The following is a 72089-nucleotide window of genomic DNA, read 5'->3' on the forward strand; positions in this document are numbered from 1 at the left end:
ATATTTTCAGGTAATTTTGGCATTAAAATAAGAGGCCTATAATATGCTCAACTTAACTCGATAGGTCTCATGTGGTTATAATGGTTTAAAATCGTTACAAATGTATAAAAAAATAAAGGGTGGTGTTTCCAGGTTACAACGGCAATTAAATATAGAAAGAATACAAAGGGTAGTCTTTCTATTGATTCTTCGTTCAATGACAATTTCGAGGTTTACCCAGCTCTCTGATTTTTCTTTTCTATTTTTCACGGTCCTAAGCATCATTTGTAATTCATTTTCCTCATATTCGCCGCTATCATCTTTATCCATGTCATCTTAGGCCTTAGGGCTTGATCCTCATACTTCCATCAAGGCGCATCTCTTTACGCAGTCATCATATCTAACTGCAAATATGAATAGCATTTAATAGTGCGATTTATAAAGCTTTATATTATATTATTTTAACACGACATCATATTTTACAAAATATTAAGAAGTTAAGATGAAATTCACAAAATATTAAGAAGTTAAGATGAAAAAAAATGATAAGTGAATTATTAAAAATAATCTTTTTTTTAAAAAAAATATTTTAAATTGAGGTTAATAAGTTTTATAATATTATTTTTTAATAATAATACGTTTTGAAAAAAATTACAATAAGGCATATTTGGGGAAAAATAAATTTATAATATATTTTATTGTGTATATAATATATAAATTTAATTTATAGTACAAATAAATATTTTTTTTAAATTAAGGTAGTGTTTAAAATTAAAATGACAAGTAACATACGGTTTTGACAAGAGATTATTTGGCGATATAATCACACTATTTAAAAAAAAATGGCAATGGTGCATATCAAACAAAAATTAAACAAGAATTGTGTTTTTTTAGAGAGTCATCTAAACAAATATGATGTATATAACCTGTATAATTTAATTTTCGAAGGCGTTTCAAATGGGTGGGGTAAATATATCTATTTAAATCCAATATAATTATTTTTATACCTGGCAATATAAAATTATTTTAATCATTATAATATTTAAAGTGTATTTTTTTAAAAAATATGTTTGCTCCTTTTAATTTACCCGTTTGAAAATTTTTCTATAATTTTATAAATATTTTTTTCTTCGAGATTTTGTATTCCTCCTTTTTTGACATTATCTGCGCGCGCGTCGAGGAGGTATTTGTAGTTTTTCCTTTCACGAAAAACTATCATAGGATTCTTCGCAAAGAGTGGCCAAACTTTTCTTGACTCTCAGAGCGGTTAACCTTGCTGCGGGGTTATGATACCAACATTCTTTCATGATTTTGGCTATGGATTGTAATACCTGTTTTGATGTTTAAAATTGTCAAAATAATTAATAGTTTTTTTAAAAACAAATTTATTATTAAATAACACATGTATCATTTCGAATATCAATGAAACTTTATAGGTTCGAAGAAAGGATAAACTTAATTTGAAATGATTACAGGTTTGAAAACGATTTTAAGAGATAAAATGCTATATCAGGTATATACCTATAAAAATATAAATCGAATCGAATATCTGCATTATTCGTATTAATCGAATAATTCCTTATTTGTATTCGCACGAATAATAAAAATGCACGAATAATAAAAACATTATTCGATTTGATTCGGTGAATATTTGATTCGAAAATTAAATTATTTAAAAATAATTAAAGATTTTAAAGTATTTTTTAATGAATCTTTGAATGCATATTTTTTTTAACTTGTGATTTCATCTTAAATTTCTTGTGTACGAAAATTATAAAAGGCTTACTTCTAAAAGATTCTTTTACGAAACATATTTAGAATTTTAGGTAAAATTTAATCAAGAATATTTCTTCCTTGAAAAAATATTCAAAGATTTATGCTCAAAAGTTGTTCTTCTCAAACTCTTGAAAAATTAGATGATTAAAATTAAAAAAGTGATTTATAGATGTAGAAATAAAGTTTAAAAAAAATGTTTCGTAAGGAATATGTTAAATACTTACAAATAATTTTAAATATTTATGAATAAGTTTTAATATTTCCGAATAATGCAGAATATATATGATAAATTTTGAATAATATGAAAAAAAAAATCAAATTATAAGAATAATTTTGAATAACTCTATCGAAAAATTGATAAAAAATTATCTGATGAATAATATATTTTCATTATTCGCAATTCGATTCGAATTTACGAATCGAATAACTTTATTATTCGTATTTTTAAAATACGAATATAATATTGAATAATTTGTTCCAGGTATAATCAGGTATAACAAAATTTTTTAATGTAATAGGTTAGGTAAAGCCTTCGAGAGGACATATTTTATCGGCGATATCATCCATAGTGATCTATTCTAACCGGTGTCCAGGTTATATAAACTTTACCGTTTACGCTTAAATGAGAGCGATCACTTAGAATTCTCGAAGCTTAAAAAAACCTCTACCGTTTCAAATAATGTTTACGCGATTTTTTATGACTAATAAAATATCCTAGACGGAATTACTAATCTCAAGAATTACTTCGTTTTGACTCCATTGTGGGGGGATGGTTGGTCTTCTCCCTTCCGAACAAATGGTTCGCCTCATCTCTTCTATGGTGGGATCTGGTGGTACATAATCGAAATAAGCTAGTTGGAAGTCTTCGTGATAACCTTTTTTAATTATGATTTTTTTTTAAAATATTAATTAGGAAATCCAAAGAAATAGCACTTAGAGTTTAAAAAAAGATCATGCACTATTCACTCTTATTCTTCAAATAGTTTTTATTTATTAAGATAGAACAATTTTTTTGGGGTCTAGATCTCATTTAATGTTTCAACTCGCGATTGAACTTAGAAAATATCTAGAACCTATTACGAAACGTTCTAAACCACGAAGCTAAGCAAAAAAGAGATATTTTGAGGATCCATCTCGAGGCCGAGTGGTTAGATGTTCATTAAACCCTGCTCAGAGACTGTTTTTAATGGCTAAAATCTTGCAGCTAAGTCACTTTGGAGTGGTCTAGAGTTATTTGATTTACTAAAATTACCAATATTTGAAACCGTATAATTTCAAAAAAATATATTTAATGTTTAAAAATACGAGTGAAATAAAACAGATTAAAGGTGGGGGGCTCTCCATTTAACCGTTTAAGGGTTCACATTAGAGATCTGCAAAAGTAGGCCCGGCCTGTACTCGGCCCGAACGGGCTTCGGGCTGGGTCTTAATATTTTTTTAAAATATATCTAAATTTATCAATTTTATATTGAATTTTTTTATGTAAAATAAAAATATGTGATTTTATTTGTAGAAAGTAGACGCCATATAACATATATCGTTTATTTTGAGTAATTATAAGAATTAATTTCTATATTTAAATAAATTCGGGCCGGGCTGGGCTTGAAAAATTAGGCCCGATGCAGATCACTAGTTCACATAGCTTACCAAAAAAGGAAGCATGTAATTTTTTTAGAGAATGCCAAACCTTCAAAATCGCACCGTCTCAAGATCTCCCAAAAAACGAGACCGAGAGCATATATATCGGCTCTTTTGAGGGCTTCGAAATGGTTCGAAAAATTTGTCATATCCGATTTCCTCATTTCATTGTTGCTATATTTGTTGTCTGATCGTGTTTCAAAGTCGGAAGATTTTTGAATACACGCGGTGGACCCTTCTATAATTTCGGGGGCCATGTAGCGTTTCGTGCCGACCATTTGATAGGCGCCTTGATTGACTTTTATATATAAATGTAGTATTTAAAATGCCATATAGAAATTTTTTTTTAAAAAAAATGGTAGTTCTGCTTCCAATCAAGATAATTTTAGCCATAAAATAAATAAAAAAATTAATAAGTATTTCAAAGATTCCGTGAGTTAAGATAAGCCATTTGATTCGATTTCCCAAAGTAACAATATCGAAATATATGGTAAATAATATTAATTAGAAGTAGATAACAACATCAAAATGAACGTAAATTCATTTTTTTTTATTAACAATTTACGAAAAAATGACCTAATTTACAGGCGACTATATTATAAAACCATTTATATAACCACCAATTCATATTAAGGAAATTTTAAAAAATTTATTTGAATACTTTTAAGTTTTGAGGCGGCGACTATTTCATTTTGCGCAGAACAAGTTAGCGGTAAGTCAAGTTTATCAGCAGTAGAGTCGTAGCACACGGCAAGCCCTAGATCGGCCAAGCAGCAAGTTGTTCCGTCTCGTTTTACCAGGATGTTTTTGCACTTTAGATCCCTGTGGGCTATGGCTGGCTTACCTAGAATTATGTCATTACCATTACAAAAAATTAGTAATTAAGATAACTCCAAATTATGATAATATGATTTGTCGCGTTATTTGAAAGTTTAATAACAATTTATCAACCTTCAAATAAATAAGTCATCTGTCAAAAATTATAAATCGTCTGCTGAGTATTATAGTGTTCTATATCCATTTAAACAAAAAAAATATTTTGTATTTTAAAAAGATCACACTATAATAAATGCAAATAAAGGTTGATATTTTAATTGTTGATATGGAAATATACAGTAATGAAGTATTTATCGAGAAAAAAAATGCATTTTACAAAAATATGGCGAAATATAAAATTATATGATTGTTATTAAATATCTTTTTCAATTATTAAGTTTGACAAAATTGATAGATTCTACCCTAAAGGTTTGCAATAGACGAATTTTTAGCCCGCCCACCAATTCCCCGAGTTGGAGGGAGGGGGGTTCTAAAATATTTTAATCATTGAATGGTTGAATTTCTAATGTTGAGAGGAACAGACTTCTATTTATTAAAGATCATATTTTTTTTATTTCTTAATACTGCATATTTTATAAGTTTAATTTCAAAAATATAAAATAAATAAAAAAGAGCCAATCAAGCCAATTTAATAATTTTTAAACATTGGGCGGATGGGTTAAACAAAATTTTCAGATAAATAGGAAGGCAGTTGAATTTAAAAAAAGAACCATAGGTGATAGGCGGGTTAAAAAAAATTTAAAGCAACAAGTGGGAGTGCTTTTTGGCTAAAACTTTCTTATTACAAACCTCCATTTAACTCACCATTTATAAAATAACAATAAATAATTGATAACTTTCAAGTTAAGTTTTATACGTTATCTTATTTTTAAATAAAGTAGTCGCGCTAAATCCAAACCTCATACCCACATGTTGTATAAAAATATCGGTTATTGCTTAAGTCGAGGGGTATATTATTTTTTTTTATTTTATTTTGTTATTTTTTTTGTTATTTTTTTTATGTTATTTTTAAAATTAATATAGTATTATTTGGTGATAATTTTTTTTGTGATAAATTTTTAAAATATTGTTGCATATTTTTATTATTTAGTGATAATTTTTTTTTGTGATAAATTTTTAAAATAATGTAGCATATTTTTATTATTTGGTGATAAATTTTTAAATTAATATGTATTTTTTCTTTTAAGATATTTTAAAATATTTTTTTCTTTTTTAAAAATATTTCTTAATTCCTAGGGAGGGGAGGAGGGTAGAAGAATTGTGATGAGTCAATTTTATTCATTAAATTGAAATATAGTCTGATAATCTAAGCAATTTTAGGAAAATTAGCATAAAATCTTAAATTTTGTATTTATTAGGGGTAAAATAGACCCCATCTTTAAATTCTAAGTGATTTTTTTAACCTTTGTTGGGAAGGGTTAATTCGAAATAAATTGAAATATATTATTGAAATTTATACAAAATAAAAATATCGAAATATAGTAATAAACGAGTCAATTTTATTCATTAAATTGAAAAATTGTATTAAAATGTATACAGTCATTTATAAATAGAATAAAAAGATCAAAGCGATTTAATAATTTATGTTTTCTAAAATATCTATATTCAAGTAAATATTCATGAATATTCTCTCGATCCCCATGTCTTTTATAGTTTTCCTTAAGATCCCGCCACAGTCTTTCGACTTTTTGGGTGTGAATGGATCTATCATTTGGGTCAACGAAGTTTCGGGAATGATTGACCCTATAATGGAAATAATTTGTTTGATCCAACCGATTATATCTAAGATAAATAGATTTAAATATATTACTACTTTTGATTTACAGAAAAATATATTTACATACCCTAACCATGAGTCAGTCATTATCGTGGAATCTTGCATAACATTATCTTTAACCACACGCAGTGTGGTATCTTGATCCCTCGTTGTTGTTGCACTTAGAAATATTTCATCCGTCTCGCGACATATGCCACCGATGATCCATATAGCCTCGGAAATCAAATGCCGGCCACGATTATATTTACGCTTCCACACATGAGTTTCGTCTATTTCGATAACTCTGCCAGGCCCCCCGATCTTTGTATGATTCGAAGCTATATGGAACCCACATACCTTGCGAAATTTTTTAAACCTATATAAATTTAATATCAATTTTGCCTTAATAATCAATTAATCCCTTTAGGAATAGAGCATACTTGTTGCAATTCCATAATGCGGGTAGAAAAAAATAAGAATAGTTTGCGATATCGATGCAATAGATGTCGTAGATCATATTCGATATGGAAAGGTAATATTAATTTTATATCATAAATGACAAATTTTTAGATTCTATTTTTGAAGGGATTCAGGACGTTGGGAAATTTTTAAGACTAGTATACCTGTATATAAGTAGTAATTATTTAAAAAATATTAAAGAACAAAATTATTTTTAGGCCGTTATAAAATTTTAAGTGCTTCGAAGGAATTGGATTATCATAGGAATGCAATTTCTGGATGGTAATTTAAAGTAAAATATGGTTTTTATATTAAATTTATATAGGTTTAAAAAATTTCGCAAGGTATGTGGGTTCCATATAGCTTCGAATCATACAAAGATCGGGGGGCCTGGCAGAGTTATCGAAATAGACGAAACTCATGTGTGGAAGCGTAAATATAATCGTGGCCGGCATTTGATTTCCGAGGCTATATGGATCATCGGTGGCATATGTCGCGAGACGGATGAAATATTTCTAAGTGCAACAACAACGAGGGATCAAGATACCACACTGCGTGTGGTTAAAGATAATGTTATGCAAGATTCCACGATAATGACTGACTCATGGTTAGGGTATGTAAATATATTTTTCTGTAAATCAAAAGTAGTAATATATTTAAATCTATTTATCTTAGATATAATCGGTTGGATCAAACAAATTATTTCCATTATAGGGTCAATCATTCCCGAAACTTCGTTGACCCAAATGATAGATCCATTCACACCCAAAAAGTCGAAAGACTGTGGCGGGATCTTAAGGAAAACTATAAAAGACATGGGGATCGAGAGAATATTCATGAATATTTACTTGAATATAGATATTTTAGAAAACATAAATTATTAAATCGCTTTGATCTTTTTATTCTATTTATAAATGACTGTATACATTTTAATACAATTTTTCAATTTAATGAATAAAATTGACTCGTTTATTACTATATTTCGATATTTTTATTTTGTATAAATTTCAATAATATATTTCAATTTATTTCGAATTAACCCTTCCCAACAAAGGTTAAAAAAATCACTTAGAATTTAAAGATGGGGTCTATTTTACCCCTAATAAATACAAAATTTAAGATTTTATGCTAATTTTCCTAAAATTGCTTAGATTATCAGACTATATTTCAATTTAATGAATAAAATTGACTCATCACAATTCTTCTACCCTCCTCCCCTCCCTAGGAATTAAGAAATATTTTTAAAAAAGAAAAAATATTTTAAAATATCTTAAAAGAAAAAATACATATTAATTTAAAAATTTATCACCAAATAATAAAAATATGCTACATTATTTTAAAAATTTATCACAAAAAAAAATTATCACTAAATAATAAAAATATGCAACAATATTTTAAAAATTTATCACAAAAAAAATTATCACCAAATAATACTATATTAATTTAAAATAACATTTAAAAAAAACATAAAAAAATAACAAAAAAAATATAACAAAAAAATAAAATAAAAATAATATACCCCTCGACTTAAGCAATAACCAAAATATCTTTCCGTGATTTTCTTTTTTTTTGAGTTCATATTATATAAAAAAAATTAAACATTCACTGGGAACTGTGGTGCCAATCAAGAGTACCCGAATGGATTTTTTTTTAAAAAATGGCATAAAATTTAGGACATTGTATAATATAATGCGATGAAGCATCTAAAAACATTAAATCGTAAAATAAGGTAAATAAAATATTTAAAAAATGATTATAATGGCCATAGGTTTTAAGATGTTTTTCCTATTTGCAAAAGGGTTAATCTTTGTTTTCGTAGCATGAGCTCTCCAAAGTCTTCTATCAAACGATTTAGCCTATTTTTAAACCGGCTAAGTCAAGATTTTAACTAAAAAAATATTACCAAGGCCTCAAGATATCAACAAATGAAAATCGAATGTTTTTAATAACATTCTGATACATTTATGTTAATTGGTTGGAAATCTTTTTTCATCATCTCCCCCTCCCAATTTAATTAGATGTTCATTTAGGCTTCTTCCCATCTATTCCTGGCACCGTCTGAATTATGATGGGCATGGCCTAATCACCCAAGTCCATGCCGCGTAATATGTCAACAATTGGTACGATTCTCATATTTTCTAAAATCAACAGTAGCTTATTGGCCTTCCACCCTGTTTGCCAATCATCTAATCTTTTTAGGTATTATAGTTATGTAAGTATTTTTATTGGCCATATTTCTGCATCAAATATTATAGCCGGGCGAAACCAAAATCGAAAGGTGCGACCTGTGTTATAATGGGCATATGTTTAATATGAGAATCATACCGATTTCTGACCCATTAAGTAAACATCAAATGAGGCGGGTAGACGATAGTCATCGTAGGATAGACGAGGAATATGGCTAAAGGAATAAAATTGCTCAGATAGAAGGCAAGAGGCCTAATGGAGGACTCATGAATGTAAAATAAAACAGCACAACAACCTTAAATATCATTTTAACAAAATTTGTAGGCATTTTAAGGAGTAAGTTTTTTTTAGTAACACAGTTTAACAAAATGAGCAAATTTATAAAAATAAATTGCGATAATGAAAAAGTCGCAATAAAATGATGGTATAATTTTCGATTGTGGTTGTAATAAAAAATTTAAAGCAACGTTTTTGTTTTTCCCGAAAAAAGGTTTTTTCATTCCTAGGTAGAAAAAAAACATATTTGTGCAAAAGTGGGCGTATTTGTCAAGTTCTTTGGAGAGCTTGTACTGAAAACACAAAGCCTTAACCCTTTTAAAAGAGAAAAAACGTTAAAACCTATAACAATTAATATAGAATATTTATTTTTATATTTCATAATTTTTGAGCAAAAATGACTAATTGGAGAGTAATACACTGGCTGAAAGAATCCCTAAAGTATTTTACGAGGGTAAAAATTTTTTAACGATATAACATTTTAAAGAAATTTCAATTAGAACCATATTTAGACACTAAGTTTAACATGATTCTCAAAATTGATCGAAGATTTTTGTTATCCTCATCATCACATTTAAAAAAAAATTGTAACCTTGTATTCCAACTATTTCCATATGTAAATGTGCTAAGCCACTAGCTATCGAATGAACTATTTTGAGCATTGATTTTATGTCCAAGACCATCTTTTGGAGATAATCGAACAAGGAACCATTTTCGCAGTAATCCGTCACAAGCCATAACTGGGTCCAGGTCCCGTTATCTTAAAAAACAAAATAAACCATTTATAACATATTCTCCCTAGTCATAAATTTTATCCACTTTTTTAAAAAATTCCCTTTCTTTATTTGTCTAATTCTTATTCATAACGATTTATAAACATTTAAAGAGAATTAAAACCTTTATTATCAGCTGCTATGAAGCCCAGTATATTTTCGTGCCTGAGCATGGAGGTCTGGTATATTTGAACTTCTCGAAACCAAGAATTTTCCTCGCGGGATACAAATATCTTAACGGCAACCTTTTCACCCCGCCATTTGCCTAACCAAACTACCCCGTATCGACCTTTACCTATAATTTCCACCAATTGAATAGTTCGAGCAACAGTTCTCTGAACCAAGAGAGGTAGACCTTAAAATAAATAGCAAAGAATATGAGTATAAAAAAAATAACTGATTGTGATTATAAAATAAGTTATCTCTACTGGATAAAAAAAAGGTTTTGCAACCAATTCTGAATATTGTACTAAAATGTGGTTTTGGTTTTGGCTCATTAAAACTTGATAAAAGAAGTTCTGAATTCTAGTTAACCGAATAAGGTTCAAAAAATTACCATACTTTAATTTTTGATTCTATCAATAATATGGTTCAATTATAATCGTATTTAATCAAGCAGAACCTAATTAGTAAATATCAACATATTATTGGAAATGATCTGGCTTCTTAATCGCTCCTTTTATAAAGGACGTTTAAGAGATAACATACATATTTTTTTCTCAACGAGTCATTTCTTTTTCTTCCTATAATCTGGATTTATTTTATAAAATCTTGTGGGGATAAATTTTTTTCAGGATTTTATAAAATCAAATTCAGATTATTAAAAAAAAATATGCGTTCGAAATCAATTCGATCCTTGATCATGATTCCTATTTATTTTTTTGGAAAAGATTGAGATCGTGAACAAGCTTGTCAAAATGCTGTGATTTATTCAAAATTAATAGGTTAAAACCGGGACCGGAATGCGTCAAATGTAAGAACCGAAAACTGAAATCCTACTTTAAAAAAAGTTTCGAATGAGAACCCGTTTTAGTTAAGGCCTCAAACTGATAGATAGTTTTGAGAAATCAATAAAAAAAACTATTGATATGCAGTTTTAGTTCTACCTATTCAAAGTATAGCATTAATAATTATTATCGACAAATCCCTAACCAGATCCAGAGCCGGAAGTAGTATTGTCGACTGATAATAGATTTTGCAACGATTCCGATTTCTCCCCATCATAAGCCGAATTCAAAGGGTAGTTAGATGAATGTTTGACGAGAGAAGGGGAAGATATTTCGATGGAACAACGATAACTTGAGGCCTTAGAGGCGTGAGATTTCATGTAACCGGGGTAATCTAAATCAAATGAGATAGTTTAGTAGGTTTTTTTTTAAAAAAAATTAACGATAAAAGGAAAACTCCAAACTGGATTGGATGAATACTCTTACTGAGTGATTGACTTGCTTCATGAGTCTACATCTTATAGTCATTATTCCAAATTGCTTAAAAAAGTTTCTTTATTTAATTAGTTAGAAAATATAATATTTTTTAAACTCCCTCTCCTTAACTTATATCTAAAAAAGAAATTTAGTATAAATATTATAATTTGCCTATTCTAAACTAGTCCAACCACACATTAATCTTAACATTTTTCTAAACGTAAATTCATAGATATAATTAAGTTTGGTATTCATTTAAAATATAAGTTTACGACTGAAACTATCAGCGATATATAACGCCAATTTTAATTTTGTAAGAATAAATTATTACCACTCGAGCGTCGTCTAGCCTTTCCTTTGTTGCCGCGCCCATAAAGGTTGAACCACCACCACCAACAACCACCAATAATTTTCTTGTCACTAAAAATAACCCCCCTATCGATCACTTTATTCTTCGCCGCTTCCCCAGCCCTTGCTATCGAGTTTCCATCTATTGTCGTATTGGAACAATTATAGCCTACGTTGAAATAGCGTCTGAACGCGAAGATCGCTAAAAAGACGGATAAGCAACTTACTAAAACCAGGCCTGCGATAAAAATCGGGGTATAATTTGTGCGAGTGTTATTTGATCCATTTTTTATGTTTTGGGGGTGTATAGAGTCCGCCCCTAACGGGGAAGCCGGAAATGGCAGTTTGAGCGGATCACCATTGTTGATATCGGCTAAGGACGAGGGTAAATGGTTAGAAGATAGTCGGTGGAGTTTGTTGTATTTTTTGTATAGGACAGCTTGAATAGGATAAGAAAGGGGGAAATGAGAATGGTTTAATTAAAGTTGTTAAAACATGTTTCTAAATGCATAAATGTTGCATAGGTATCTTAGTATCTAAATATATTTTGATACAATTTTATTATATATTTTTTTATTTATATTAAAAATACTTAATCCTATTTTGTATTAAATGTATTATATATATGTCAGAGTTCATTTCTTTATAATCAAATTTAAAATAAACAAGACAATTTTATTTTACATGAGGATACAAATATGACCCCCCCCCCCCCCTCATTAATATAATTGTTTGCCAGTGCAGCAGTAGATAAAACTTTTCAGTAGGCTAAAAAAAATATGTTTACGGATAAACGATCAGTGATGAAAAGTAAGCGAAAATGTTATATTATAGGTTCAATGATATTATAATAATTCAATTATACATTTTATATATCACGTATTTGGAATTCGCTATATTTTTAATTTTAAATCGTTTACTGAGGAGGACAATTTTTAAATTTTAATTGATTGGACGGCAAACGCATCCAAGCACTTGCAGATTAACCTACCCTTATAAATTTTAGACAATTTCGCCATAAATAAAAATTAGTAGTGGTTCAAAAGTTCATGGCAAAACTACAGTTTTCCAATTTCTATGTTATGATATGAACACTTTAAATTATCTTGAAAAAAAATTGAATCGATATTTTAAAGAGTATACTTGTATCTTTATACAACTTCCTTCCTTCCTTTCTCTTTCTTTCTCTCTTCTTTCATTAGTACTATCTTTTAACAATTCTGGGTTTAATTAATTATTTTTTAACGTTGGATAATCAGAGAGAGTAAACAATGCTGGCATAATTTTACAAGCTTTCCTAATAATCCAAAAATATGCTCTAACGTACGTATAGATAGTTGATAATACATATAATATAATATATAACAAAAATAAATAAACACGCAGTTAAAAAAAGATCGGCTCTGCCCTGGTTTATAAAAATGAATCCAACTTCCAAATCTGCAGTGTTATTACTAGTAGGGTAAACTACGCCACTTTCAAATTGAATATAATAATTATTTATAAATTCATAAAAATTATTTTATCATTTAAATTTGAAATGATTATATTGAGGCACAATTTATAATTTAAATAACGATATTATTATGCGAGAGGAAGATGATTTCGTTAATTGATAATATTGTTAAGGGTATTTCTTTCTCTTACCTAAAAAATTTTAGAAGTAGCATATAATTTACCAAATTAAAAAATTTTTTTTAATATATTTGCGTGCAACAAAGTTAGTGGATTTAGAAAATTATTCAGCGATAATTAGTAGCATAAATGTCTCGTCTGTTGTGGAAGCCATCGAATTTCGTTTTAATACCTCTTACTATCGAATCTCAATCAATAAGCACACTTTTCAATGCTTTTTAATGAATGACGTTAGTCTAGGTTAGTATTAATGTCCTTTGGAAACAATTGATACATTTTTTAAAATATTTGAATTGGTATAAAAAATTTTAAATAATACATGCGTATTTTTTTATAAAGTAGCGCAAAATGTCTACTAGCTATTAATGGGCGCTATTTTTTTTAGAAGGCATCTTCACCCTGCATTCACAGTTCAGGGTCAGGGTAACTAACATTCTTTTTTTTGAAGAGTAGTGCGCTATTCTCGAAAGTTGTTTCTTAACAATGCTAGTATTTTGTAAAAGTTTTATTAATGAAAATATGAGAAGCAAATGAATGTTTAAATGATTCATCGTAAGATTTTTTGGCGGATAACTTTAAAAACATATTAAATTGACCCGCCCCGATTTATAAATAATGCCATAAAGGCCAGTAGTGTTGTTAAACGGCTCGACTTGGGCACTTTTATAAAACGGATAACTCAATATTTTATCCACAAAAAATATTAAACAAGCTTAGAAAGTTTTCTCAAAGACATAAAGGTTTGGCCATTATCTCGAGACCTAGGCGATATTTTCTGCCTGCCTGTAATATTAAGCTAGGTTTTTTTAAATCGGCCCGAATCAGCCTTTTGGTAACACTAGTGGCCAGGACTGGTACGAGCTTGCATGTTGCTTAGAATGATAACATGTGTAAAATAAAAACCATTGCCCATCCATAGCGATCATTAATAATATATTTATTTAATATAATTTTTTAGATTAGAAAATGAACTCTTTTTTTTGGTGGGGTAAACGCCTTAAATTTAACGTGCCATGAATTATTAATAATTTAACAAAGAAATATTTATTAAAATAAGAAAAGAAAAAGATACAAAAAAAACTTAATAAATTTAAATATCTTTGATCTTGCGTTGAATAATTATTATATTTTTAAAAAAAAATTATAAAGCGAAATTATTAAAAGATCTGAAAAAAAAGAGAAATATCCATTTTTTTGCGATTCTTATAAGAAAAAAAAACATGTTTGGCATAAACATTGATAAGATTTAAAAAAATATATAATAAATTTGAACTAAAAACGAGCGAAGGAAAGTTATAAACGCGAAATGCTACGTGGTTTGTACTGGAACCCCTAAATTAGAAATAAAAAAAATTAATTTTTTGTAAAAATGTGGAGTGGGAAGATTTTTTTTGATTAAGTTTAAAAAAAATTGGTATCGATAATATTAGCGGATACCGGGTTGGTAAAAAGGTAATTTTGCAAAAGAACGCGTTCGTAAACAAAGTTTTTTGAAAAAAATGATGAACGAAGTTCCTTTTATTTTTGACATTTTTTTGACTAACTTTGATTTGAACGTAAACGCGTTCCCTTTTTTTTTAACGAACGCGTTCGTTTTTTAAGTTAGTTCGATTTTAGAGTATATTATTTTTATTCATTTAAAAACAAAAATATTAATGTAATATTAATTGAAATTTTTCAAAAAGAAAGGGTTATTTTTAAATTAATTGTTTCTTTTATCACATTTGAATTTTCAACCAGCCATTATTTTTGTTTTATAGTATAGTTTGTTAATCTGAATATTATTTGGCGTAATCATGGATGTTGTTATATCATTATCATCATTTGATTCTTAATTATGACCCAAATATAATAGATACTTTACAGTAACATCATATATTCAATAAAATAATTCTATCCTCACCAAATGTAAAATGTGTCCTAAAAGTATAATATCAGTTTAAGCTCTAATTTAAAGAGATACTTGATGTAATATTTATATATATATATATATAACTATAAGTATCCTGTTAATAATTTATTTTAGTATGATGTTCATTATTAAATTAATGTTTACTTTTACTATAATAGATACATATCATTAAATATTATATATTAAATATATATATACTATATACATATCGAATTTATTTATTTTTAGTGAGATTATTTGAAATTTCGCTACTATTTTTAAGTTTTTATCAAGGGTTTCATATTTTAATAGTTGAATACTATTTAAAGTATTATGAATTTATATATTAAATAATTAAATTTTTTGTGATATATAAAAGTTTTATTATAATAAAAATATTATATTCACTTCTATTAATCTTAAACATGGTTAATATATTGTGTTAAATTTATTAATATTAAATCAAATTTAAATTTTTTTTTTATAAAGGTTTAACGAATGTGAACGCGTTCCTTTTTTTTAAAGTGAACTTGAACGTGATCACGTTCGATTTTTTGTCAATGAACGTTGAACGCGTCTATCTACTGAATATCATCAGCAATATAAGATTTGCAATCTAATTTTTAATAGAATCATTTATTTTAATTAAGAATTTGAATCTTAATTTGATAGAATCTATCTTCACTTTTTGGAAATGTTTACAGCACTAGTAATAAGTGATATCCGGTGGTGAATACAGGATAGTAAAAGGTGGTATCGATGCGTCTCTGAATAGATAACCCCGAATAAATGCATACAGAGTCATGTCGTAACTCGGGGGAGGTATTCGGGACCAGTTTCTCTTAGGGAAATGTGAAAAGTTTTAGTTAAGAACTCTAAATGCTCAGGATTCAGGAATACTCAATTTTTATTTAATTTTCAATAAGAGATCTTCCCTCATATTTACTTATCAATCATTTAATCGTTATTATTGGAAGCTTTTATTTAATAAATTAGGCCTATTCAATAATGAATAAAAGTCGAATAACGAATTCTTTTATATGAATCGAATAATTTACTATTCCTAATTGACGTGTCATTGATTTTGTATTTTTTATAATCTTGACTATATCAGAGTAATTAGTAATTGTACTCACTAATAGAATAAAAAATAGTGTATTTATTATTGGTACGACAATAGTAAATTTCTTACGAATATTAATAATTCAAAGATAACTTTATTTTTTGGGAAAATGACACTTCATTATGACATGTTTATCATTTATCCTGTAAATTTAATGTTTTATATTTCGCATTGTATATAATTGTTATTTTTTTTGTAGGTTACTTGACGTATTTCGTTTTGAACGAATTTGGACCTGTAAAACGGTAATTTTTCGGACCCTAGTCGAACTTATAAAAACAAGACTGATGTAATGTTGTTATGTTTTGAGCCGATTTTTAAAACGGCTCAATGAATATTTTATCTAAAAAAATATTATGCAAACCTAAAGATTGCTCATCGATGGCACAAAGGTTTGGACATCTATTAGCTATATCTCTGAATTTGGGCTATATTTTTTCGGCTAAAATATTGAGGTAGCCGTTTATAAAAATCGGCTCAATCGAGCCATTTAATAACATTATAATTTGATGCAGAAATTGTCGCTTCGAGAGATTTTAATCATTCATAATACTAAATCTTATCGATCATTCATAACAAGAAAGTAATAAAGCAATTTGTCTCAAAACAGATAAGAAATTTTGTTTTTTTTTAAAAAAGAAAAAAATATATATTTATTTTTTGCCTTCCCAACTGAATACTGTTTTTTTTATAAATCTCCCCCATCGGTATGTAATAAGATTAGCACTCTATAAAAGATTAGAGGAGACTGCGTTCTAGCTCTTCTTAATTTAGGTCTTAATTCTGAATAGAAATATTTGAAATAAACAACTATCACACAAGAGGGCTGCAATGGGCGGGTTTTAACCGGAAAACCCGCTCTCCTATTAATTTCACAAGATTTAACTAACTCGCCCGTCGTGTTTTTTTCAAAAATTTACCTCCGCCCAGCCCAATGTTTAAAAATTATTTAATTGATTGGTTTGGCTCGTTATTTAATTTATATTTAAATATTACTTAAACTTAAAAAAAATATGCAATATTATCAAATAAAAAAATGATTGCCCTTAAAAATATTTTAAATTTACCCGTTCGTTGTTTAAAAATGTTTTTCTAACCCGCCTGTTCACCCGCCCGATGTTTAAAATTTTTTAGCCCGACCGCTTTCTTTTTTTAGTTTCTTTTTGATACATCTATTTTTACATAAAGTGATGAAATACCTTTAAAAATATACGTTAAAAATTTATTCTTATTATTTTTTAATCTAAAAATCATATTCCGTTAAGATAAAAATACGCTTAATGGTGTATATTTTATTATTTTTTTAGTCTAAAAATCACATTCTATTCAGATAGTTATTTAGAATTCCAAAATGGAAAAAAAAGAAAAAACAGTATTGGACACAGAGTTAATCTAACAAAAAATAGGCTCTAAAAAAATGAGATATTTTATCCTTCCTCCCGAAAAATAAAAATAAACCAGGTGTTAAGTTCATTAGCACTCACTCGAGTTTCAAAAAAAAATATGCTTTTTTCTATCCTTTTTTTTAAAAAAAAGATGATAAAATGTAAATAATGTGAGCAAATAATTATTCGAAAATTTTAAGATCAGTTTTAATCAGGTGCTCATTTTTACACGTGATTTTTTATTTGAGATAAAATAAAATTAGAATGCCGTATTGGAATATGGAATCCGTGGAAGTGCAATATCTATCAATTTAAAAAAAATACAGCTGATCTTTTTAAAGTTTTTGGGGATCCAGAAATTTAAAATGTCATTATAAAGCAGATTTTATATTTAAAAAAATTATGGTGATATATTAAATACCCGATTTAGGATCGGATTTGAAGGTCGGAAACGTGGGATTTAGGTATTGATTGCACAAATCACTGTGACTGCAGCATTGGATTCCAAAATTCGTGTTGATTGGAGATGAGTGGCATATAAACGGGTTATCAGGCGGCGAAAGATATTGTTTATCCATGCATCTTATTATGTTTAAAATATATGTCGCGATTAAATTTCAGCGGTTATTGTCGAGATTGTTAACATCATAATTTATTTATATTAAAGTTAAAAATGAAAACAATAGATTAAATTGAGTTGTTAATACTGGTTAAACATTTATCAATAATTTGATAAATTTTATACTATTGATGTTATTATATTATAAGTAAATAACCCGTCGAGAATGACGGGGTTGAGGGATAATTAGTTTGACTAATACTTAATTAATAAATTTTATAAATAATATTAAAATTTAGGCGAAAAAGAGGAAAATTTGTGAATCACACCTCATAAGATATTCTTAATTTCTGATTTATCTATTATCGAATAAGGAAGAAAAGTGTGATGACCTGTCTTTCTTGAAGGGCAAAATGAAAAATATATAACTGAGAATAAGCTTAGTCAGTATTGCTGAGACCGTCAAAAATGACGGGGAATGAGAATTTTCTCCTTACTCTTATGATAGTTATTACCTGTTATTTAAAAATAATATCGAATTTTTATTCTATATAACCCCCTCCCACCTTCAGGTTAAGTTCAATCCATTAAAACTAAGTTTAAATGCTATGTTTTGAGTCAAAATAATTTTAAAGCTTTTACTTGACACCCATATCAATATTACTTGTTAAAATATTACCGATTATCTATGCCTATTATTTAATATTGAAAAAATTCACAAGCAAGGTCCAAGGCCATAATAATTTTGAAAAAATTTCCCCAACCCCAACCAAAGATAATAATAATTTTGGTAGTTGAGAACTAGAATAAAATATTTAAAAAAATCATAATGAATTTAAAAATACAATCAAAATCAGATTATGGGCATTGGTTTATTTGCTTTTTAGGTCAATATCTGATCCATAGTTAACAATAAAAAAATTCCCAAGCGTCCAAGCTGATAATAATTTGAAAAATTTTCTCCAAGCACAATATAATTTATAAAAATAATTTCCAAGCCCAGCCCGACCCATAATAATTTTAAAAATTTTTTCTTAAACCTGGCCAACCGATAATTTTGAAATTGTTTTCCCAAGCCTGGAGCTTCTAATAAAAAAGATAAATATTGATATATTTAAATTACTTTATCATAATATAATTTCAAATATAAGAAGAATTATATAACGGGGGTGACTGGAAAGAACGTTTGTCTAACGAACGTTAAGTCAGTGATTTGAATCTCGTTGAAAAATTTTTTTTAAGTTTTCTTTTTTAATAAAAAAAATTTAACATTAGAGATATATAGTCTCCTTCGATTTATTTAACTTTAAGATGATAGGCAAGTTGATACCAAAAATTAACATTAAGGTTATACGAAAAAGTTCATTTCTTGATTACGGCGACTATATATATTAGATACGCCTAATGTTTGGTAAAACTAAGATATATAATTTTATGTAAATTGATTTGTCAATATAGATTGGATTTATATATATATCCTTAAAAAATCCAAAATATTAATAAAATAACTCAAATTAAATCCGATGCAAGGTTAACCATCCTATTGAAATAAATAGAAACTTAATTTTTTAAATTGCTCCCCTGTAAAATTACCAAACGTGAAGATAGAATATTCTATTTCCCAGACGACAATGTATATTAACATCGTAACGTTTAATAAAACGACAATTATGTTCAAATTATTTTGGTGTTAGTTTTTCTTCATTTTTTAAATAAAAGTTTTATAAAATAATTTTGTTTCATAAATAAAATGATTATTTATTAAAGTAAATCGAACCCCTTATTTATTACCCTGCATTCAGTGTAGCGAACTTTGTATACTTCGCCGAGAATTCGCGATAACTGTGAAAGGGTTAGTTGTAATGGAAAGGGTGAAGGAGGGGGTGAGGATATATAAAAAGTCTCTACTAACCGTTAACTTATTCTAAAAAATGTTATTTAGAACCATAAATCCACGGTTTAACATTATTTCCGGATCTAATGTAAGGTCAAAGGAACCCGGGTACAAACGAAAAATCGTAATATAAATTTGCACTAAAAAAAGAATCATCTTTTTATAGAATTGGTTTTTTTTTCCAAAATATTTATCAATAATTTAATCGATAAATTAAAAAAATATATATAGATAACATAATGGGATTTTGGATTTGTATGATAAGATGATTTAGATGGGACTTTGAATTTTGAAATGAACCTTTTGTCGATTGATTATTAAAGGGTTCTAACCCCATTTTTGGGTAAAATGGTATCCTAGAGAGGCATCTCTTCTGCCTATTGAAATAATCAACCCGCTAATGCTTAACTCTATGGTATAGTGGACGTTTCCCGGTGGAACAAAAATTTTAAACATTAGCGGAAAGCGTTAAACCGAGGAAATATGAACCATTTTTTCCTTCTTATTTGATTCGCTTCCCATTTTGTGATACTTCTATTATTGATGTATAGTGTTAAGTAGATATATACACCGGACCACGATCTTCCCTCTTTAAATTAGGCCGAATTTTTTAAAAAATCCAATTTTTGACCGGTTGTTTATATATACTAAAGTATATTTTGTTCATATTTGTAGTATTTTCGACAGATATTTTTGTATTACCGACAACATATATTAGTAGTAATTTAGCCAAATAATATATTTCCTTTATTGTATTTTGTCATAAAATCCCATTATTTTTGTGTACGTAAATTTACAAGATAATGCCAAAAAATCATCTAGGTATAATTTTTAGTAGTATTTGGGTGGAACTTTATTCATTTTCTGCCCCGGGTGTATTTCGGTAATAGTAGAGAAAAAGGGTTTAACTGGTTTCTAAATCCCCAAGTTTCATTTATGCTCTGTTTAAAAGTTCGAACTAAACGTTCGGCCATGCCGTTAGTCTGAGGATGGTATGACTTCCGTTTTTTCGCAAAAATCATTGAATTTTTTACTGCTGAATTGTGGCCCGTTATCAGAAACGAATATCTTAGGAAATCCGAATCTAATATTTTTATCGTGCTTTCAGTGATTGTACTAGTCATGGGAACTATTTCTGGCCACCGAATGCTAGCATCTATCATTACGAACTAATAATGATTTGGGTCCAGCATAATCAATGTGTACCCGGTTACTTCGGTGGTTTTGGCCAATTTTGAATTATTGTCTTATGAGACATGTCGTGTTGTTCCTGACATTCTCTAAATTTTTTCGACCCATGTTTCTATATCTTGATTTATATTAGACAACCATGAGTATTGTCCTCTCATCTTCATTTTTACCATTCCAATATATCCGATGTATCATGCTTAACACGTTGTTTAGGCATTGTTGTGGTATTATCATTTTAGTTCTCTTCTTTCAATTTCGTTTGCATTCATAGTTGATTGTTCCCATTTATATGATCGAGTATTTCTTCTTTTGATATTGTAATTCACTGTATAGATATCCAGATAGAATAAAAGTATTAGCTATTTGTCGACTACTTTTGAATTCTATTTCATATTAGTAACTTGCTAATAATAAAGCCCATATTTGTATTATGACAGTGGATGTTGTTGGTATATCTGTTCTTGGATGAAATAAACTCATTAATGGCTTGAGGTCTGTTTGTAATGTGAACTTTTTTTCATATATAAATTCTTTAACTTTTGTAACCCCAAATATGATGGCAAGAGCTTTTCTTTCTATTTGGCTACAATTTTTCTCTGCTGCATTAAGCGTTCTTGAGGCGAATGCAATTGGTCTCTTACCCCCTTTATATGAGATATTACAGCCACAATTCCTATGGCTGACACATCTGTTGCTAGTATATTGGGTAATTTTGGATTATAATGTAATATTGGAGTACTACATATTTCTTGCTTTATTTTTTTATAGACATCTTTGCTTTCATTTGTCCATATCCAAACTACTACTTTTTCTATTAATTTGTAAAAAGATTAGGCTTTGTCTGCAAAATTTGAAATAAATTTTGGATAATGTTGCTAACCCTAGAAATGCTCTAATTGTTTTGAGTTTGTTGGTTCTGGTGCTTTTTTTATTGCCTCAGTATTTTTTTCCTGTAGTTATAATCTAGTTTTTTGATATTTTGTGTCCTAAGTACTCGACATTTTGTTTGAAAAATTTACAATTTTCTATCTTTAGCATGATAACATTTTTGTCTAGACATTTTAGTACCTTTTTTAAATTTGTTTGGTGTTTCTCTCTATTTTTTACGGTCTAAATAACAAGCTAGTCCTTCAAAACCTTTTAATAAATTCGATGGCCCTTTGAAATATTGCTGGAGAAGACGATATACCAAAAAGGTAGTCTTGTATATAAAAATAATCTTATATGCGTATTGATTACAATATATTTTTATGAATCTTAATCCACTTTAATTTAAAAACAGGCATCTGAGAGATCCAATATTGAAAATCTCCTTTTCCCAAAGTGGCTGGGTATGAATCAATATTAATATATTGATTTATCGTTCTCTTAAATCCCCGTAAATTCGTAATGTTTTATCTTTCTTTTGAACAATTACTATGTGGGTGATGTATAAAGTGAATGATTAATTTTTTCTATTACTCCTATTTTTAGCAATCTATCTAAATCTTTTTTAAATTTTTCGTTTAATGAGTATAATGCGGGACGTGATTTACAGAAATTTGATTTCTCGTTTTCCATATATATTTGTGCCTTTTCCAATAGCCCAATTTATTTATTTATATGGCCCTTTCAGGTATTTCAGTCATTTTTGGAAATTTAGTTATCCAGTTTCTTCCAATTAGATTTTTTGTATATTCTTTTGTAATTAATAGGTAGTTCTAATGTTCGTCCTTTATATTTTACTTTTACTATAGTCTCTAGCAGTGGTATATTGGTACCTGTATAGATTTAAATTTTAGCATGCAATTTGTTAATCCAGGGCGATTAAGTTCCAATCTATTTCGTTTATTATGCTTACCTCAGCCCCAGTATCTAACTCCCTAATATCGCTATTCCTTTGATATCCACCCAAAATTATGGATTGTACTCATTTGTTGTATTATAAATAAAATCACTATTTCTTCTCTACAGACTCGAGCAATGTGTTCAATATTATTGAAAGGACAATTTTCCCTTCTATGATTTACGCCGCAGAAATGGCAGGGATATGGTTTCTTGTAGCTCGAATTATAGTTATTATATTGTTTTGATTGTTTATTATTATCATTATTATCTTTTATAGTTATATTTATATTATCATGTTTATCTTCTAACTGATCAATTGTAGTTTCATCTTTTTGTATTAATTTTGTGTTCTCTATAAATGTCTCTATCGCAGTAAATATTTGAATAGCCTTATTTATATCTAAATTATCCTTGTATAATTTGTAATATTTTAGGAATTTTTAGTCCAAATGAATTTATCTCTTAAAGCAATATTCAAATATTCTCCAAATTCATAAGTCATTGATAATTTTCGAAGATTCTTTATATAATCTATTAAATTTTCCTCATTTTTTGATTATATTGATAAAAATTATCTCTCTATAATTTTATTACGTTTGGGATGAAATGTTTGTTTAAATTCTTTAAATAAGTCGTATCAATCTTTGTAACACATGTTCGAATCCGTTTTTTTATCAACTGCGCCATTTTTGAAATATATTTAGTTCATATTTGTAGTATTTTCGATAAATATTTTTGTATTACCGTTAACATATATTAGTAGTAATTTAGCTAAATAATATAGTTCTTTTATTGTATTTTATCATAGAATCCCATTATTTTTGTGTATGCAAATTCAAAAGATATATTAACGATTTTTAACAAACAAAATAATTTCGTTATTATAAAAGGTAAAAAAATCATCTGTATATGATTAAAACATTGAATACACTGTGTCGATTATTTATTTATTCTACTGTTGAGGATAGACTTGCTAAACAGCTCTATTTCGCGCATTTTAATGCAAGCATGAAGATTTTGTTCATAGAAAGATCAAAGGTCGTCATATATTATCGAAATCTCGAGGCTTAGGCAATATTTTTCTGGCGAAAATATTGAGTTAGCCGTTTTTAAAAATCGGCTTAAAACGAGCCGTTTAACAACACTAATATTTGGGCTAAAATAGACCATTTTTTAGAATATCGAGTCGTTTAACAATACTAGTTGAAGATTTACTAATAAATTTAAATATATCTTATTATAGTATCTCTCTCGACATAGAAGATTTGCGTTGTAGGTCTTTACCCCACAAATTTTATTTTATGTGAAAAGAGGTTATAAACATTTTTTTTATCAGATATAGTATCGGCCAACCCGGCACGGTAATTAAAATTTAGAATTGAATTAAGTATGAAAAAATTTAATCCTAAACATCTCTATACTATTTAAGCCACCCTTTTTATTTTTAAGTAGTGAAGGTCGTGATTCGGTTAGGCCACTTTTCAAACCCGGAACAATGGACCATAATATAAAGATCTAACCAGGAGGTGGCATGCCCGATCGATTTTTATTTTGCATCATTCATTATTATAAAAATTAATATATTATTTATTCGTTGAATGCAAAAATATTTTTTAAAAAAACACCAACTCCCCTTAATATTAGCTATAAAAAATTTCTCAAATATTATATTTTAAAGTCATAACGCAATATAAATATTATATCGACGTTACTCAAAAAATTATCATCGTTAAATTTCATGTTGCTCTGTAAAAAATTGTAATGCATTTACTTTGATCTTTTTTTTAAAAAAGTATAAGATTTGATATTTTTGAAATTACTTTAGAAACTAACTATATTAATTTTAAATATTAAAATTTTAGAAAAAAAATATTATGAGAAATTTGTAAAATTTCAAAAATAAAATAAAATTGCTTCATATATTTGAGTTCAAAAAATATATTGAAAGAGCTATTTTGATTATTATTATTACATTGAAAAAAAAATTGTAAAAAGATCACTTTTTTTATTTATTTGTTAATTTTAATTTATGTTAAGGAAATAAATTAAGAGAATAAGAATATTACTGAAAATTAATTATAGGGTATCACCATCATAGGCGATACTCTTAAATTGAATAAATTTGATATTTTTAAAATGAATAAATTTGATATTTTTAAATATTGAATCTAAGTAAAATTTTCATAATTATATCTGGAGAAGTCATATTACAATAAAGTGTTGTTTATTCTTTTTTATTCGACTTATGATAATTATATGGATGCAACTTTGCAGAAACAGAGTTTTGAATAAAATATGTGATTATTTTAAAAAAACCAGTTCATATATCCACTTTTTATATAGTAACAATTTGAAAACCAATATGCCAGTCAGGGGTTAATTTAATTTGATTTCAACAATAAAATATTTACAAAATGTATCTAAAAGGTATGCTAGTATTTACAAAAATAAGCTTCCCTTGACTAAACAAACGTTCTACAGAGCAGTAGATGTAAGTAAAATAAGACATTATATTAAATAGTAGTTTGAAAATTGGGAAATCATCAAAAATAAAAATAATGAATGAGATATATATAAATATTTAACATATTCTAAAAGGTAATTACTTATTTTGTCATATAAAAACATATCTAGTTTAGTTATATTGTTTTATTTTTTGCAAAAATAAAATTAGTTATCTGTAGCTAGTTGCTTTAACTGACACTACTGATTACCTAATGTGTCCTTCAATAATTTATGCTACAAATAAATATTTATAAAAATTAAAATAATATGGCTAAAAAAGTAAAGATCGCATTATATTTTAATACCTTAGTTTAATGCTACAAAAGGCTTTGTTATTAAATGTTATAAAATAATGAAAAGTTTGTTAACAAAAAAAATAAAGGGGGTGCCTAAATTATTGAAGGATAATAAATAGATAAATAAAACATAAAAATTTACCATTAATGTATAATAGTGCAACCTAATTAATGTTTGTTTTATTATTTAAAACATACAGTGCATTTTAAATAGTGTTGTGAAAATTGAAAAACAATTTATAAATGTTGATAAAAATGCAGGCAGATTTTTTTTTGAAAACACTTAATTAAGTCATATCATGAGTCTAACAAAAAAATTATTTTTGTTTATCCCTTGTAAGATATACTGAATATAATGTTTAATTAATTTAACATTTAATTAATAACTAATTAGTTAAAATATAAAAAATGGCATATTTGACACTATAACCATTTATTTCTTGGAGAACATAAAAGCAATTAACATTTATGATCTAATTATAACATTTATAATGTTCACATAAATTTTTAAAACAATTGATAAGCTCAACTAAAAAAGATTTGTTGTGGATTTGATGGTATGCCATATAAAAAGCTATTAAAATTGGAAATTATGAATCTATAATATGTAACAGTGGGGTTAATAAAAGATTGCATAAAGTCAATAAAACAACTTATGTTTATATTTGTAATGTTAAAATGCCTATTGTAAAAATACTTACGTGTATAATTTTTTGACCAGTCCTTTTTCATCCTTTTGAATTGAGGCGTAACATGTTCCATCAGTTTCACATGTATTATTTTTTTTATCAGTACAGATATTACAGAAGCAAATGAGAGCTATAAAAATTTTGATAGCATAAATGCAAATGATATATTAGTAAACAATTAAAATATTGCCATTTATTAATAATATATTACTAGATGAGGATGTAGGATATGTTATAAGGAATAGTAAAAATGTAGATATCTGTCTATTCAACATTTATAAGCATTATAAATATTTTTTTAAAAATTTAATTTAATGCATTAATACACCACGAGAAAAATTAATCGATTATTTTTTTAGGAAAATATGTTCATTCAATATATCTCTTTATCCATGAAAGGAAAAGCTATCGACTTCAAAGAAATAATTTGCTATATACTAACTAGTAGTACTAAATAGAATTTTTTTCCCCTTTTCATACAATTTTTTTTTTATTCAGGCGGAGTCTTTATAGCATAGAAGTAGTGTTGATGGTAGAAAGGTTTGGACCTCTATTTTCCAAATCTCGATTCTTACATAACATTTAGGCTAAGTCGTATTCGGACAGATTTAAAAATCGACCAAAATCGTGCCGTTTAAGATAGAGAAGTAAAAGTTTTATTTTTTAATTTTTTTATTTTCATTATTATCATTATTTTTACATTATCGACAAAAATAATTTGTCCAATAAATCGAACCAGTTCTCAATACTACCACACTCCAGGCTAATTCCTATAGAAATATTATATAAAAATAAATACAATTGACCCATTAATATTTTGAACATCAAATTTATTTAAAAATGTTTGCAATTTCCTATAGAATTTTTTTAAGTTCATTATTTAAAATATAGAGTGAAGTTAGCAACCAGCAAGTAGTGAAGATAAATGGCTCCATTTATAGCAGAGTTTAAACAAAGTAAATCAAATTTTTAAGCGAAAACTATCATCTTAGCCTTGATAGATTTAAATTAAAAGTATTGTTCAATCTTGGAAAAAAAAATCAACTCTCAATGTGAAGAATTTCTATAAATGATTAATTTGTAATTTGATATTTCCAAAGAGGTGAGTAGCTTGTTGTTAAGGTATTAATATATTTTGAAAGAAATAATAAATGAGATATGTTTTATGAGATTCTTCGGTATAGTGTTGTTGAATGGCCCGATTTGGGTGGATTTTTAAAAATGGGCCTGTTAAGATTTTGGCCAAAATAATAATATGTAAGTCTCAAGATTTGGTAAATAGAGGTCCAAATCATTCTGCAATATAGGAGCATAATCTCAAATCTTGCATATTATCATTTTAACGAAAATCCTAATCGAGCTGTTAGTAAAGTTTGACAACATTACCTTGGTGTCCTATTGCTATTGATAATTGTTTAGAATCAAATAGCATTACGAATAATTCATTTTAAGTCTATATTTAATAACAAAAATTATGACTTCGAAAAAAAGAACTTTTTATTTTTTTTAATTTGTTTATAAAAATTATTATTAAAATTCTTTATTATAAATTTTTATGTAGTTTTTATTTTTATTAATGATTAATTTATAGTAATTAATTTTATTTTCATATTAATAAATAAATAATAAAATAAATTCATATTTATTTTTAGTTATTTTAACGAAGGTAGAACCATATTTACATTTATTTATTTCTATAATTCATTCAAAATAAGTATCAGTTTTCATTGACATTTTATTCAGTATAATTTAACCATAAGGTGCCTTAATTACAAATGGCTATATTTACACCTTAATGGATGGGTGTGTACATAATACATTAGGATGTTAAACAACATCCATTTTATTAATCGTAAATATATATATATATATAGTCATATCTAACTGGCAAATATAATATATAATATGATAAAATATTACAATAGATTACTTCTTTACTACATTTCCCCCAACGTTAATTGAGAGATGTCTATATCTCTTCAATCATTTGTTTCGGGGGCTTATGTGTCCGCCCTCGTCTTGGGGTCTCACACTCTCTCTGATCGTTGTCAGCGATCACGCGCTCCGTCGTATCTGATATCAAACGGTCCCTTAGCTGGTCAGCATGTTTTCGTATTACACGATCTGGGGTCTTGACTACATAGGAATATAATCCCTTTTTATCCTGAATTACCACTTCTCTCCAATCCTTAGTGGTTTCATTCCTTACCCACACATGCTGATCAACGTCAAATTCCCTAAAATTGGAATGTGCATCACGTTCTTGATTTTGTTTATCATTGGCTTTATCGATCTCCTTTCCCACCTCTGGTCCAGCCCAGTCTAGATTAGTTCTTATTTGACGACCGAACATAATCTTCGCTGGTGACCTACCCGTCGAACTATGTTATCCCAGCCTATACGCTGCTACCGTTTGAGTCATCGCCTCTTGCGGGTCATTAATTGATTCTCGACTGGCATAATTCCCTTTTAAGGTTCGAATGGTTCGTTCCGCCCGCCCATTTGTCTTCGGGTGGTACAGCGTTGAGCGAATGTGGCAAATGTTCTTCACAAAATCGCTTAAATTCTATTGAAATAAATTGAGGTCCATTATCCGTTACAATGCTTTTAGCTACGCCAAAGGTAGCAAACAACTTCTTTAATCTCGTTATCATCTCCTTCACCGATGTATTTCTCATCAGGTCTACCTCAGCCCATTTTGAGTATGAATCTACTCCCACTAGCCAATATAAAGAGTCAACCGGGCCCGCAAAATCTAGATGTATACGCTCCCATGGCTCTTTGGTACAATTCCATGAGTATAGTGGTAACTCCATTACGTTCGGTCGATTTTTCTGACATCCAACACACAGCTTTATATACAGTTCTATGTCCTCTTCGCATTTCGGCCACCAACAATACAACCGAAAAATAGACTTCATCGCGTTCATTCCCGAATGTTCCTGATGTAGTGTTTCCAACACTGAATTCCTAAGTTTCGTAGGGATTATCAATCTACCATTTCGTTCAACTATTCTCCTATCTACTGTTAATTCCTCTCGTTGGGTGTGAAAGATTACTAGCTTCGGTTCTTCTTTCCTATTATGCCTCTCCACCCTTGCTCAATATGTTGTGCCTCTCGCTTTAGTATTGGATCTTTAATTGAATTCTTGCACAGGTTTCCCTCTGAGACCTGCATATCCTCTAAGTTTACGTTCCGAATCGCCAATGCATGCTTGGTAACCTGATTAGGTATGATATCGTGGAGCGGTAGTCTAGATAAGGCGTCTGCTATAACATTCTCACGACCAGATCTATATTCCACGCTAAAGTGGTAAGCGACCATCTTCCAGGCGCAACGTGCCAGACGATTGTTCGATATCTTTGGCAGATCCCTCTTTTCCCCAAACAACCGTTCCAAGGGTTTATGGTCTGTCCGAAGTATAAAATTTTTCTATTCCAAATAACAATGCCCTCGCTTCTTTATCGATAGGCGCATAATGTTTCTCCGACTGTAACAACGTCCGAGACGCGAATGATGGGTTTTTCCCCGTTTTGTGAAACCTTATGAAGTAAAACAGCCCCCAGTCCTGTATCTGATGCGTCACACTCCATAATCAACGGTATTTTAGCATTATACGGCGTTCAGGTTTCTTCTGCTGATAACAATGTCTTAACTATATCGAAAGCCTCCTGCTCTACATTAGTCCAACACCATGGTACTTTTACACTAATCAATCGATGTAACACAGCTGCTTCACTATGAAGATTGGGAATGAACCGTTCATGATACGTGATAAGCCCAAGAAAACGTAACTAATAAATATTCTTGGGGTTAGGTGCGGCCTAAATTGCTTTAACTTTCTCTTCGCTTGGGTGTACCCCATTTTGGTCAATAACGATACCTAAAAACGAAACAGTTCTCCGTATAAATTGGACTTTTTCAAATTTAACTTTGAGGCCTGCTTCCTGCAGCCCATCGAGTACTATTTTTAAATTAGCCAGATGTTCGGCGTCATTTTTGCCAGAGATAATAACATCTTCCAAATATACTTCAGTCATCGGGCAATCTTTCAAAACATTGTGCATACGCTGAAAAATAGTTGGTGCGCACGAAAGCCCAAACGGCATCCTTCGGTATCGAAAATATCCTTTATGTGTTGAGATGACCAAATATTCTTGGGACTCTGGCACAACGGCCATTTGTAGATACGCGTCGTTTAAATCTATCACCATAAAACGGTCCCCCCTCTGAATCTTAACCAATAAGTCATCCAGCGTAGGAATAACGTGATGATCATATAATAGATGGGGATTTAAACTCACCTTGAAATCTGCGCAAATACGAATCTCGCCATTGTTTTTCCTGACATTTACTGTTGGGGTTACCCATGGCACCCTAGTTATAGAGGAATCGATGGGCTCCAAAATTCCGCAGCCACAAGGCGATCCAGTTCTAGTTCAACCGCTGTGCGTAATGGAAATGGCACTCGACGAGCTGGAAACAATTTTGGAACAGCCGTATCTTTTAATAGGAGTCACACCGCAAAATTACGTATCAACCCCGGTTTGACGTCAAAAACAGCTTTAAACTGTTTAGCTAACAAATGCCCTATTGAGTCTTCCGTTAGTGACATCCTCGATCCTGTGAGCATCGATTGTATTTGAACGGCCCATCGGGGCTTCGACCAGCGGGGGCACCGATTGTATTCGAAGGCCCATCGGGGCATCTTTGGTTTGGTGGCAACTTGATGTTATTGTTTTTCTATTCGTTTTGAGAACCTGTTGTATGCTTACCTGTCTCGGTAACTCAAACCCAAATGCTAAAATTCATGGCAACCCAAACAGAGGTAGGTCATTTGACTTTATTATAATAACTGATATATTGCGAATTTTTTTCCTCAGTTGCATACAAACCATGGCTTCACCCATAAGATCCAAAGGCTTATCTCCATAGGCTGCTAATGGGTTTGTGGAAGATGTTAGTGGTTTGCCAATTTTCTCCCAAATATTCAATCCTATAATAGAGGCTTGTGCTCCTGTATCATAATCAAAAGTGACACTAAGTCCATTTATTTTGGCTGTGATCTTTGCCCTTTTATTTAATCCCCTTGTCTAGAGATTATTAATTGAATCACTTGAGTGAAAATGTGGTTTCACTGAGTTTAAATTGCGATATACAGGCTTACTATGGCAACATGCTGCGAAATGTCCGGTTCTTTGGAACTTAAAACATGTTTTGTCTTTAGCTGGGCATAAATATCTTTCATGCAGCACAATTCTTAGATTTATTATTGTAAAACTTGTTATTAGGCTTCCTATAATTATTGTCTCTCTTAACACACTCTTGTGAATCAGGCATTTTATGTTTGCAATCTTGCGGTCTGACACTATTTACCAAGTCTTTCTTGATAGTCATTTTGTTTTGAGCATTTTCTGTTGCCGTGGCCATATCTAGCACAAACTGGAACGTCAGGGGCTTTTTGTTCACATCCAATGCTAAAGGATATTTAGTCCTAAGTTCAACTTCGAGACCTGGTAGATCTATATCCGCAACTAATTGATCTCTTAACCGGCCGTCAACTTCTGACGGCGTAAAACAAAACGCTTTCGCAGTTATTTTGATTCCATTAGCGAACTCTCCAATTGGTTCAGTCTCATTCCTAATTAACCTTATGAAGTCTAATCTACTACCTAAAATGGTTTTATTCTTCTCAAAAATATGTAGCGAGACACTCCTTATCTTATCAAATTTAGTCGTTAGAATGGTTTCAGGAAATAAATATTGTTCGAGAATGTCAATGCCCTCAGCGCCAAAACTCACTTTGAACAGGTCCTTATTTTCTTGATCGGTCGGTGTCCAGTTCTTTAGTCTTAACGTTGCGTCCCAAATTGGAACCAACGTTGTATAGACCCATTAATTTGATATTTTTCTAACTTATCAATTATACTAGTATTTTTGAACTGAGGCATAATTTATAAAATTAATGATTATTTTGTTATTTGTTTTAATTAGAATATTAGAATCCCATCCTCGTCGCCACTTTAACGAAGGTAGAACCATATTTAAATTTATTTAATTCTATAATTCATTCACAATAAGTATCAGTTTCCATTTTATTCAGTATAATTTAACCATAAAGTGCAACTTAATTACAAATGGCGATATATAATTACACGATGGATGGGTGTGTACATAATAAATTAGGAAGTTAAACAACACCTATTATATTAATCATAAATAAATAAATATATATATATAATCATATCTAACTCAAATATAATATATAATATGATAAAATATTACAATAGATTGCTTCTTTACTACAGTTATATATTTAAACAATAGATTAGACACGGGTAGTTCCACAAACGATTATACAAATATTTGTGAATTCTTAAATTTATTACCTTAAATTAATGATAATGTTCGCACTTGATCATATTATTCAGATAAAATTTTATTTGAATATGATTATTTTTACTTGTAATTTTTTAGGTACCTCCTTTAATATCTGCCTCCATTTATTTCCTCATTCCTTTCTTATTTTAAACTTTGTTAAAGAGGCTTTTATCAATATGGTTAATAATCGAGCTAAATTAAGAGAAATTTATCAAAAATTTAATGTTCATAAATATTAATTGGAACCCTCGTAGTTGATTCCAGATTCATATATCAAAATATGGAAAAGAAATCGTTGCAGGGCGAATAAATCTTTTTGGAAAAAATATAACCCATAGAAAACGAAGAGATGAAGGATTTATGGATTTTGAATTTTTATTTATAATTTTTTTAATTTGAACAAAAGAGGTATTAAAAAGATACATACACCTTCCTAAGATTTTATTGATAAGGGGGGGGGGGTGATTGGAGACACTAAGGTTTATTTCCACCCATATATTATTAGAGGTTAGATCACTTATTTATATATTTTTCCGTATACATTTTATTTATAGAAAGGATTTTGGTTTGAGACTTCTAGTAGTGTCACTAGATAAAAAATTTGAATAGCCACCTGAAGCAAAAATATTTTTTTTAATAACCCCCTGATATCCCCTGAACTCAAAAGTAATTTTTTTGATAACCTTCCGAACGATTTAATCTAGAAATCTATTATGTATTATATATAGATTTGATTTTATTCTGGCCGGGTGCGGGCCTTTAAAAATTAATAAAACCATCTGAATTTTTATTCAATGAGTGTTATTTTAATTATTAGATTAGATTAATACATATAAATTTTATTTTAACTATGTCAGCAATTGCAATCAAATTCTGTTTTAAAAATGAATCAATATCAATCATAATGTCTAAATATCAATCTAGCAAAAACAGTTGAAGCTTAATTGGTTTTTTTTAATTTGAATTAATTCATAACCCTAATCAAGTAAATATAATAATTTATTATTTGAAAATTAACAAATTTAATTTTATAATTATCCGAGTTCAAAATCACTAATCAAAATTATTCATTTTTAAATTTGATTATCATGCCTCTTCCTAAAAATATTCCCAAGGTCCATACAAGTATAAGAAATTTCTTATAATATATTAATTAAAACATCTTTAAATCATTCATTTTAAATTTATTAGATAATGAAGAAAAATGTGGTTATGATTTTGAGATGAATGCTGCAATATTGATATTTTAGAGCAAAGAAGAAGATGCAATAATAAAGTTGGTGGTGAACAAAGTGTATTTAAATAAAATTTTTCAAGGTTTGTACCTCGATGGTCAGACAATATTTTTCTGGCTAAAATATTGAGTTAGCCGTTTTTAAAAATCGTCTCAAATCGAGCCATTTAACAATACTAGTTTTATAAATATTGAAAGCAAAAGTCAACAGAAAGAAAATAGGTAAATTAATTTATATAGGATATTTTATTTGTGAATGGGAGCTAAAAGTGTAGCTCAATCTGAAAATATATGTGAAATCGAATCTATAGATATCTCGGAACGTATTAATTTTTAAACATAGTAAAGATAAAATTTGATACAGGAATGGAATCTGAAAAGGATCCTACAACAAGCCTGATTGTTGGTAGCAACAATATAAAGGTATATTGGATAAAGAAGTTGTATTAGAAAAAGGTACATTTGATGAAATACATTTAAAATTATTCTTATTTAGATTTAATGAAGAAAGATGGCTAATTGTGTGAGAGGGATGTAAATAATGTAGACACAAAAGATAAGAAAATAGGAAATTAATATATATATAATATTTTATTTATAAAATAATAGAATTTATATGTTAGCCCCAGTCTGAAAATGATTATTAGTAAATTATGATATTTATATTTATATAAAGTTTTTTTTAAATTTATTTTACCAATGTTTTTCTTCAAATATATATTATTTGTCAATATTTTCAGAAAATCTATAACAATATTTTAAATAATATATAATATTTGTCACTTTTTTCAGAAAAGCTTGATCTGGATGCAAAATGAACAGGACCTATGCAACCTATATTAGGTGCATAATACTAGATTGGGGAAAGATATTTCAATCTCAGTGGTACAAATCCTATCCTTGGATGGAATATAGCATTATAAGAAATATTTTTTGTTTTCCTAGTCGTAATTTTCCCACACAGCCTCAAAAAGGATACCTTTTTGATAAATATTATTGAAAATAAGAAAAAGAATTCTTAGCAACTCACGCGGTAACAGATGGTCATGTAACTAATGTAATTCTCTGGAACCATTTCAAATAATCTTTGATAGAAAGGACTATAAAATAAAAATTTATAGCTCTAATTAAATCAACAAATATTCCTATGGATTAAATTATAAATGAATATGCAATGACCAACTGGAATGATGACTTATTTTATCAAACAATTTAGCCTTATAATATATATTTTTTTTGATCTTTAACGTATAGGCGTTAATATCTGTGAGTGAATATATCATTTGATACATTTTTTTTATCATTATCCAAAATTAGCTAAAAGATATGATACTTATAAAAAATTTCTCTTTGAGATTAAACTAACAACAGTATATGCTTTCTTTTGATATGAACGAATCTGTTTATGCAAAAAATTAATTAGAAATATTTGAATACATTGACAATAATGTATAAAATCTTAATTAGTTTCATCATATCATTCTGCTCCTTATTTTTATAGTTATTAAATGATTTGTTTCTAACATGACATCCTTACCGTGTTTATACTCTAAGCTTCATTATTTATACATAATTATTTCTTCTAAAGATTTATAGTGTTTTTGTTTAATATGAGTTTACATCATGAGTGTTATGATTATGACTGCAAATTAACCAGCATCTGTTATTCGTGTGGCTATGTAATTTAAGATTATTACTCCTGCTGCTGAAAGAATTTGATTGCATAATTTAGCAAAAATGGGCAACTGTCTAGTTGTTTATATATCATTAAAAATGGAAGATAATCTTTAGAAATTTAATATCTCACAATAATTTTCTCGATTGCTTATCTAGCTTCCATCATGTCTTCTAAAAGGAAGCTCTAACCACCATATAGTTTTATGATTTGGATTAGTCATTTATATTCTCTTCTTCATAATTACTAATTTAGTTAGGCCTATAAAATTTTCCTCATTAGTCTATTCTATAAAACATTATCTAAAATGGTAACAGAACGTTATATTAGTTTCATGACCTTTTGTCATGAAACTTGCTAAGAATTATATTGCCTTATGTAGTTTTTAAAAATCATTATCAATTGAGGAAGTGTATGAATTAATTAACCTTTTATAACACTTGCAATTCCTTAGACGCAAATTTTTTTTACATCCGCAATCGAAAACTTAATATTGTAATAAATAGAAAAATATTTTGTATTAATCTTTAGAAATGTCTTTTATTGTTTTACTTTCATTATTTTTAAGTTAGTTTAGTTTATATTTTTAATAAATGACAAAATATGAAATTCAGAATAATTGTTCAGATTTTGAAAATTTCTATTTAAAAAGTAAAATATAATAGGGGGTATAGGGGACCCCCCCATAAATTTTTTTTAGTTGAGCTCCCTAATTGTAAAGGCTAGTAACGCTCATGGAGATTTCTATAAATGTACTTTTTTTAAAAGAATTTTAGGAAAATTTTTTTAAATTATTAACTTTTATTAATTTTTCTTTCAAATTTTTGTTTATAGTGATGAAAAAATAATTTGAAGGAGATTGGGATAGGGCTGTGTAGGGTGAAAAATTTTATTAGCTTAACTAAAAAATGTCAATTTCTAAAGGGGAAATAAAGTATCCATGCCTCCTCCTTATGCTACGTTTATGAATAAAGAATGAATATATGAATAGACTTTTAACAAATAGTTTTAAATTTAGTGAAAATATAATTAGAACACAAAATTAAATATATAATTGGTCTTTTAAATTTATTGGATATACATATTCTACTAGATGTCCTCTGTTAATAAGAGAAAAAAATTACCACGTTTATATCGAAAATTTTAAAATCAATATAGAATCATAATATTTTCAATATTATGTAAATAATTTTATCGAATCTTGGGAATCTCTCATTTCTAATACAATTTAGAAAACAAAGATTGCAAATATGAATGAGAACTTAGATTAATAAAATAAATCAAATAACAATAAAAAATAGTAATTTGCTAATTGTGCGGTATTTTTATTTTAATGATACATAATATGTAACCCCAGTGGCGTATCTAGGATCTTACTTTGGAAAAAGAAGAGTTGGTTATTTTAAAATTTATGTATTTTAATATATTATATTTTTATTTAGAAAAAGATTTATAATATTGAATTATTTTTTTTACAAAGCTTTTCTTAAAATAATGAGTGTAAATTTAGATATTAGGGCTTTAGATAAAGTTTAAAGTTGTAATGATTTTCAGTTTAAACCTAAATATACTAATTGTCAAAATCTTAAAGAATACTGAATTTGCAATTCAAAAGGTAACGTTTAGGAATGATAAATAAACATGCCGAGTCAAATGGTCGGATACATTTGGGAAGTTTAGTGAAATCAGCTCAAATTAATTCTAATAATTAAGTTTGATAAATACGGAAATGACAATATGATCAAATATAGAGTTGGTTTCGTCTTGAACACTTTAATCATACTATATTTTATAGCATTAAAAACTTTCGAAATAGTATTGGGTAAAGAAATTTACCTTATAAAAAAAATTATATAAATTTTGCTGATTTTAAAGTTCAATTCAAACATTACTTATAAGCTATGTGAATGTAAGAGAAGCGGGAATATGCAAAAAGTATATAACCAAAATAAATATTAATTAAGCGAAAATAAACTTTATGAAGTGTAAGCAAAAAATATAAGCCCGAAATTACGCTACTGATGAATTGAGTGTCAAAGGGTGGGGATCTCCTATTGCAAATCTTCTATTTTTTATAAAATTATTAGATACACTTCCCTGCCAAGGACATCTCCAACTCCCTAAACCAATGATTATATTACCCCTCACATATTTCATTCAAAAGATGATAACGTCATCATAACTCCTTATTCCCTTTCAATTTTATTTACGATCTTGCATCATACTTCTCCCCCCCCATACCCCATGGTAGAACTGTTCTCTCTATAAAAAAATTAAAAGTATTTTATAAAATAATTATGATTGAAATTCTTTAGAAAAAAAACATTTTTTATAAAAAGTGAAATCTGAAATTTTAATATGAACTGTGAAAAGCACCTTAAACCACTCTAATAAAATTTATGAAGAGAAAAGCTAGCCAAAAGTCCTCTTACATAGTTACAATTTTTATTTTATACCCAATGTAGGGGAGACCGGGGTAAAGCGATTGACGGGGTAACAATGTTAACGCGAATAACTTTTTAACCATTGAGTATAAAGACCTTAAATTTGGTGTGAAGATGTATTTTTATATCTAATTTCTTACCTATGTTCATCTTTTAAAAAACTTACCTGGTTTTATATATTTTGTCAAAAACTGTTTTTTACCCAAATATATAAAAATCATTCTCTAGTATATTTTGCTTTTAGTAAAATTTACATATCCTCAGGATTCAAAATTTGGCACACATGTTCCTTAATGTATTAGCTATAAAATAAAATTTATCTGACATCTTTAGCTATATTAGAAGTCACGCAATAACGATATTTATAATATATGTCACCTAGGGGTAAAGCTGTTATGGGTAAAAGGGTTAAAATATAAAATTATTCTCATTAATTTTTCATTAATTCATTTATTATAATTTTTATTGTATCAATCAAATAATGAGAAATTATAAAAGAAGAACCATATACAGAGATGTGTAAATATAATAAATGAAGCCATAAAATATAAAATAACAAATAATACTTCATTAAATTTGTCTGCTAAAAAATTTAACATACCTTATACAACGTTGAGAAGGAGATGTAAAATTGGTATTAAAAGTTCAGATCATCATAAACAAATATTTACAAATGAAGAAGAATCTAGATTGTGTGATTACGTATTAGAAGCAAGTAGGTCATTTATGGGATTAACGCCTAAACAAGTAATTAAATTATATTGTTTGTATTATATTGTATTTCATAATTTTAATAACTCAATTTAAATATCAATATTAATTTGGTAACTTTAATAAAAATGCTCAATTGAAATTATATTGTATTTCATAATTTTAATAATGCTCAATCTAAATATCAATATTAATTTGGTAACTTTAATAAAAATGCGCAATTGAAATTATATTGTATTTCATAATTTTAATAATGCTCAATCTAAATATTACTAATTTGGTAACTTTAATAAAAATGCTTAATTGAAATTATATATTGTATTTCATAATTTTAATAATGCTAAATCTAAAAATCATGTGGGGCAACAATTTCAGATTTATGATATTCCAGGAGTGTTAAAAAATGAAATACCAAGGGCAGTGACATCAAATAATATATTAAATGGATTCTTAGCATGTGGCATATTTCCTTTAAACCCAAATATATTTACAGAACAAGATTATATCTGCTGTAATAATTCAAATGCTAACTCAAATATTGAATTTGAAAATAATGATGAAAATATTACAGTGACTCAAAATCTTACAGTGACTCAAAATAATGATAGTGATTTATCTATATTATTGAACGAAAATGTTCCAGATGATATTGATGAACCTTATCATGATATGTTACCATCATGCTCAAAAAATTATAATAAAGTATTCAATCCTTTATCTATAATACCTATTCCAAAATTATTCAATATTTCATCGGATAAAATAACTAAAAAAAAGAATTCAGATATTAACATCTACACCTTATAAAAAAAAATAAATTAATTCAGAGAAAAAAAAAGATATCAAAAAATAATTGTTTATGTGTTATTTGTAATAAAAACTATAAAAATAGTCGCGAGGGCGATGAATGGCTAAAATATACAATGTCCCTTGAATGGGCACATTCTAAATGTGCTAATTATGATAATTATTTTACATGTCCTTATTGTATCGATTAGTTTTTAAATAAAAATCATAAATAAATCTTAAATTTGTAATATTTGTTAAATAAAACAATAAATATGTGTCAAATATTATTTTAACCACTTTACCCTAGTGCTTATCCATTTTACCCTGGGTACAGGGTAAAATGGCGAAAATGAGTAGTTTTACATAACTAATCATAGCTCCTAAAATATTATAGGTAAAGGGCTACACTTTTTTTTATCTTGTAGAAGAGAGATGGGGCTACACATTGATCTATAATTTGTTGTGTTTGACTCTTGTTTAAAATTTTTATGGTAAATATGCAAAATGCCTATCGTTTTACCCCGGTCTCCCCTACTATTCCAACTTCTACAATATTTTTCATTCATTTTAATTCCAAAAATATCCATAGCTAATATAAATATTTTTATATAAATACATATATACTTCGGAATTTTAGTATAAGGCTTATAGTAATTTTTTTCTCATCACACCTTTCTTTTCTTGGAGAGTTTTTATCAAACCAACTAACAAAATGTTTCAATTTTGATTTCTTTATTCTATGTTATTAATAAGATAATAAATTTATCTTAAACTAGGCTAAATTGAGCAATCAACTATTTTAATCCAAAATATTGTGGTCATTTTTTGTTTATAGAGTTTGTTACTTTTTTTTCTTTAAATCACTCAGAAATCAAAATACCTATAAATTAATCAATATATAATCTCCGCTGTTAGGAATTAATCACGGAATCTCTCGATTTTAAGTTTCATTAAATATATCATTTTATTTATACAATTTTACCTTAAACCTACTTTTAATTTATATCCGTTTTAATGTAGATTTTTCATATAAATTAGAAAAAATCACAAACATTTATGGTGAAAGATATCCTACGTTTATAGGATAGATTTTCAAGATATGCTGGAATACCATTTCCGAAATGTTCATTTTTGTTTTAAATATCTATTATATACGTGTAAAAAATTATCCCAAAAATATTTTTAAAAAATCGTGATTTGCCCGATAACCGATTTGAAACCGACCCAATGACTAAATACTGCATTGCTGGCGTTATCCATGCAAAATTTTTTATTTTTGGTTTATGCTTGTACATTTACGCGTTAAGCATTATCCTAAAAAATATTTTGAAATATTATGATATGACCGATTGCCGAGCTCAAACCCGACCATTTACTAGATATTCAATTGAGCAAATTTGCTGTTATTTTGTTTTTTAAATCTATAAATATGTGTATATACATTATTCCAAAAAATATTTTAAAAAATAACGTCCTCTTATATATATTTGTTAAATTTTAAAATTGAAAAATAAAATTTGAGTTGTGATAAGCTAGTAAATATATTTTTTTCCCATTAATATTAAATAAAAATAGAATTTAAAAATATATGATATTTAATCTCAATTTATTTAATAAAAAATTGATTTATATATATTAATGAAAATGTTTCTGATAATTATATTTGAAAATGTTTCTGATAATTATATTTGAAAATGTTTCTGATAATTATATTTGAAAATGTTTCTGATAATTATATTTAAAAAAGTTTATATATTAAAATTTTGATTGGTTATGAATAATTGCTTTTTAGCAATGCAGTATTTAGTCATACCCCTCTCCCAGTAATTGATTTAAAATTGAAAGATTTAGAATCCACACGGATTCCATAGCCCAATACGAAATATATATCATCTTCATTTTTATATAAACTTTTTCTTGAACTTTTATTAAGTCAAATGTATTAATTAAAATATTAAAATTAATTATGTTATAATTTTTTTTTTTTTAAATTCCGACTCGCCTTGACTAATTGATTCTCCCCAACCAATTCGTATTCTATCAACCTGAGACCGAATTAATTTAGTTCTTTTTCTAACCAACTGCGGGATTTGAACAGCATTCTTGCACAATATGGATCAGTGTCCGCTTATTTGGCAAACATACTCTCTGATTGGTTTACAATTAAAAGACTTTCATGGTTTATAATTTTAATTTCTCTATTTGTTATTTTTTTAAAAAAAATTCTGTTATTCTTATTACAGTGTTATGATGATTTAATGAAACATATTGACGATTAAATTAAAAAGGAATAATAAAAGAAATTTCAATAATGCTTTGTCTATATTTTAATTATTTTTGCAAAGATTATAAATACTTTTATATGTGAAAAAAAATCCCCATTTTGTTAAAATCTATAATGGCATAATGTTGAAATATATTTTTTAAATGCAAATCGGTTATCCAAATTGTGGTATTATGTAAATTTAATATTGTACGAAATTTAACATTTTTATATTTGAATAATAATAGTTTAATTTTATATGTTTATTCTTCGAATAATAGTTGTACTAGATTTTACATTTTTATATTTAAATGATAATATTTTAATTTTATATTTTTATTCTTCGAAAAATTATTATATTTAATATGCAAATAATTATGTATATATATATGATTCAATTTTCAATAAAGTTAGTCAGAGTGGATTTTTATAAAAAAAAGAAAAATTTGTTTTACATTAATTATAGTATCTGAAATTAATTATAGACAGAGATATTCTAAATATTTCTAAATAGAGAAAAATTTAATATACCTTTGATTCCTAATTAACTCTCCCAATACAACATTAACACCCTGAGTTAAGTTCGGACTTGTAACAATTTGGACCGAAGTAAATCAGTGCCTGTTAGATATTCACTTAGGAATTCAAAGGTAAAAACAAATTTATTTTTATGTTATATAAATTATTATTACTTTTATTTATTATAGTAGTAATTTTATATTTATGCAATTTTTTTTAATTATTTAAAATTTTGTTAATTAAGTGGTTATTGAGTACATTATAATGTACATTACACAGATTAATTTATTAAGTTTAGTTCTTGAATATATAGGTATAATTATAATTTTGGTATTAATTTTAAGTTTCGCATTAGGATTAATTATAGGTAGAAATACGTCGGTAATAAGATTGGAAAATAAAGAAGTAGAAAGAATTAAAAACGCGATAAGAAATAAAAGCAAGATAAGTCAAATTGATAATGGTAGGACAAGGTGTTACAGTTGTGGAAAGTTCGGACACATTTCGAGGCACTGTGACTTAACTGGACATTTAAATTGCGCGAGATGTGGACGGAAAGGCCATATAGTAACAAATTGTAGAAGTTTTATAGATAATAATTTAATATGTTTAAAATGTGGACAAAAAGGACATGTTCAGGAAGCATGTAACAAATGACTATATAAAGGAGAGAATAAGCATATAAATTATAATAGTAATAGTATATCTGATTTTTATAATTTTAATTGTAAATTAGGAAGAAATGATAATAGTATAAATGATAATAGTATAAATGATTTAGAATATATGAATAAATATAATGTGAATGATAAAAAAAAATTTGAAACAGAAAATGTATACAAAATTGAGTTGGAAAATATAATAAGGAAAAATAAATGTCCTAGGATTAAAATAAAAATAGGAGAAATTGAAATTAGCTTTTTATTGGATACTGGAGCTGAGATTAGTTTAATGAGTGTAAAAGAATTTAATAAATATTTTACAAAAGAGAGATTCATTACAAAGAAAATAAAAGTGAGACAGTTAGATGGAAACATGATTAAAATTCTAGGTTTTTATATAATAAAATTGGTAGATATAAATAAGGAAATAAAGTTATGGATTACGACACTAAATATGGAACCAATTTTAGGTTGGAATGACATTAAGAAGATAGGTCCTGATTATAAATGGGGGGCTTTATTTGAAAATATACAAGAGAACAACAAAACAACTAAAGAGATAATAAGAAGTGGGGATAAAGAGAAGACTGAGTTACCTTGTTTAAGAGTCAATCAAGAGATAGTTCTCGATGAACTTAAAAATCGAACACCAAAATTTTTTATTAAATATAGGAGCAATTTAGAAGAAAATAGGAGATATAAAGTCAATAGAGGTAGATTCAGTCGAAATTAAACAAGAAATTAATAATATGGTAGACAAGAATGTTGTTGAGGATATTTTTGACAAAGAAATAAAGATTATTTTGAATAGGTATAAGGAAGTCTTTAAAGAGGAATTAGGTACTCTGAAAAATTTTGAAGTAGATATAAGATTAGAAAAAAATTATAGGCCTAAGTTTTGCGGCATAAGAAGATTATCATTTTCGTGGATAGAAAAAATAGATAAAGAATTAGATAAATGGTTAAAAGACGGAATAAAACCTATAGTGCATAGTGAATGGGCAACATTTTTAGTGCCCATAAGAAAACCAGATAACAGTTTAAGATTGTGTATAGACTATAGAGTAACAGTTAATAAGTATGTAATAAATGAAAAGTATCCACTACCTAAAATAGAGCAACTACTAGCGAATCTAAGAGGAGACACCCTGTTTTCTAAAATTGACTTTTCGAATGCTTATTTGCAAATTAAGGTGAGTGAAAGGACAAGTAAGATACTAACGATTACAACACATTTGTTTGCATTCTGCCGACTACCTTTTGGTTTGAAAATATCTGCGCCAATATTTCAAAGAACGATGGCGGCCTTATTTCAAGGAATAAAAGGAATAATGTATTATTTAGATGATGTTTTGATATCTGGTAGAACAGAAGAAGAACACAATTCGAGATTAGTTAAAGTGTTAGATATTATATTAGAAAATGGTTTAAAAGCTAATTTGAAGAAGAGCGTTTTTGGAGTAAAAGAAATAAAGTATTTAGGACATGTTATAAAGGGAAATGAGATTACGCCAATTGTAAAGAATATTGATAAGATCATGAATATGAGAGCCTCGAATAATAAAGCGGAGGTACAAACGTTTTTAGGAGCAACAAATTATTATCATCGGTTTGCTCAATATTTTGCAGAAATTGCTACACCGTTGTATGATTTATTAAAGAAAAATAAAAAGTTTGAATGGGGAGAAGCACAGGAGAAAAGTTTCGAAAATTTGAAAATAAAGATGGTAGAGAAGCCTATTTTAAGTTGTTTTAATGAATTTAAATATTATTTTAGCAGTCGATGCTTCTAATGAAGGTATAGGAGGAGTTTTATTACAGATGATCGATAATGTTGAGAAACCTATTTTGTTTTTATCGAGACGATTTAATAGCTCTGAGAAAAATTATTCCACGATAGAAAGAGAGGCTTTAGCAGTGAAATTTGGACTTACGAAATGCAAGGAATATCTGATAGGAAAAAGGTTTTTATTGTATACGAACCATAAGCCGTTGGTAGATTTATTTAAGAAGGAAAATAAGGAACTTATGATTTCACCTAGGCTGCAAAAATGGCTAATTTTAGTTGGTAATTTCGATTTTGAGATAAAATTCAGAGAAGGTAAACAAAATTGCTTACCGGACATTTTATCAAGATTGTTTAATAAAGATATTGAAGACAAAGAGCCAGTAATCAATAGTTTAGAATATATAGAAGAAGAAGAAAATGTAAATGGTAATATTATAAGAGCTGTGAGAATAGATACAAGAAAAAAACCTATAACATTTGAAAGAGTAGAAAAGATATCCCAACAAGATGAAGAATTAATAAGAATTAAAGCTTGTTTAAAAGGAGATATAGAATGGAAAAATGAAGATAAAGCGTTTAAAAAAGTTAAGAGTGAATTAAATATAGAAGACAATTGTTTATTGAGAGGATATAGATTAGTGATCCCGAATAAATTAAGAAAGGAAACCTTAAATGTAATACATTCAGGTCATCAAGGCATAGAAAGAATGAAAAATAAAGCAAGAGAATATATGTGGTGGCCTAAGATGAATAAGGAAATAGAAGAGTTAGCGAGGAGCTGTGAAACCTGTAACATGTGGGCTAATGTTCCAGCAAAGAATAAGGAAGATAAATGGCCAAAGACAGACATTCCATGCGAAAGAATACATGTAGATTTTTTAGAATATGAGAAGAAAAGATATTTTATCATGGTAGATGCAGGTTCAAAATGGATAGATTGTCAGCAAGTTTCAGGTTTATCAACAAGAGTAGCTTTAGATAAGATAAAGGATTTTGTAGGCAAATATGGATTAATGAAGACGATAGTATCAGATGGAGGTCCAGCTTTTAAAGGTAGAGCATTTGATAAATTTTGTGATAGGTGGAATATTAGACATTTATTATCACCACCTTATTACCCAAGAAGCAATGGACAAGCTGAGCGAATGGTAGCGTTAGTAAAGAGTTGGTTGAAAAAGGAAAAATATGGAGAAGGTAAATGGTGGTAATCATTGTTAGCATACAACAGTACGGAAACAGCAAAAGGAAAGTCACCAGCTGAAATATTTTTAGGAAGAAAGACGAGATCAGAATTAGATTTTTTAAAGGAAAAAGTGATAAGGAGAGAACAAGTAGAGATTGAAAGATTTCCAGTAGGAAGTTTGGTGTGGGTATTGTTGTTTGATGGGCCTATTAAATGGGGGAAGGGTGTAATAAGCAAAAATATAGGAAAAAAAAGTAGAAGTAAAGATTGAAGGACAAGAAGGAGTTTTTACAAGGCACCTGAAGCAAGTAAGGCTTAGAAGCTTAGGGCCTTAGAGAGAAATAAGAAATATACGAAGGATTAGAAGAAATAAATTGATGAAAGACGTAATTATGAGAATCAGATTTACTGATGAGACATAATTAAGAGATTCATAATTTAGAAAGAAATAAATTGATGATATACATAGTAGGAGAATCATAATTGAAGGAAATAAAAGGGATGATAGACTTAAAGAGTAGAGAAGAAATTTTAACCTAGTATAGAGAAATAAGAGTTCGAAGAATATATATATATGTGTATAAAGTATTTTATTTAGATGGCCTTATATGTTAGAGTTGGTAACAAGATAATGAGGATCGAGATAAGAGACGTTGACGGTTCAGAAGAATCAAACAGATGGGTAGAAGCGGCAAGGAATGAAGCCAGACGAAGATACGGGGAGTGGTTACAAGAAGTTCCGACTAGAACAAGAGGGGATCGAAGAACAACCCCATATGGTGCAAGAAGGAGATTAGATTGTTGGTCCTGTGGTGGAGAACATAAATTACGGTTTTGTCCCAGCTTGGAGTTAACAACGAATAATAATTCAAGTGTACCGAGCAGGAACATGGTAGAAGCGGCGAACACAATGGGCGTAAGGGAGAACTGAAGGAGAGAGATGTGGTATTATGTAAATTTAATATTGTACGAAATTTAACATTTTTATATTTGAATAATAATAGTTTAATTTTATATGTTTATTCTTCGAAAAATTAGTAATAGTTGTTCTAGATTTTACATTTTTATATTTAAATGATAATATTTTAATTTTATATTTTTATTCTTCGAAAAATTATTATATTTAATATGCAAATAATTATGTATATATATATGATTCAATTTTCAATAAAGTTAGTCAGAGTGGATTTTTATAAAAAAAAGAAAAATTTGTTTTACATTAATTATAGTATCTGAAATTAATTATAGACAGAGAGATTCTAAATATTTCTAAATAGAGAAAAATTTAATATACCTTTGATTCCTAATTAGCTCTCCCAATACAACATTAACACCCTGAGTTAAGTTCGGACTTGTAACAATATCGGTTAAATGCCAAATATTTTAAGTCTCATTTATATGTTAACAACGCTATTTTAATCGGGTAAATGCGAAGCTGTGATTTTTGAATGTTTGCCCTAAAAATTTAAAAAATCATTGAATTTATCATTGAAATTGTTATATGAAATATATGTAATATAATAATATCATTTATAGTATTTATCACCGTCTTTAAAATATCAGGCAAAAAAACTATTAATACAATAAAATTCTACAGACAGATTTAATTGGTTGGCGAACACTTCTACAATAGCTCATCATTTTTTCAAATATTCGTCTATAATTTTTATCATAGCCTTAACATATCTTTGTAATAATATTTTAAACAAACAGATAGCCCATCAAAGAATAACCCTTTAGTTGATAATGAATGAATCATAAATTTGCTTTATTTTTTGAGGTATGGATTAGAAATGTATACATATGTAGTTTAATGAGAGGTGACATTTTCCATTATTTTGATAAAATATGTTAGTGAAATAATTCAAATTATTTGTAAATATTTGTTAAATATATTAATTATAAAATATAGATTTCATAATAACTCAAAAATTTTTACCATATACAATAATAAAAAATTTTAAACTATTTTTTCATTTAAACATTTGTATTTGTAATTTAAGATCTAAAAAAAATTTAACCTTGCAAAATGAGGGTTATACATATATATTTTTTTATTCTTTGCTCTATAAGACCTTCATCGATTACATTTTTAGATCAAAAATACAAATTCTGAATCAACCATCATTCTTTGACGCGGTAACTGTTAGGATAAATAAAATTAGGAAATTTTTTTCATCTATACCTGCTAAAAGAGGGTGTCGGTTTATCAATTTAAATTTATTAAAACCTAGTTAAAAAAAATATTAATATAAATTTATAATTATATAATTAAAAATAAAATTATATAATTGAGTCCCCAAAAAGGAACCATAATTGTGTCTAAAAATTTCTTAAATTTTTTGTCGAATAAAAAGAAATTCTCTGGGTTCATTTATGAAAAGTCGTATTTTATTACCCAGATTTTTTAAAACCATAAATGTTGAAGGCGAAAAATTCCCGTTAGTAGAGGTCGCTACTGGAGTGAATATGAAGCTTTTAAAATTTTTGTATTTGTTTGTTTGTCTTTTTAATTTCTCCCTGTGTTATAAAATTGAAATGTATGTTTGAAGGGAATGATAAGACACACGTGTAATCCCATATAAGTGATTTGCCGAGGGCCCAAGGTATGGTTGTCATACCATCAGGTCTTAAATTATCTACTTGAGATAAGTTTGATGCTTCAAGATTGCTAGGAATGTGGGCAGCTGTTAGGCTTCTTTTTATTATATGGTTTACAACTGAGTGACTTTGATGTCGCCCTTGACTAAATATACAATTTAAGCCATGCCTACCCTTTGAATCGACAGGTGATTTGCATTTGATGCAAGCATGAGGCTGTACTATGTCACAACCTAGACGTAAACCAATGGTTACTCTCAATTGTTCATCTGATAAGAGATTACCAAGATTACGACTATGGAGTGATTCTAACCATTTATGACCACTAAGTCTGTCAGATAATTGAATGAATGCAATCTAAAGGTGGATTGACTGATAAATCTGTTTGGTATTTCGAGATTAAAGGTGTGAAAAATTTTTTGTGTATGATGATTGATAATAATACGGTGTTAATGAGTGTGTTTGCCTTCCATTTGTCAATAGCATCGTCTAATAAACGATCGGTAGGACATATGAAGCCAGAAATCATAGAATTGTTAGATAATCTAGATGATACGAATGATGATAAGGATAAAAGATTGAGTGGAAAATAATCTAAACCTCCTAGTTTAGAAGGTAGCTGGACAAGTGACAAATTGAATGAGTTTAAATTTATGTTTAAAATTTTTTCTAGAAATATTTTAAATTTATCCACAATTATAGATATGAATTCATTGTTTTTGAAAAAAGATAATGATCGGAAAATGTGCAAAAATTTAGTTATGTAAAGGCATTTGCGTATTAAAAATAAACTTTGGTCTGCTGGTAGGTGACATAGAATGTGCTCCATGCTGTAAAAGCTTTTAAAAATGTTATGAAGGAAATTTTCTGACTTGGTAGCATTAGCTAATGGGACCCAAGTAGTGTTAAACTATCGGGAGCATTGATTTTGTAGCCTTCCAACTTTTGTGGCTTATTGTTTAAGAAACATAATTCTGTTTTATTTATGTTGAGTACCAGGCCGATATCTTGGGAATTAATTTCCAGGTGTTTTAAGGCGCTAAGTACATTAGCTGAAGGGCCACAGATGGCCCCATCGTCTAAATACCATAGATTAAGATCTAGGTTGAAATTTTGTTTGATTTGGTAGATGAGATGATGGATTCCAAAACAAAAAAGTAGAGGTCCTAATGGATCTTCTTGTTGGATGCCCTCTTAGGATAAAATCTGAAAAGATCCATATGTCAAGGTTCGTATTATCAAAAAAAAAATTAAATTTATTACACTATAACCATATGTTCTTAGGTATATACCACGTTTTTAAATCGTATGATATCATAACTTCGTTATTTGGTGAGCATTTTTTATAACGAACCAGTATTGGGCAGTAACGCGGATATTTGTATCTAAGATACTAGATGTATCTTTTTTTAAATTTTGGAAAGTATCTTGTATCCAGTATCTAAGATACATATTATTTAAAAGTATTTGTATCTTAACCAACTTTGTATTCAAAAAGATACAGATACCTTAAAAATTTTATATTAGTTAATTTAAATAGTATTAAAATTTAAAATATTGTTTTAAAATTTAAATGAAAAATTTAATCAGAATTTAGATATTTTAAGATAATTTATGATATATGACGTTGGTCGTCATATAGCAATTTGCTAACAATTAGAACTACCATATTTTATTTGAATCGTTTTATATCCGTCTATTTTAAAATAATGGAAGAAGAAAATAGAATAATATGTTTATCTTTGTCTTCAGATGATTCTTTTCAACAGAAAAATATAACTATAAATTTAAATTAAGTATTTTAAATGGGAAATTTTTTCAAGGACTTCAACACATGATCATAATAAAATTACTGCAGAATGTTAAAAATGCCACAAATCTATAAGTGGTTCTGCGGACTCGTCATCAAATTTTGTCAAGCATCTAAAAGTATAATATATAATTATATAATAAATCACATTTATAATCATATTCATTATCATTTCATATTCCATATATTTAAAATAGATTTTCATATTATTGATTGATGATGAAATTAAAATGGGCTCTAACTTCAAGAAAGCTTTCAAGGAGTTTGGATATTCTATGGGAGGTGTGGAGAATGATTTTGACATCAATGATGATGAATGTATAGAATTCGAAATCATTGAAAGTATTATATATTTCTTTTATAGTAAAATTTATTATGATATCTTAAATTTAGTTAAAAATTTTATTCAAATAAAATTATTTATATTTAAGGGTCTAAAGAAGCCTCAATAGCATTGCCTCAACACATTCGTTGTCTGTGCCATACGATAAGTCTTATTGCCACAACAGATGTCGAGAAAGCTATTAAAGATTCTCCTAACATTTCTAAAATTCATCATCCCGCAATAGCTAAATGTACTATGCTATGGAATGCTAGTAATAGGCCTAAAACTGCAGAACTTATCAAAGCAGTTTTAGGAAAACAATTAGTTATACCTTGTTGCGCAAGATGGAATAGTTTGTTTGATAGTTTTATTAGTTTATTAAAATTTAAAGGCGAACTTCCTAAATTATGTCAAAAATTGGAATTTCCAAAATTAAGAGATATCGAAATTCAATATTTAGAAGAATGTTTCAATATAATGACCCCATTGGCTATAGAGATTGATAAAATACAAAGTGAAATCAACTGCTATTATAGAGAATCAGCTCCAATATTAAATGTCGTTAAAAAAAAATTACAAATTTAATTCAAACTGATCTACATTTTTGCAAACCATTTGCTATTGCCGTAGAAAATTCTTTAAATAAAAGATTTAAAAATATATATGATTTTTATAATAACTTTAAAAGCGCATTTTTGGCAACTATTTCTCATCCATATTTTAAAAATCGTTGGATTGATGGTGAAAAAGAAAAAAAAATACCTTCAGGATTTGTTAATACATAAAGCTTTAATTATTTTTAAAAATAATATTGAAATTAATAGGTCAACAAAATCTTTAATTGATGAAGATGATGATTACTTTTGTTTTAAAAGTACCACATTTAATTCTTAGAGGTCCTAAATTATATGAAAGATGACAGGCACAGTATAAATATGTTAAATAGTTATAAATATATAAAAGAGATATTTATTAAATATAACACAATATTACCTTCCTCTTCCCCCCCCCCTTTAAACGATTATTTAGCTTTGCTAATATGGTTAATAGACCAAATCGTCAAAGATTGAACGATAAATTATTTGAAAAATTAATAATATTAAAAAATAATGCTGATTTATTATTATTTACTAATTATACAATTATTAAAAAAAATATCGCATTATCTTATATAATAAATTTGTTATTTTCTACAATTTATTTTAAATATAAATTTATATTATAGATAAGAAAATAAAGCTTTTTTAAAAAAGTATCTTGTATCTTAATACTTTTTTTAAAATAAAGCTATAAGTATCTTGTATCTATATCTTATTAAAATTTTTCTAAAGTATCTTGTATCTTAAATAATTTTTTTTATAAAGTATCTGTATCCGAATACAATTTTCTGAAAATTTGCCCAACCCTGATACGAACCCTTAAATGAGGGTAATTTATATAGATTTAAAAAATATGAATGCCATATATATTTTTAATCAATTAATGTTACGTGAGTCTATTTAGATGTTAAAATTTGCCAAAATGTTATCTAATAATGCCAAGAAATACTAAAAATGAAATTTTTAATTTTTCAGATACATTAATATTAGGAAAAATGGCTTCACATTACAACTTATAAGAAGAAAATTACATTATATACAAAGCAGGAAGATGAGAGTTTATTTTATAATAGAAAAATATAGGATTCTTTCTAAAAATAGATCTGCATAATTAAATTCATTATACAATTTTTATTTGTTATAAAGCTTATTTAATGGATTATATTATAAGTATAAATATTACATTATATATTTAAAAGTAAAGTAAAATCTCTTTTCGAAGTGTTTAATTATAAAAAAAAACATTTATTAAAACTCATATGATAAGTAAGAATAACCGAAATTATTTTTTCCACAAACTTTTTTTTAACAAATATTTGTTAATCCTCATATTTTGGATTATGTTTTACATTTAATATATAAATTTAGATAAATTTAATTTGACTTTTGTTTAGCATTCCAAACAATACCATTGGATTACAGGAAAAAAATAAAATATTGCATGATTAAAAAGCGACATTTTATATGCTATAATACCAAATGAAATCATTTTGTTAAAATGGCTAATTAAGTCATAAAATTACTAAATAATAATCTAGGCTTGGTATTTAAATCTTTAAAAATCAAATGTATTTTTAATAAATTTAAAATAAGAAATATTAATGCATTGGCGAATTTCAAGCGTATTCTTATTTTTATTCTATGAATTTCAAAATCTTCTTTAAACAAACCTCAAGAAAAGTTTAACATTCTAACAAACATCAGATCTGCAAGTCTCACTTACATATCTATCCATAGAACTATTTCTTGAATTGTATAACATTTATATCGATTGACTTTTATATATATATATATATATGTATGTAATTTTTTTTAATGCCATATTTTTTACTAAAAGCTATAATAAATAGATTTATCTAATTCAAAAATTTAATCAATTAAAAATGATTATATAAAAGTGGAATAATTGAAATTTTATCTCATAGCAGGAGATTTTTCTAAAAATGATTAACATCTTCTAATATATTGCTTGTTTTGGGAAAAGCACTTTAAAAAAGTTAACATAATAAATTATATTAATTTTAAAATTCAATTTTAAAAATAAAAATTTTAAAACATCCACCCAACCCATTTAAAAAATTTGTAATGGTATCAAACAAAAAAGTTATGCCGCTAGAGCAAAACATTCATATCAAATACATATCTTTTCTCACCATACTTTTAATTATCGGATTCTTACTAAATAGCGTCATTCTAATCGTCCTTTGGAAAGATAAGCTTCGACGGTTTAAAGGAAATTCCACTTATTTTTACATCAAGAACTTAACCATATGTATGATGTTTACGGGAGCCATCAGTTTACCCCAGCAATTGCACGATATTTCCCATTTTACGGATTATTATGAAGGTAAAGTTTAATAAAGCGTAAATGTAAGGTGATGTTCTATGATTTGAGCACCATCGGAGTCTAAAGTTTTCCTAAATAACATTAATGCACATGTTAACGAGATGTATAGTAATAAATTATGATTGCAGGATGTTTTGTTTTGCATTGTATCTGAAATATTTTTAAATTAACATTTTTTTATAAGTAAATAGTTGCTAGTTAGACTAGCTACAAGTAAAACTATTTAAATTTTTCTAAAAAAAAGTAAGGATAACTATTTATATTTTTTGGAATGTAACGACAAAAGTAACTTTTATAAAAATATTAAATAAATTATATATCACATTTAGTATCTTATATGATAATTTCCCAAATTTACTCATTTACATGTAGATCGTTTGTTTAGTCTAGGGAATCTGATTTTTAAAGAAAAACCAGCATACCTTCTTTTGAAAATAGTTTATTGTTAAAATAAAATTATATTTTAATATGATCAAATTTTATGGAAAATAAATATCGTAATCAGAGTTGTATTGCTTTAGAATTTAGCCGAATGGGGGGGGGGGGACAATTTTTAATATATTATTAAAAAGAATTTTATTTATTGCGAATAAAAATAATATCACAAATTTAAACCGATATTTTCTATTTTCTATAAATCTTTCATTTCTCTAGGCTGTATTTTTTTTTTCGAATTTCATAATGCCCGTTAAATGATTCTTTTCCCATATTTTGATGTATGGATTTGGATCCATTCCGATATTGAGAGTTCATTAATATTTATGATCATTAAATTTTGATAAACTATTTACTTTTCAAACTCGCTCGATTATCTACCACAATCAAAATCATAAAATGAGAATCCCTTTCATACTAGGCAGTACAGCAGGATCAAGCTACCATAATTAAGGAAAATTTAATTTTTTATTAGGTACATCTTCATCAATATATTGTTGAAGCCTAGCAATCGTTTTATATTCACTAAATTTAGATTCGCAGATTCTTTTTATTTGTTTCTAGTCAAATTATGCTTCTAGATTCTTTAGGTCCTTTTTCTTTTTGAATAAAGAATATATCGAAAAGAATTTCTAAAAATTTTTTATTAAAATGTATTCAAGTCATTTTTGTGTCATTTCCAAAGCCATCTATTATATAGGACTGCATGATGCTTTTTAAAGAAATTAATATTTATTTTTCATTAAAAATTTTAGTACAGTTGGATAATTATCCACGTTCATGGATGATTTTTAAAATACGGTTAGTAACAACTAGTTGATTATCGTCAACTAATGTTTTGTTATTCCTAGCTTAAATAATTAGGAGGGACTGAAAAATTTTAATTAGAATTGCTTGGAGGTTATAAATGGTGGGTCATTATAATATTAATTTAATAAAAATCATGTGGCTGTTATAATAAAATGGGCGGATAAATAGGGCGGCCGAGGCCGTAAAAATTAATTTTAGGGTATTAGAGGTAGATTTTGGAAGGGATTTGCCCTAAATAAATTTTCTGCCATGTAGATGATGACTACATAATATTTTATTATTGTCAACATTTTCCTAAATGGTTCATTGGGTAAAAGGAGACCGAAGAAACTGATATAAAAAAACTTACGTTCTTTTTTTTTTGCGCCAATTTTATTTTAATTTATAATTGCGCATTTTATTTTCCTTATATAAGGGACAAATTTTTATACTAAAGATATACTTTATTTTTGTTTTAAAATTTAAAATATAATTATTTTTTGTACTTAAAAATATAATTTATTTGTTTTAATTGATGCTTCTTAAATTTTTATAATTAATTATTTTCTTTTTCTTAACAAATAAAAGTTAAAACATAAGTGTTGTAGTTGCTTTTAATAATCTAAAATGACGCATACCAAATCTCATCGAGACGTGCCACCTACCATTCTACCCATAATTGAAGCCCCGACACTTCAATTGGCGCCCTGGCTGGGGCTCGAACCCAAGACTCCAAATTATATCTATTTCTATGTTCAGTCGTATCTTCAAATATTATATAATAAATAACTAATAATTGAATCATATCAAGTATTTTAAATATTTTAATTTTTATTTTTTTAAAATAAATGTGTCCAAAGTGTTTTGTTAATAATTTGTGAAAATTTTAATATTTTACGGATTTTTTAAAAACATTTTGGACGCGGCCTAAAACAAAAGAAGGGTAACAAAAAAAATTTATGTATTGAAGACAAAACCTACGAAGGATAAAAAAGAAACTATTTTATATTGAGGTTTTTAACAATTTTCAAAGTTAATCTTTCAATCTTAACAACTAACAATCTAACTATTTGGAAATGTCTATTTAAACATTAAAAAGAATTTTTTAAATTTAGATCCTTGCCTGTAGTGTTGCTAAACCGACTCAATCCTAATAGTCAAAAAAATTCAATAAGTCTTTAGGCAAGAATATGTTATTTTCAAGATTAAGCTCTATCTTTTATAAATCTTCGAGCCTAGGATCATAGTTTTTGCTTACAAATTTGATTTAACCTCTTAAAGCTAACTTAAAACCTGCTAAAAATGGAACTATTTATCACCGTTACTTTACTTATAAATCTATAAAAATAATGAAAATAAAATATATTTTTAAATAAAACTTTTTGCTTCTCATTTTCGTACGTTACTATAAAAAAAATTATGAAAAATATTTTCGACTATATAAAAATTTTAATTTTTATAACACTAATGAAGAAAAGAGATATTTAATTTTAACACTTTTGAAAAATCATTAAAAATTGGGAGGGGGGGGAGGACTCATCCCCTCATCAATTTGGAAAGGGGGTAAAAATCAACAAAATTAGGAAGGGGGTGGCTTCCCATAGCTCTCCATCCGCGATATACGCATGATTATAATTTGTTATTTATACATTTTTTTGGGAAAATCAACCTGCTTTTAAGGATACAACTATTAACTTTACAAAGATAACATCACTAGTTAAAGTATAAACTCTTCCTTATAGAATTCCTTAATATTATTTTCGGATTTTTACTATTAAAATTACTATATGATCTATTTTAATCAATTAACATTTTGTTATTTATTAAACAGGAACTTTTCTATGCAAGATGGTACACTTTCTCTTTGTATTTTGCGCATCGGTTCAAATATACTTGATTTTAATCATTTCGATAGATAGAATGAGAATCACTACGGCTAGCGTCTCCGCTTCCAATTTCAACAGATACAGAATGGATAAAAAATGTAAATACGTGGCTGCCCTATGTTGGATTTTCGGCCTTATTGTATCGGTTCCAAATTTATTCTTGTATGATGTCACTTACGCACTTATCCCTTATCCTCCACCGAATATCAAAATGGAGCCTGCCCAACAAAAATTTATAAATCTAAATAATATGAGTTTCAACGATGATGAATATGGGGAGATGCGCTTAAGTTGTGAACAGTATATATTTGGAAGCCGTGATGAGATTTTAAACAAATTTGGGAGGATTTATAATAAAAGCGCTATCAATAGTCTCGATAACCAACTTAAAAACTTCTTATCCCAATTGTCATCCCGTTACACACCCCTTTGGAGATTGAACAACCAATACAGATCGTGTAGAGAAAAAAAAATACGCCTCTTGATGCAGGTTTCCAAAACACGATTGGAGATGCCTATATATCGAACCGACTCATATATTCCATATGGGCATCTTTCAAGCAGAAATCCAAGAATAAGTCGTATTTATAAGTTGGAGTCTACTACAAGTAAGAATGGTGTTTCAAGTGATTACGAATTAATCGTAGACTGCGCCTGTATAAAATCCAGCGTGTATCAATTGATTTATGCGATCTTCGTATCTATAATGGTGTTCTTCGTGCCGTCTGTTTGGATCATCATCAATTATGCCATCATAACTTGTTTCTTAGTTAAAACAAATAAAAAAATATTTGCTATTGCAACCCGTACTGCCCCTATTTTCCAAGATATATCTAATAATAATATAAATATTCAAAATTGCAATAACCTTTTTCGTGAAGGCGCTAGAATACAGAGCCTTCCTGGTACGAAATTCAATAAGTTTAAACTTCGTGATTGCTTTAGAATTCAAAAGCGGCCTTTCCTTGGTAAAGTACGAAAAATAAAATTTAATATAATTAAGATGATGTGTTTGCTCTCATTCTTATTCATCATTTCTTGGTTACCCTTCTTCGTTTTATATCTAAAAGAGGTATGATTATCATTCAAATATATATTATAATATATATAACACTATTACATTTTTTTTTCTTCCTTTAATTATCATCCATAGTTGGTTAATTAATGTATAACAGAAAAATCGGTAAAAATCATAATCTCATAGAACCTTATTATTTATTATAAACTTTTTTAAATGTTTCTCCATTTGAGAAGATTTAAAAATAAACTAAAAATTATGTAAATATTATAGAAACATATTAAATACAATATTTATTAATGCACAATTTTATCCTGCAACCCTTTGGGTGCTATCATATTCTACTCTAATGAACAGCCCTACATCTTTTATAAAAAGAGGCAAATCACTTCTATCTTATCTATCTTTATTTTTATATAGATATTAATAAACCTTTTTGCCATAATAAAAAACAAAAAATCATACGATGTTTTTTTTCAGCACCTGAAAGGGTTCGAGTAAATCTTGGTTTACTTTTAAATAAATAGCTAAAAAAAATTTCAATTATTACCTGCCTTTTGTTAAGTTTCCGGCTTTCATCGATTTAACTGTTCTATAATAACATACTTTTGCGGCTTAATTATATTTAATCAACGAGATCTCAAAATGTTTATAAGCTATGGTAGTAGTATATTAAATATTGATTATTTGAACTTTTTTAATGCAGGCCAAAAATTATTCTTTCACATTTATTTAATTAGAAACTTAGATATTTTATGGTATCCTTCACTAATCAAAACATAATGGCTAGAAAATGGTTATTATTTTTCACAACGTTTAGTTTGATTTACGATTTTTTCCTCTTTTATTATTACGACACCGATTACAAGGCTTCGTTTTGGAAATTATTCAAAGGTATATATTATATTAAGATCTTTATTCTTTATAGTATTAATAAATCCATCTCAATTATATAGTGCACGTAGTTAATCCTATATATTTATCTAAATCATGCAAATCTCATGTCAGAACTAATCGTAGATCATTTGCGAATTCTTTGTGATTACAATTATCCTCCAATTAGAGGCCAAAATGGTGTCCTTTTTTCGTTATTTTCCTAAGTTGTTTTTTTTGGCCAGTTCCATCATAAATAGATTAAAGGCAATGAATAGTAAAAATTAAGGAAAAAGGATCAAGATTGGGCAAAATTGTGAAGGATCATATCATATATAACATTTTTGCTAAATGATAACGATTTTGAAAATTTTTTTTTCCATAAACTTTTTGTATATTCTTAAATGCCATTTCATTTGTTTATGGTAAAGATTTATTAATTTGAGATTTAAATGAATTATTAGAACAGGACTTGAAGGTATTCCTTAATATCTAAATATTTTATTTTATTTATATAATCATTTTCCCTTTTTTTTACCAAGAATAATCGGAACCAAAGGATGTGTGATTTTAACCTATAATCAAACAAGAAGATCTCAATTAAATGTTACCTTGATAAATACCAAAATCTATATTTTTTAAAAAAAAATGATGGTCATAATTTCTAATTGTGCTTATAAAACCTATTTATAATTTTTTTACATGTCAACTCGTTGGAAATAATAATTGTTTTTGTTAATGTAACATGCTTCTCTGATTGTAACTGTAAAAAACAAGATTGGAGTAACCCTTGTAATAAAGAAAAATGTATATATAAATAATAAAGGCTCTAATTAATAATATACCCTTTAATAATCTTTATTCATTTAATAATCATTATTAAAATCCATAAGGTAAAAGTTATAAGTAAGACAAAAATTATAAAAATTAAAATATAAAAATTATAAAATATAAAAAAAGTGTATAACTAAACAATTGTTAAACTGTTAAGTATAAAATCTCTATAATTATGTCGCTTTTTCATCTCATTTACATAATAAAATTTATTATCTAACAAAATATACTGTCTATGCATAACCAATCTTTCATAATTTAATAAGTAATTTAGCATATAATTAAAATATATAAATTAAATAAAAAATATATTTGCATATTACAACATTAACTAATTAATAAATTGTTTATAAATCATCAGCGTCTAAATAAAAAGGTGGAAGAGTGCGTGGGGGGGGGGGGGGTTGAAGCCATTTCCAAATAGGGGGTCATTGGTCATAGACAAAGGCAGATATTGATCTTTTGGGGGAGAATATATACTTAAACAATAAAATTCTTATTAGATATATCACATTAATCAATGCAACCAGAATTGGTAAATAGCGTTCTTCATTAATTTTTATCTTGGCAATTAAAAATATTTTATACACGTAGATTGTATTTTATTAATTGATGTGAGTGCATTATAAAGATATGGTTATTTGCAAGGAAATTTCATTTCAATTTATTGATAAATAGATCAATTAAATTATAAATTTATATGTTTTTTAAAATAAGTATGAAATTAAATTCGTTAGATATAACATATTACATTCCAACATGGACCATAAAATTATTTATTTGCATCTAGATGGATAAGGAGATTGTTTTCAAGGCATTGGGTTGTCAACATAGAAGCTTTATAAATTATATAAAATAAAGATGTAGGTTAATTTCTTCCTTTAAAAATTTGATCCTAAAATAAAATTATTATACTATTGATTATGTTATGGATATATAAAAAATATATCATAAACTATGAAACTTTTATCTAAATATTTTTAAAACGATGTAGAATTAAAGCATTGAATGTAAGTTTAAATTCTGAAAAAAGGAAAAAAAATATATAATATAAATGAAAATGACACTATCTATAGTTTGTGTATGTGTTAGGGAAAACCTGCATAATTTTCTTTGAAAATTTATAACTGAATTTTTGTCAACTCTTTCGGTTCAAATATAACTAATTAAAGTGTGGATTACCCTTAATATTTTAAAAATGAAAGGAGATAAATGTACCAATAAAAGAGAAAAGTATTGAATGAAATATAAAATCACAAAAAGGTAGTGCTGTAAACATTTTTAAAAAAATCGAACGCGTTCGCGTTCAACGTTCATTGACAAAAATCGAATGCGTTCACGTTCACGTTCAAATTCAAAAAAAGGAACACGTTCAAGTTCATGAACGCGTTCATGCGTTCAAAATTTTATGATAAATTTTTTTTTAAATTTAATTTAATATAAATACATGCCTTATATTTTTCAACACAATATATTAGCCATGATAAAAAAATAATAGTTTTATTTTGATAATATAATTATAAATACAATATAATAGAGCGATAAAAAAATAAATTTATAAAATTTTTTTCTTAAATACTAATATTAAAATGCCTTATTATTATAATTAACTATATATATATATTATGTAATTATTTTTACTTAGAACAATTAAAATAAATTATTAACTGGCTATATAGTTATACATATTATATAATATAAAATAATTAATGTTACAATCAGATGTCTTTTTAAATTGGAGCTTGAAGATGTTGACAATGATATAATACTTTTTGGACACATTTTACATTTGGTAACTATTGAATTACCTTTTGATTTTAAAACAGTGAAATATTTTTGATATTTGGGCCATGGTAATTCTAATTCATCTAATATTGAATTTTGATTTTCAGAATCTGATGATGAAATATTTATATCCATGCAAATGCTAATCTATTAAATTAAAATATAAAATATTCAAATTAATAAACTTTAATCTTATCTTCTCTAGCAGTAGCACGTTATGGTACGTTAATTGCAATATGAAAGAGGAAAAAGTAAAAACAGCTGATTCAAAAATATAAGACTTTTTTGTTAAAAAATTGGATTAAATATTAATTTTTTAAATAAATAAAAATATAAGATTTTTTGTTAAAAAATGCGGATTAATATTAATTTTTAAATAAATAAAAATAAAAAGTGTTTTTAAAATTGAACGAACGTAAAATTGAACGCGTTCATCAAAGAAAAGGAACGCGTTCACGTTCAAAGTTTGTCAAAAAAAAGGAACGCCGTTCATCACCTTTTTTCAAAAAAACGTGAACGCGTTCGTTTACAACACTACAAAAAGGTTTATATAGCGCTTTAATGTGAGAATTTGAATGAAAAACCTCGATTTTTGCGTTTTAATAAAAAAGAGTAAAATCAAAATTTAAAAAAAAAAAAATTAAGCCTCGAAATTTGAAAAGATAGTCAATCAAACCTTTCTACTTATTTTTATACGAAATTTCGAGAGTTATATAATATATTTTGGCTAAAATCTTTGATAATACCATTTGAAGGTAAGATCCCATCTGACATATTTGTCAGCGGTTAAAAGATATTTATGTCGGTGATATCACTATGTTAGGTATATCGGAGGTTATAATTTAGCTAATTATTTTGTTAAACATTTTGTGTTTATAGAATCTTGCGAAGCCAGACTTTGATTCGTTATATTTTTTTTAAAATCTCAATTGTTGATAATATTTTGCCAAGATTTTGATTCAGTAAATGCCTCCAGTCATTTATGTTTGAGAAAAATTTATTTTTGAGAAAATGAATTTATTTTCTAATTTAAATTAAAATTTCAATATAAATTAAATAAAAAAATATAAATTATTTTTCTTATTAATTAAATTTTCAATATAACCAGAAAACCCTACCTCCCTTCCCTTTGACTGCGCTTTGCCAGCACATTCCATAAAATTATAACTATTATTTATTATCTCCTTCCTTCCCTTTTCCCTGGATTCATAAATTATATTTATCTTAATCAGGATTTTATAAAATTTAGGTGGCATTTTCTTCCATGAATTTTACTTGAGACTCGCAAATTTGCAACATAAAAAAGATAAAAAATTATTTAGGCCGGTTTTCCATATACCTTTAACCTGCTTAAATTTAAAAAAATATAATATATGGTTTTACATTTTAATTTTTGCTCGCTAAATGATAATTCACAAAAACTTAATAAATTTTCCATGATGTAGTGAGGGAATTTTAGACTCTCCACCCCTATTGGTTACCGTATCATTATCAAAATATTACTAACTAACTTACATATGAACTTATTTTAATATTCTCTGTATCAGAGACCTTCATGGGCCATAATTTTTTGCTAAGGCCCGGCCCATATTTAATATTTTAAAAAATTCCCATGCCCATGATAAGCTTCAAATTTGTCCAAATCCGGCCCAAGCCCATATCCAAAAATTTAATCTATTGTAATTAAAAATAAACAACATTTCAGTGCATTTAGGCAATCATTTAGTTTGCAATACTAAAATTTATTGTTATTAGAAGAAATTGCAACATTTTTTTAAGTTATCAACTGTTTTAAAGCTAAATTTAAATGAAATAACTTTAGGCCCAAGCCCATTAAAAAAAAGTCAAAAGCCAGAAAATATAATATTAAACCAATGAATGCGAGCCGGCCCTACCCATGAAAGTCTCTAATCAGTATAGGATATTTGATCTTATAATGCATTAAAAACGGAATATAAATGAGGAATTTTTATTTTTTTATAGATTTCAATTTATAAAATAAGATACAGAATAAGAATCTATTTAAAAATATAAATAAGATTATATTTAAAAAAATAAAATTAAAATATGTTTATATAAAATGTGAAAGGTGCCTCTAAGCAATAAAACCGTAGATAGAAATGCCAAATCAGATAAATTTATTTTGATATTTATATTATATCTGAATTTATAAATATCATCATAAAATAAATGTTTTTAGAAATTACTAACTATTTAATAAATATGTTGTGTAGAAATTTTTGTTATAAGAAAATTGGTCCGGATCGCGCCAGTCAGATCAGTGTATTAAAACAGCGTTCACTTACTATATTTTATAGAGACCCTGTCCGGAAATTATGGATTTGACATTTACAATATTCCACAATTTAATATTTATCCTTTTTTCTTTCAGTTAGACCAATCATCTTAATACAAATATAACCATCAGAACAACAGTCATTCCCCTTTTATAAGCTTTTTCGAATGTTATATTAGTTATACTATATCATATCACCTTCTTAACAGCCTTGTCTGCATTTTCGTGAAAAGATTTTTCTTTAACAGGCAAAACTATACATCATTCATATTTATTAGAATTTTTTTATACCTTAGCCACCAATAAATTCCATATAATCATAGGCGTACCCGGTTATCACTTTTTGTGAATATCCTTTTAAGCTAATAAAAAATATCCCTCTTAGTCCTTAACCCATTCCCTGACCCCCAAAAATATATGTATATATCTTAAATAATAATTTGAAAGAAAGAATGTAAAAGTTGATATTTTTTTATAAAACTATTCATCATAATTTATACATCTTTGGAAAAAGTATTTATATATAAAAAAAGTGAACCAAAAATGTTTTTTATGAAATGGAATATACGCCAAAGAGTCTTAAGACAAAAGTGAAATGTATTATAATTATTAATAATAGATCCATAAAATTACTAAATAATATAATATATTAAATATAATTTTTTTATAAAGTGAGTAATTTTAAATTATTTATCTTAATAAAAGTAAAATATAATTATAAAACTATTGATAAAATTAAATAATAAATTAAATAAAAAAATTAAAGCACAATACAAACAGTGGAATATTATATGTCGTAGATTTACAATATATCTTATTTTATCAATTATCATATGACAATCAAGTAATTTTTACCAATTTAGCTAATTATATATTTTACAGAAAGCTATAAAATATTGATAAGGACATCAGAAAATATCTTTTAAAGACATTGTGGGATGAATAATATGAAAATTAATTTTTAAAATCATTTTTATATAAATAAATAGATGGAGTAAAATAATTGAATGCAAATTGTTGCTATATTTATTATCAAAGCATTGATTAGTAAAATTTGTTAAAATATTAACTGTAATATATTCTCTAACTGTCAAATATGTCTGTAAAAGTGGAATTTTACCTAGTATTAATTCTATATAATATAGGAATAACAACTATATGTCTACATTTTATAAATAAATTTCTTATACTTGTATGGAATAAATTATTACCATTCTTTTAACTGTCAAATATGTCTGTAAAAGTGGAATTTTACCTAGTAATAATTCTATATAATATAGGAATATCAACTATATGTCTACATTTTATAAATAAATTTCTTATACTTGTATAAAATAAATTATTACCATTCTTTTATATAAATGTATATACAAGTAATTTTATATTTTATATAAACTAATAAAAATAAATATCATATTTGTTCCAGACTTATTTTTTCCCCCAAAATGCTGGGGACGAAGCCCCCAGTAATTTTTTAATCCCCCCATTAGAAAAATCCTGGCTATGCCTATGATATAATTAAAACTATACACTCCTAATATTCTTATTTCTAAAATATCAATCAGGCCTCGTCAATAGAATATTGATGCCAACACCTTCAAAGACTTATATCTACCCATATTTTGCCGCTTTGAGGGCAATATTACCATTATTAATGACACCTTAATGGTACTCCCTTCATATATTTTAAAAAGAACGACCTAGATTATTAATGCTCTACTGCCAACTGTTAAAATATTGTGAAGACTTGTATTTTAAAACATTAATTCAATTGAAAACCCTCGCATTCACAATGATGCATTATTAGAGTATATTGTTTGGCATGTATATGAGTTTACTGATAGAATGTCTAATCCTTTTAAATTAATTCAAAATGATAGTAATAAATTATCCAGAAATAGTTTTGTTTGAAAAATAATGTCTATGGTTGTGTGAAATATTTAGATTTGATCGATGTGCAATATTATTGTATTATAATAGGTCTATAAGTATCAACTTTAGCAGCAATACATTTTGCCCTACTTCAACTAAATATTCAAGATAACCCCCAATATATCTATCCTACCCCTACCCTACTACCTCCTTAAATGCCTAATCCCTCAAAAAAATTGGAATCAAACTTTCCTACCCCCCCCCCACCACTCCCACCTCATGTAAATGCTATTCACAAGGTTAGGGTAGTCATTCTCTACATAGAGTTACAAGGTTTCTACCCACCAGGGAGGCTCGTCTATTATTATTATAGTAGGAATTCTATACAGAGGACTCTAAGCCCCCCTCCACCGCAAAAGTCTCCCTGATATTTTTCCATCAACACTCACAGAACCCGCTACCTCAAATCCCCCCCCTCCCCATAATCAAATCTCAAAAGATCTTTTACAATTTTAAAATTTCTTACATATTATAAAAAAAATTAGCATTATTAAATAATAAATAATTACTTTTAGAAATAATATTTAATTTATTATTTTACAAATAAATTGTAAAAAAAATTATTAATTAACATGTTTAGTTTGTTTTAGTTTAAATAAAGATTAGACGTTGTATCTATTAAATATATAAATTTCAAAATCCTCCTTCTTTCTTCTAGTGATGGATCTCTTTTAACCAACAACACATACAGGCACTACATTTTTTTTTGGAAGTAGAGTAAAATTCTTCTATAATTTTAAATTCAAGTATTTTTATCAATATTATTCCTAATTCTTCTAGAGATCTTTAAAGTTTAATTATCAATTTATAAAAAGTATTCTATTTTATAAAGAAGACAAGATATTTCCCCAGTATTTCTTAATCAATGATTTTAAAGAAACAAATTTAGAAAATATCTAAAAAATATAATCTCGATAAATAATTTCCTTGAATTACAAAAATAAGCTCAACGGGTTCATTTTTCTATAATAAATAAAACTAACTATATAAATAGAACATTTTTAATCTGAAAAATATAATAAAAATAATAACTACTATGGTACTTAAAAATTGAGCATTATGTTTGTTCATAAGCTTAGCCGGGGGGGGGGAGGGGGGGGCAGACCTCCACTTCGGAAATTTGTTTGTTCTCGTAAATATCATCTTAAGCTTATAAAAAAATTTCACCCACACACCTTTTTCTACTCTCCCCCAAAGATGGTATACAATATATAACTTTAAAGAAGAAATGTGAAAGAAAAATTAGTTAAAGTTGATAACCTTCTAAAACAACGAATATAATTAAAAAAAATTTAAATGTGAAAATCGAAAATAAACTTTAAAAATATTTTAGTTATTGAAATATTATTATTTAAAATTTAATTGTGTATATACTTTTTATCATTTTTCTTTACTTGAATAAGATATCTTTTTTAACCTTACCAAATCTTAAATGTTTAACTTTTTATTTAATTTTTAAAAGTTATTCTTACTTACGAAAATAACATTTTATACCAATTGTTATTCAAACAAATATTATTTGTTTTTATAATATTACTTATAATTAAATGAAAATAAATAAATATTTAACATAGGCTTGAAAATCTAATATAGCCAAAGGCCCACAATGGATTCTAAAGTCTTCCAATAAAATTTAAGAGTAAAACACACCTGATAGTCCCCCCCCCCCCGAATTATCAAAATCCTAGCTTTGCCTATGTGTTCGTTCATTATTTTAATTTAAGCAATATATTTTTTTGAAGTGATAAATATGTTTAAGAATAATGATTATATGAATAGATATTAAAACATTATTTATGTTTTATTTATATTATAAAACGTAAAATAAACATTTCCATAATTTACTCAGTGGATGGAATTTTATTTGGTAGGTAGTGTTATTGAAAACCCCATTTTAAAAACGGCCTGATTAAAATTTTAGCCACTATATATGTAAGCCTGAAAATTTGCGGAAAGATGGCAAAATCGTTTGGACCACTATTTACCAAATCTCGAGGCTTCATAATATTATTTTGAGTAAAGACTAAATCATGCCTTTATTATAAATCGGGTTGTTCAACAACACTATTGACTGGGTGATAAAATATATTGTATTTTATTCCTTTAAAATAATTTTATATAAATATGTATGATTATTATTTTCAAAATCAAAAGTATTTTATTAGTATTTTTTTTTTAAAATAATAATTAATACTTGCCCAACATACATAATTTCATTTTATCATTTCTCATGTTCATCTCTGCTTTGTATTTTGTATATTTTACCTTAACATAATGATTTATTATATCTCTTAGCCTACCATATATATGCACAATAAAGAAACAAATGCATCCTTTATTTTTAATTCAATTGATTCATTTAACATCATGCTCTTATTTTTTTTAAATTTTCTTTAGAAAAAATTTATATCTTAGAAATATTAAAATTTAATTTTGTTCACATTTTTTGAACTCTCATCAACTGTCAAAATATTCTCTTATTATATTTATATATTTTTAAAAAATATCTACATAATAAATTGCTTAAAAATAAGTTAAAAAAAATATATCTACATCATAATAAATTGCTTAAAAATAAGTTTTTAAAAAATATATAAAATATTAAAGATAAACGATTATAAATTTATTGAAAATATTTAAATTTAAATCCTCTATTTGGTAAGAATTTAAATATGATATATGTGACAAATTGGGAATCAATTGGAATGGTATAAATGCATTTGCTGCCAATCCATGTATAAATTTAATAACAAATAGGGAGTATCATTCTTTCTACTCTATGAATGCCTGTTCAGAAATTGTAGAGAATTAATAAATATAAGATAGAAAGAAAAAGTTAATGAATATTAAAAAAAAATTCTCACTTTTCAACTAAAATAAAATCCGATTAAATAATTAAATATATAGGAAAATTATTCTCAATGAAGAATGAAATATAAATAGAATATAAATGTCATGATAAATTTGGTTTTATATCTTATTGAAAAGATTTTCCAATATGGAAAATGATAAATTAAATTTATTAAAAATAAAAGCTAATTTATTATAATACCCAAAATTCTTATTCTAATAATTATTCTCAAATCTTTACTCTTATAATAGCCATTCCAAGCCACTCATGGATCGGGCTTTATTAATCTTATACTTTAACTTTATTTTGTAGACATTGGAGTAAAATATCAGAAATCAGATGTAAAATAAATCAAATGCGACATAACAAAAATACTTCAAACTGATTGATTAGATTTATATTTAAAAAAAAACATGGGTTAGTTTAAAAATTTTGAAACAATTAGTAGGCAGTTATATTTAGCTTGTTAAATAATCTAACAATGACGGGCGTATTGGTTAAAAATTTGCATTACAGGACGAAGCCTACCAAAAGTAATGTAAAAAAAGCCTTAATTTGAAGCACCATAAAATTAAATGATATTGATACTTTCTTAAATATAACAAAGTAACTGATATGAATAAAAAAAAGAAGTCAAATAATTAATTTCTATCTTCTCACACTATCGAAAATCGTGCCTTTGCAGGCCAAAAGTCCGTATAAAATTTAGTCACAATTTGAAAATGCCTGAAAATCCTAATCCGATCTTCATTTTTGTACTGTTGATCCAGGCTATTTCCTAAAGAAAGGATAACCGATCATGGCACTTTTCTTTTATAAAATAAGTATTGTCTATCAAGGCCTTCAAAAATTAGAATCGCTGATCAGAAAAATTTACGAAATTTGGATGGAATCTATGATCGTTGATCCTTTAACAATTCTATATTTTTCATATTAGAATATAAGGTAATATGACGAATCAAAAATATATATTTATAGAATAATTTTATACAATAATATATAAGAAAATATGTAGATATATTGCTATATTTTTTGATTAAAATTTAATAATTGATATTTAACAGCTGTCATAATTTTCTAACAAATTTAACTTTTTTTATGGTAGCTTCAGAATATTCACAAAATTCATGTACAAATGGTTATATTTACAAAACTATGTTCAAGATTTTCTAAATTTCTAACTGGTGCATCAGTTGGTGCTGGATTAGCATTAATTACATATGGGTTATATAACAAGGATAAATTTGTAGCATATGCTCAGTGGAATATTGAACAATCATGTACCATTAGATGGGATGATAATTGGGACAAGTAACTTATAATCATGAAATTTTATTTATATTATATTAGAAGAAGCCCTTCAAATATGATAAAGCCGCCAAAAAATGAAAAGGAAAAAGAGATAAGAGAAGAAAAGATTTTGAGATCCATGCCATCCTCTTCTCGTTATTTATTTCTTATACGACATGGTCAATATAATTTAGAAGGTTCATCTGATTTTGAACGGGAACTAACTTCTTTAGGTTAATTAATTTTTCTTAAGCATATATAATAGTAACAGATATTTTGTTTTATAGCTTAATTATTATTAAATGTATATTTATAGACAGTATGGTATTATAGGAAATACCCTCTTATAAGATCAATAAATATTAATTAATGAGAAAAATTTATTCATAATGTTATGATAAATTTTAAATATATTAGTAAATTATATACTTATTCTTTATTAGTAATTATATTTTTAACATCCTTTTTTCAATTTTGCTAAAGTTTTCACAATATAAGAAGAACTCATAATATTTTTTAACATTAATTTGCATTTTAAAAGGTAACACATATATATATATGTACTTTATTTCAAATTAGATTTTTTTCCTATACAGTTTAATTTTATTTTACATATTTATCTTTGCTTTATAAATAATTTATTAAATTCGAATCCTTGCAATCTTAAATTGTAAAATTTAAAGATATTTTTTTTATTTTTCTAATGATTAAATGCAGACCGCCAAACCAGGATAAGTATCAATGGATTTTTTTTTTATGATTAAGATATTTATTTTTGCAATAACTTAATGACATCCTAACATTTTACACAAACCATTGGCTGATACTAAGATAATTTATGTTTTTTAAAAGCAGGCATAAAGGGATAGGAAAATCCTCCCTCCCATCAGAAAGTTGCCTGTTCTTTAAAATATTATTTTATGCTAATAAAAATTCTCCCTTAACACCCCCCCCTCCCCTACCCAATGTATATACAACATCTCTATAAACAATAATTTGAAAGAAAAATAAGTAAAAGTTAATCATTTTTAAAAATAAGATTATAATTCAAAAGTTATAGAAAGAAAGCATTTTTATATAAGCTTAAAAATTAAAATTATTTTTATAAAAATGTAACATAGCCAAAGCTAGTGTTGTTAAATAGATTTAAAAATGGCTAACCCAATATTTTTAAAATATTATGCAAAGTATTCTGTTATGAAGTGTATGTAATATCATTTTGGCTGATCTTAATTTAAAATTGACTAAATTGAGTCATTAAAGTTCTACAATAAGTGGGCATAAAAACCTCAGTGTAGAAAATCTTACCTAATAGTGGCCCCTCCCCTTAGGAAAATCCTGGATACACCTATGGTGAATTTTTTTTTGTCCTTGTTCACTGAAATTAGTTAAAAATTTTCTTGCCAAATTTAGGAATTGTTATCAAATTTGCCTGTTCTAGATGCATACTATTTTATGACATATATTATTTAACACAAAATAATTTATTTTACTTAATTGCTCAAAATTAAAAAAAAATATTTAAGGTTAAGGGTTTGTAATGAATTTCACAGATAATTTTTCTTAAAATCATAGAGCATTTTACAAAGTAAAAATTTTGATTTTCTCATCAAAATTTTTTTATTTTTCTTAGAAGAAATACTATCACTCAAAAATTTTTGCTACTAAATATTTTATTTTTAAATTAAATTTACAAATGAATTGTTAAATTTTATTTTTTTAGCTCATTCCAAAGTTTTTTAAGTTTGCCATGGATTTTTAAAATATTCACTGAGAAGTACACTATTGGGATCACTATTTAAACTTCTGACTATATTTTACATTGTGTTGTGTCCAGTTTATAAAATTGAATTTTTCATATTGTTATTTTCGACCAAGGTTAGTTCAGTAGTACTCTATAAAACTATTTCTGGTAAGAGAAGTTTTAAAATAGAAATAATAATAAAATTAGCTTATCTATTTATTGTCTCACAAAATCTATTTTTTTTGCCTCAGCCCTAGCCAATGGCCCAGTGGTAAAAAAAAACTGTAGGATCAAGACCAGTGCGGCATGACCAAACTTTATCGCAAGTTGAAATGGGATTAGGAAATTATATCTCAAATTAAATATATTCACTAAATAAATTTTAAGTGTCAAATTTTAACATTCACCAATCACATCACGTGAATTGCACATTGCTAGTCCAATCCAACTAAACCCTTGTTGATAGGACTCGATCTGGAATTTTTTTGGACTCAACAATTCCTATTAATATTTTTAACGAATATATTTTTTACTTGGATCAAGTCGCATTTCTGTTCTTTCTTTTGTTCATTATT

At 27.0% G+C, this 72089-nt stretch overlaps 2 protein-coding genes across 4 annotated transcripts in view; one reads left to right on the plus strand and one right to left on the minus strand.

Moving 5' to 3' along the window:
* Positions 1–807: 807 nt before the first annotated feature.
* Positions 808–26773, minus strand: LOC135930448 (TGF-beta receptor type-1-like). Its single transcript, XM_065467244.1, has 11 exons — positions 26660–26773; positions 26461–26578; positions 17909–18069; positions 11437–11892; positions 10834–11022; positions 9806–10036; positions 9501–9668; positions 4055–4237; positions 3443–3691; positions 2500–2630; positions 808–1310 (listed from the first exon to the last, which is right to left on the minus strand). Exons 1-11 carry the CDS (start codon positions 26721–26723, stop codon positions 1182–1184), a joined length of 2079 nt encoding a protein of 692 aa, XP_065323316.1. The 5' UTR covers positions 26724–26773; the 3' UTR covers positions 808–1181.
* A 42804-nt stretch (positions 26774–69577) lies between these two features.
* The window catches only part of LOC135929508 (serine/threonine-protein phosphatase PGAM5, mitochondrial-like), a 13928-nt gene continuing 11416 nt past the window's right edge, over positions 69578–72089 (plus strand). For 2 of the 3 annotated variants that reach the window (XM_065466118.1, XM_065466119.1), the window contains exons 1-2: positions 69580–69791; positions 69831–70003. In XM_065466118.1, the coding sequence (XP_065322190.1) occupies positions 69616–69791; positions 69831–70003 (349 nt within the window). In that variant the 5' untranslated portion in view covers positions 69580–69615. Of the gene's footprint in view, positions 69792–69830; positions 70004–72089 lie in introns of all 3 variants that reach the window. The other variant, XM_065466120.1, reaches the window with a different exon arrangement.

This window comes from Gordionus sp. m RMFG-2023, chromosome 5 (genome assembly GCF_954871325.1).
Source record: "Gordionus sp. m RMFG-2023 chromosome 5, tfGorSpeb1-WG-v2, whole genome shotgun sequence".
NCBI classification, from domain to species: domain Eukaryota; kingdom Metazoa; phylum Nematomorpha; class Gordioida; order Chordodea; family Parachordodidae; genus Gordionus; species Gordionus sp. m RMFG-2023.

Excerpts from the sequence above, each read along its gene's own strand:
- LOC135930448 (XM_065467244.1), bottom strand. The coding sequence starts at position 26,723 with ATGTTGAATAGACAGATATCTACATTTTTACTATTCCTTATAACATAT. Across the intron at positions 18,070-26,460 it reads CTGGTCAAAAAATTATACAC|ATGCATGGATAAACAATATC; the intron begins GTAAGTATTTTT and ends AAACATAATAAG. Across the intron at positions 2,631-3,442 it reads GAGACGGTGCGATTTTGAAG|GTTATCACGAAGACTTCCAA; the intron begins GTTTGGCATTCT and ends TAATTAAAAAAG.